Source organism: Phoenix dactylifera, unplaced genomic scaffold (genome assembly GCF_009389715.1).
Source record: "Phoenix dactylifera cultivar Barhee BC4 unplaced genomic scaffold, palm_55x_up_171113_PBpolish2nd_filt_p 000316F, whole genome shotgun sequence".
Taxonomy (NCBI): domain Eukaryota; kingdom Viridiplantae; phylum Streptophyta; class Magnoliopsida; order Arecales; family Arecaceae; genus Phoenix; species Phoenix dactylifera.
In genome coordinates, this window is record NW_024067786.1 from 47,097 (window position 1) to 119,185 (window position 72,089).

At 40.3% G+C, this 72,089-nt stretch overlaps 3 protein-coding genes and 1 long non-coding RNA gene across 10 annotated transcripts; 1 reads left to right on the forward strand and 3 right to left on the reverse strand.

Annotated features, from left to right (window-relative positions):
* Positions 1 to 11,935: 11,935 nt before the first annotated feature.
* Positions 11,936 to 52,927, reverse strand: LOC103718163. Of its 3 annotated transcripts, none has more exons than XM_008806855.4 (6): positions 52,276 to 52,923; positions 51,968 to 52,176; positions 47,498 to 47,684; positions 47,332 to 47,417; positions 47,082 to 47,173; positions 45,797 to 46,486 (listed from the first exon to the last, which is right to left on the reverse strand). In XM_008806855.4, exons 1-6 carry the CDS (start codon positions 52,645 to 52,647, stop codon positions 46,218 to 46,220), a joined length of 1,215 nt encoding a protein of 404 aa, XP_008805077.2. In that variant the 5' UTR covers positions 52,648 to 52,923; the 3' UTR covers positions 45,797 to 46,217. The 3 variants fall into 3 exon arrangements, with proteins under 3 accessions (XP_038974100.1, XP_008805077.2, XP_008805076.2); XM_008806854.4 differs by having other exon boundaries at positions 47,498 to 47,732; positions 52,276 to 52,919; XM_039118172.1 differs by lacking the exons at positions 45,797 to 46,486; positions 47,082 to 47,173 and adding an exon at positions 11,936 to 12,173 and having other exon boundaries at positions 47,498 to 47,732; positions 52,276 to 52,927.
* On the forward strand, positions 12,191 to 15,223 carry LOC113461280. The gene is made up of 2 exons (XR_003383439.2): positions 12,191 to 12,924; positions 14,088 to 15,223. It is a non-coding gene; the product is annotated as an uncharacterized LOC113461280 (long non-coding RNA).
* On the reverse strand, positions 15,087 to 41,888 carry LOC103718162 (putative disease resistance protein RGA4). Of its 5 annotated transcripts, none has more exons than XM_039118171.1 (5): positions 41,047 to 41,815; positions 38,790 to 40,886; positions 38,635 to 38,695; positions 31,999 to 32,050; positions 15,087 to 15,170 (listed from the first exon to the last, which is right to left on the reverse strand). In XM_039118171.1, exons 1-2 carry the CDS (start codon positions 41,392 to 41,394, stop codon positions 38,982 to 38,984), a joined length of 2,253 nt encoding a protein of 750 aa, XP_038974099.1. In that variant the 5' UTR covers positions 41,395 to 41,815; the 3' UTR covers positions 15,087 to 15,170; positions 31,999 to 32,050; positions 38,635 to 38,695; positions 38,790 to 38,981. The 5 variants fall into 5 exon arrangements, with proteins under 5 accessions (XP_038974099.1, XP_008805074.2, XP_008805073.2 ...); XM_008806852.4 differs by lacking the exon at positions 15,087 to 15,170 and adding an exon at positions 30,309 to 30,896 and having other exon boundaries at positions 38,641 to 38,695; positions 41,047 to 41,888; XM_008806851.4 differs by lacking the exon at positions 15,087 to 15,170 and adding an exon at positions 30,309 to 30,896 and having other exon boundaries at positions 41,047 to 41,888.
* Positions 20,105 to 21,336, reverse strand: LOC120105588. The gene is made up of 2 exons (XM_039118173.1): positions 20,282 to 21,336; positions 20,105 to 20,166 (listed from the first exon to the last, which is right to left on the reverse strand). Exons 1-2 carry the CDS (start codon positions 21,187 to 21,189, stop codon positions 20,151 to 20,153), a joined length of 924 nt encoding a protein of 307 aa, XP_038974101.1. The 5' UTR covers positions 21,190 to 21,336; the 3' UTR covers positions 20,105 to 20,150.
* Positions 52,928 to 72,089: the final 19,162 nt, after the last annotated feature.

Here is a 72,089-nt window from a genome sequence, read left to right on the forward strand (position 1 = left end):
AAAGATCATGACAACTCAAATAGATAGTTTGCTAGGAGAGGGACAGTTAATTGATAGGCCTCCACTGTTTAATGGCATAGACTACACATATTGGAAAGCACGCATGCGCATTTTTATTCAATCACAAAACTATTATTTATGAAAAATCATAATAAATGACCTTCATACACTCTCTAAAACTATTAATGAAAAGGACTTAGCACAATTGAATGCTAATGCTATGAACATATTATATTGTGCTATTCATGAAACGAAGTTTAATGAAATTTCTGCATGCTTATCTGCTAAGGAGATCTGGGATACATTAGAAAATATTTATGATAAATCTCAGATTAGCTCACATGTGCTTCAATTACATACTAACAATGAGACTGCAGAAAAAGGTGTTGAATCCTCCACAGTAGCCGAGTCGACTCCCCGTTTGTCCGAGTCGACTCCTAGAGAAGAACAGTCTGAAAGGCAGATTAGTTCAAAAAACAAAGAGTCCGGTGATGGAAACAAGGATCCATTCGCAAACACCAAAAGATTCAAAAGCTTCCTAAAGACAAGGAAGAAGAGGAAGCAAGAAGAAAGGAGGAAAAAGATAAAAAGCAAGAAAGTCTTGACCAAGGAAGAGTCAAGCAAGAAATTGAAAGCTAGAAGCAACAATCAACTACAAGAGGTAACTAGCTTATGTTTTATGGCACTAGAAGATAAAGTAGAATCTGAATCTAATGAACTTCATGAAGAATTTTCTTATGATGAACTCTTAAATGCTTTTCATGATTTGTATGGTGAATGTAGAAAATTAGCTATGAAAAATAAAAATCTTAAAAAGCTAAATTTGCAAATTTCAAAAGAAAGAAATTCTATTGCTGAAATACAAGACAAACTAAATTCTGAAAATGAAAGTTTAAGGTTAAATTCAGAACAATTGATTCAGAAAAACCAGTATTTAATTAAAGAAAATCAAAAGTTAAGTGAAGAAATTAACCAATCAAAATCTCTTATTAACAGATTCACTGTAAGTTCAGAGCGATTAAAAATGATGTTTGAAAGCCAATATGTTGCTTATGATAAATCAAAACTTGGCTTGACTCCTTTACTTAACAATAAATCTCTAGAGAAAAAGATTATCAATTCACCAAGCAAATCATTAAATAAGATAACATATTTCAAACATGAAAAGAATGGACATAACAACTTTACCTATCGTTCTAACATAATTAAATCAAGTGGTAAAGTTATTACAATTAAACAAATTTGGGTTCCAAAAGGAACCATATGTCCTAACTCTCAAAGACCCAAGCAAGCTTGGGTACCCAAAATGAAAATATGAGGATGTAGACATAGGTGTGCCAAGATACCCATGGAATAAATAGAACTTTCATACAAATGGGTGTTCTAGACACACGTCAAAAATGAAACTTAAAACATACTTATGAAAAGTAATTTTAAATAATAAAATAATAATAATAATAATGAAATCAGTAAACCTTGCATTTCATCATTATTTTTGCTTTAGTATTTGATTAAAATATGAATTGCAAGTATTGACCAATTTTGTGATATAGAAAATACTTTTGGAAATATAATCAAATCACTTCATTTTATAGTATACTTTACTCACTATTGGATAAGTTGCTAAAAGATTAATCAATTTATTAAGAATAACTCTATGAATTCTCTATATGCTTGATTGAGAGTTTTTATCCATGGCATTATTGTTTATTGATCATAGATATGATAATGTGTACTTGGTGTGCTTTTGAATATATGGACTATGAATACCAAGATTAAAGAAACCATCTTTGGCATATAAAATCAACTCATGCTAGTATGTACTTAATCTCAAAAGATCTTGCCATTGGATTACTTAGATTATCTTCTGAAAGGTCAAAGTTTACTATGCATGCTAACTAAGAAAACAAACAAAAATCAATTTCTAAATCTAAAGATGTTGTTTCCATCACTAAGTTTTCAAAAGCTTACATTGGATGTGTTCTTGGCAAATAAAATTAAAATATTTTCTGTATTTGCTAAATCTTGTAAAAATGTTTCAAATGATAAAGGTTTCCAAACTGTGAAGATAAAGAGTATCATGGCACAGTGTTGAAAACCAAAATCCTGATAAAGTTTATACAGAAATTAATTAGTTCAGCACCAAGGACACCTTAAGTAAAATAGGATTAATAGAATTCTTGAAGAAATGAAAAAGACAATTGTGTATGATAGTCATCTACTTAAATGATTTTTTTTTAGGCTATCATCACTGCTTGTCATACATATGACTTCTATTAGATCTATTTTTGATGAAAACTTCTTTTGATCTTCTGAAAAATAGAAAATGAACCATTGCATATCTCTCATATTTTTCAGTCGTACATACTATGCTTGATATGGTCTTATGAAAATAATGCCAAATCTGATAAAGATATTTCTATTCTTGGATATCATTCATCAAGCAATGCATATAGAACATTCAATGAAAAGATTCGAGTTGTAGAAATATTAATTCATTTTGTTCCTTATGAGATTAATGATTTATTATCAAGATACTAAAATTAAATTATATATGTATATGGCTAATCTTTTACATATAACAATCTGAAAACATGTTAATAATTATAACCAAATTGAGTTTTTCAGAAATGCACTTAATGAAGAAAAATTGTTTGCTTAGAAGATGAAATAGATCTTGATTCTTGCATGATTAGAAGTAAAGATCATCATTATCATTTGCTTGCTTTATGAGCTTTATATTCTATCAAATGAGTGTGTAGAATGGACTCCTATATGCTTATTTTATTAAAGAAGATATATGTTAAATAACCACCATATTTGAAAACACTCATTACAAATATGATAAAGCAATATATAATTTGGAACAAGCATCAAAAGCATGATATAAAAGCTTAAGTAACCTTTTTGATAGAAAGTAATAGTGATAAATCTATGCATCAAAAAGAAGAATTTGTGATATCCTATTTGCTCAAAGTATGCATTGATGATATCGTTTTGGTTCTACTAATGAAGAGTTATATGCAGATTTTACTTAGTTCATGCAAGGTGAGTTTGAAATATGTATGATGAATGAATTAACATCTTCTCTCAAACTCCAAATTAAGACAAACAAGAAAGGGGATCTTCATTGACCAAAGTTAGTCCACAAGAAAACTCTTATAGAAGTTTGGCATGAAGAAGGTATGTCTATGACCCCATCTTGTAGAATTTGAAAAGGATGAACAAAGTAGATCTATTGTTTTAAAGCTGTATTGAAGCATGATAGAATAATTATTTTATCATACAGCTAGTAGACCGGATGTATGCTCATTATGTGACCTTGTGCAAGACTTCAATCTATGTTTAATGAATCATATTTTATTGATAACAAATAAATCATAATCTGAATTTAGATAGAAACAACTGTTTAAGATAAGTTGATTAAAACTTAGCTAGCGTGTCTTATTAATAATTATCTTAAGCAAATAAAATCTAAACTAAATCGTTTTTGAGAAATTGATTTGACCTTGATAAATCTTCCTATTGCCTCACATGCTTGTCCTTGAACCATCTTGGTTAATGAAACTATCTCTTTAGTTCAAGTGATATGTGCTTGCTTATATTTAGGCAATCTCTTGAGTAAAATGACTCAATATTCAACTATTGTCATATCTTATATTGAGTCATCTAGTTAAAAAAATATGTTGGATGAATGTTTTGTATCTTGAAGAAACTAATGACTTTCTTTCAAGAAAGAAAAGAAGTTTGTTAATGCAGGATCCTTGAGCAAGAAAATGAGAGATCTCAACTTGAAGGATATCTCCATGTAAGATACAATAAACATTCACATGCAAACAAGAGAGAGGACCTTCTTCAGCCAAAAGTTCATACATAAGAAATCTAGTAGGTATTTGACTGAAGAATGCAGAATGAATTGGTAATTCTAGATACTTCTCTCGTAAATTAATTGAGCAAAGTCAATAACTTAAATCTTATTATGGCATGATTAAGGTCTTTAATTATTAATTTATGATATCATGTCTATATGTGTATTGACTGACTTACACTTTTAGAAATTATTTTATGGTTTGCCCAAACTAAAATATATCTTTGCCTATGTCATCACCATGAAATACACAAGTATATGCTTAAAATCTTGATGTAAAATAACTTGTGAGAAGTTATGAATCCTTGAGCACAATGAAAATGTTGTTTGCATAATACACATCTATATGATACATAAGATTATCTCTTTATTCTACTCTTTCATGTAAATTACTTGAGAATGACAAAAAGGAAGAGAGATAAAGAAAAGAAAATGGACATTATTCAAGAGAAGTAAAATCTAAGTAAATGCAAATACTTCATCTTAAGGAAAAGCAAAACAAGCATAATATATTCAGCACTTGTGTGAGCATTCTTTTGGAAGGATAAAATCCGTAATGAATTACACTTAAATAGAGGGAGAGTTTAAAGTAAATAGTTTAACCTTTCTATATTGCTCATCATAGGGATGGTGCCAATGGGGAGGCTAGTGGTAGTACCCGGCACTATTTGACCCAACTATTCGGTGTAGGGTATATTAGGGACGGCACAAGAGGGAGGCTAGTGGTAGTACCTCGTGCCCCTTTCCAACTCCACCGGATAGGGAGCAAATAGAGTATAGAGCATAAGAAAGTAAAAATGAAAGACAAAGTTAATAAAAGTATATAAGAAGAATCAAGTCAATTTTATAAACACTTGAAAACATACTTTAAGGATGAAATCAGTGCAAGATTATATATAAATAGGGGGAGTTTATTTGAAAAGGAATAGATTTTGATTCTTGACATGCTTGTTCTTAGTATTTTAATGCATGACTCAACACATGATATATTTTGCATATGGTATGATGTCTTGATTTATGAGTTCTCAATATTTTGTAATGCTCCATGCTTGGACAACTTGATTGAATGTTTGGAATATTACATAAAATTTTTGTTTGGCATTATTGAAAAGAAATTTTCAGATTGGTTGTTAACAATCATCATTAAAACCTGAAAGTTGAATAAAGGAGAAGAGAAGGATATCTCTATTTAGGGAAAATAAATTGATTTTGTTCTATCCTTCAACTTGCCTAAATTTGGTATATAATGTTCAAATTCGTACCAAAACTCAACATTTAATATAAAGATTCTGAATATGCTCTTATATGTTTGAAATATGTATTTTCAATCGTAATGATTTAAGATGAGCTATAATGTGGAAGATACATATCTCAAATTATGATTTTGAAAGCCTCAATTGAAAATCCTATGTAATTCAGAATCTGATTTTGTATACAAGTTTAAATTCAATATGATTGCTAAATAAAATCTTAATATAAGAAAAATAGAATTAAAATTTTGATGCCTTGGTTGATTACTCCGATACGCATCCGAAACATATCATTTCTTATCTTTAAAGTGTACTAATATTGGTCCAAATGATGTGTCTTTCGATGATTTTGATTGCAAACAAAAATTTCTAAATATATGATCTTATCTTGATATTAAAAAGATTTATTGTGTTTCATATATACATTGGTGAAAAACTATGATTAAGAAATTGAGTTCTATAAATATATATACCTCAATGATCATCTATATGTTTTTCTCTCCTACATTCTTAAAGACTTCCATCAGAATATATATATAGAGTGAATGATCTTAAAGCTAGAAATATTTCAGCTCACTCAAATGATTCTTAAAAGAAAGAAAATGTAAATGTTTTTGAAAGAAACTGAGCTACAAATGAATCATTTTCTGATTAATATTTCTATACATTTTCTCTAAGATTAGGAGAAAGCATAACTTGTGCTTAAAAGATTAAAAAGGGTGATTGCTATAAATTTTGAATAATTCTTGATCACTCTATATTCTCGATATCATAGAATTTCAGTTTTATTCACGCTTGTCATTAAAATCTGAAATTCAACAAAAGAAAAGAATGATTGAAGAGAAATGCATCTTTTGAGGGGGAGCTTTAGATATCTTATCCTAAAGTTACTTTAATTTGATGCATACCTTGATTTTTATGGATTGATTTTGATGAACATCCTTATATTGCAATACATGCTTTAATTATAAGTTTATACCTTAAGATGAGTTCTATAAAGGTTGTCCTATCTCAAACCTTGAGTCTTATGAAAATAAGCTGAAACTTATAGAAAACATATTTTTGAGATTGACAATTTTATTGAACATTATCTTAGGATTCTAAACTCTTAAATGGAATGATCAATTGAGGGGGAGAAAGAAAATTTCAGAAGGAGAGGTCTTATGGAACTTAATCGCATAAATCTATAACTAAAGGAGAGAGAAAGAATACTAAATGAAAAGTGATTCTAATACTCTCCAATATGTATCATCTGAAATTTAAATCTGAAAATCTTTATGATACACCTTGAGGCGTGTTATTTGGTTAGTATATCTCATGCATCACTCTTGAACCAAATTGTAAATCTTAAGAGCCTCTAATTTAATAAAACAGGGGGAGAACAATGTATTAAATTTTCTTGAGTATCTCTTAGAAAATCTATTTTGAACCTCACTAATGAGTTTTAATTGGCTTGCTCTTTAGAACTTCTATTTTGTGCCAATTCATTATTTTATGTATCAAATTGTGCTTATTTTCTAAAGGAATAAAAGAAAGTCTTTAAAAGAGCTCAAAGATGTATCAAAAATTGCATAAACTCATATTTTTGGTATTTGTGCCCCAATGCTCTTATTATCATATAAGAACTTTGAAGTCATTAAGAATTAATGATCCAACATGATGATATGTTTTTCCAAATATATAAGTTTTGATCTTTTACTCTGAAAATTAATTAAATTGCTCTCATGTTGATAAAATACTTAATAGATTGGGCACAAGATCTTAAATGAACAAGCTTTCACACTTATTATTGAAGAGAGGTTAGATTTCCACTTCTTGAATTAACCTAAGGAAGATCCCACCTACACTTGATTAGAAAACTATCTGTAGTATCAACTTAGAAAAACTTCTTGAAAACTATCTTAATTGGCTCTGATCTGTGCTCACTAATCTGATCCCAATATTATTGCCTTAAGTTATATGATTCATATCCTTGCAATAATTTAACATTCAAATCAGAGTACAATAAGGAAAAGAAATATTTGAGTGTTCTTATCTTTGTGCTTAATGTTTCCCTATCTTTTTGATGTTGTCAAAAAGGGGGAGAAATATCTAAGTATATGCAAATATCTAAGTATATGCTCATAATGCCTTTATGCTTTGAATTGAATACAAATCAGCTTAAATTGAAATATGTTGATTGTGTTAAGCTGATTAAATCTAAAGCATTATCATGAAGTATGTTTTAAAAATATATGTTTTCTACTTCATGCAACTTTGCTATGTATTACTTCTAGAAAACAATATCTTTTATATTGCATATACTCCAAGTTTTGTCATCATCAAAAAGGGGGAGATTGATGACCCAAAGATTGATTCATAGATTGATTTTGATGATCACAAAATCTTGAAGTATAGATACTAATGTTTATGTTGCAAGGAGAAAGATATTTATTTTGCAAGGAACATAGCAAGTTGGGAGAACACAAGAAGGCCTCCAAAGCTCTCAAGTTGGAAGAAAGCTACAATTTATTGGCCCAAGCTTAAAGTTCAAAGGATTCAAATTGGAGGAGTAAAATCAAAAGAAAAATTCAAAAGAACAGTCTTCGAGTCGACTCCAGTGGAATTCGAGTCGACTCCGGAGAAGTATGAGTCGACTCCGGAGAAGTATGAGTCGACTCCTAGGAGTCACAGGCAGAAAAGTCAGAGAGCAGTTTTCGGGTCTGAGATTCGAGTCGACTCCAGTGGAACGCGAGTCGACTCCGATGGTTGGTAGGTCGACTCCAAAGAAAGCAAGAGTCGACTCTCAGCGGAACACAAGGAAAAAGTCAGAGAGCATTTTTGGGACTCTGAGATTCGAGTCGACTCCCGCATTGCACGAGTCGACTCCGAGACTCCGCGACCATCAACAGACAGAAAACCAAGTTACTGCCTCTGAGATTCGAGTCGACTCTCAGACAGTTCGAGTCGACTCCAAGGCAGCGCGACCCCAAAAATGCAGAGGATCAGTTTTCGGGCTCTGAGAGCCGAGTCGACTCCAAGAGAATCCGAGTCGACTCGAGGAAGAAAATCAGAAAGTATGTCCTCTGGATTCATGGGATGAGCCGACTCCGAAGATGCCAAGTCAGCTCCAGATGTTGGCGAGTCGACTCCGGGTTAAGTCGAGTCGACTCCCAGTCAAGGCATGCACTTTAATTCAAATTTGGAACAGTAGCCGAGTCGTCTCCAGTAAAGCACGAGCCGACTCCTGCAACAGGCGAGTCGACTCCTGATCGCGCGAGTCGACTCCGATCCCAACGGTAACATTGTCAGGAAATGCAGACTGTGTCCAACGGCTCTTTTTCTTGTCTCTAACGGCTATATTCTTGTTTCCACGCCATCTAAAGCTATAAAAACAAGAAGAGAGCTAGGGGAGAACTCATGGAAGTGGGAGAGAACTTTTAGGGAAGAGATTCCAAACAGATTACAAGGGAAATCTCCCAAAAGCACAAAAGGGCCATTCAAAGTAAAATAGAGAGAAGAAGAGCATCCAAGTGAATCCCAAAGCTTCCTCTCCATCCGTGTGCTGCCTCGGAGATCCTCTACTTCGTGCAAAATCAGAAGAGGGGCAAGTGAAGAAGAAGCCGAGTTCCTCCATCTACAAATTAGTTTGAGGGCTTCTTCTCTTTTCTTTACTTATTTACATTTGCTATATTTGCTTATTTGAGAAGCTTGTATTTGATTTAAACTCTTGTTCTAATATCTTGTAACTTGATTCAATCAAGAGATTGAATCAAGGGGATAAGGTTTGTTGGTGAGCCAAAGGGAAAAACCAACGTTGTAAGGTTGTGGTTGGTGAGCCTTTGGGGAAAACCAACTGGGTTGATTGTGAACCCGGAAAACAATCATTGTAAGGTTGTGGTTGGTGAGCCTTTGGGAAAACCAACTGGGTTGGATTGTGAGCCCGTGAAAACAATCGGTTGGTTCTAGTCGGTGAGCCTGTGAAAACCGACCGAGTTCGTTGTGATCTCGCAAAACAACAAGTTGGGTTGTGAGCTTATAAAACAACCGACTGTAATCTAAGGGATTATAGTGAAATTCCCAAGAGGTCTTGGGGAGTGGATGTAGGTGCTGGGGTGCACCGAACCACTATACATCTTTGTGTTTGTGATGCCTTATCTCTTGTATTTCATGCCTTCCATTCATGCTTGAGTGCGTAACATCTCTAGCTTTGTTTTCTATAGAGTTATAAGTGATTTGCCTAGCTTCCACTCCATTCTCACCATACACATAGATTAAAATTGATCATACAACTATAAGTTAATTTTAGATCAATTGCACCCTAAAGCCATAGTATAATTGCTCTAGCTTAATCTTCTACTGTTTTACTTGTAATTGCCTAGAGCTTAAGTAAATAACATCTTATTATTCCGCTGCATTCTATTCAAAGTAAAAATTAGGGAACATAATTTTTGGAAAACCCAATTCACCCCCCCTCTTGGGTTGTCACCTTGGGCAACAGTTCGAGTCGCCTCGGGCACGTCTGGATAAATCCTAGTATAACTGGCACGATCTCGGGTCGACTCGACTGTAGCTCGAGTCGACTCGACTGTAGCTTCGAGTCGACTCGACCAACCTTCGGGTCGACTCTTACAGTCCAGACAGAAACATGGTTTTTCTCGGTCTTCTGACCTTTCTCCTCTCGGGTCGACTCGACGGGCCTCGAGTCGACTCGACTGTTCCCGAGTCGACTCGATTGTAGCTCGAGTCGACTCTGACAGTCCGCCAGACAGAACTATGCAGAATTGATTCTCCTTCAATTCTCTTCATCACCAATGGTCTCCACATACCCCAACAATGTCGAACACGGTGAGGGTACCGCGGTTGATGGTGGTGTCGGGCATGATGACCGGTGGACGGGGAAGACCAGCCTCAGAGATCTCGTTGTTCTTCTTCTTCTTTTTTTGGAAAGGAAGAGAAAACAGATCACTCGGAAGGAATCTGTTTGGAGGCTCCTGCGTGGAAAACAGGGACAAACCCAGCATAAACTGGCTCGGGGCTTTGGCAATAGAGGCAGAGCTCGCCAAAGCTCTGATACCAAGTTGGTGTAGGACTAATCCCGGAAGTGGTGACTGTCACGCTGCTACTTCAATGTTGACTGCTGTAATGGTAGAATGTAAAAACAGAGGAAGGGGAGGAAGAGTAGGAAGAGAAGAAGTGAGGGAAAGCGACAGAGAGAAGAGGGAGAAGAGGAGAGGAAGAAGAACGAGAAGGAAGAAGAGAGAAGAGGAAAATATGGGAAAAGAAATTCTTAATTCTTCATTAAACCCTAATCATGAAAATAGTTTCCTATATATAGGGCCTAAATACACAATTTGCATAAATCCCCTTACACAGAAATAAATCCTAATAAGCCCACAAATAACACAAATAAGCCCTAAATGTAAATAAGCCCAGAAATAAAAATAAAAAAATACGTAAATAAAATGGTGGCCTAGCTGATGTCCCCATCAGCAGGGCTCCCTTTCGCCCGCCGTATGCTGCCTGGTAGGGGAACGACGCCGCGGGTGGCATCCCGTGGACCCACACCCGCGGAGAGGGGGCGTAGATTGGGCCCTGCTTCATTGTAGACCCTGGACAGCTGCGGTCAGTATTTGAACCTACTGAAAGAGTAAGTCAAATTGCTATGGCTGGACGTGTGGGACCTGGCCCGCTGGTGCAGGCACTGCAGGGGGTGGATTTTGACAAGGGCGGTCGGGTGGCGATACCCGGCTTCTCGATGCATTCGGAGCTCCGTGACTCCTGAGCCTCATGATCACGACTCAGGCCCTTCCTCTAGCGCCAGAAATGTTGTGGTTCAAATTTGGCCCGAGGGTAACCACGCCGGTGGAGTCGAGGGAGCCGCTGATTGTTGGAAGAAGAAGACGAGAGCCACCTCCTGCACGACGGCGGCGGACTTGCACAAAGCCTCACCGGTGTTTCCAGTGAGGGCCCTCCAACGATCAAGTTAGAGTGGGGTGAATTTGGTCCAGGCAAGAGTCCCTTAAAAATTACCTGTCTGGGCTATTTATAGTTTCGGTGGAGAGGCCCAGGTGGCAGAGGCAGTGTCCGCCCTCATCATAAGAGGGTGTGGCTCTGAGCCGAATGGCGCGCAGCTAAGGCTGGCTGGTGGCATGTGGTGCCATCCGTTCTCAAGAACGGTAAGATGTTGACATTCGTAGTAGGGTATGGCTGGAGTAGTCATGTTGCCGTCCTTTGACTGTTGAGGGCCGGCTATCGAAGTGTGGTGCGGTGGCGTCGCAATGTACGGCCACGTAGGAGGGCATGGGCGCACTCATGGGCGTGGCTGTTGGCGAGGCCGACCTCGTTGAGAGGTCGCATCATGCGTTTGGCGAGGTCGGTCAGACGAGTGCTGGGGGTAGCTCAGCTCTCCGAGTTATGAGGTGTGCTTGGTAGAGCGCCCCGAGCTCGAGGGTCGGGGTGTACTACTGAAGCAGGCGCCCCGAGCTTGGTCGGGGCGGGTCGGCGAACATTGGAGGCTCCCCGAACTCGGTTAGGGGAGTCGATGAGTATTTGAAGCCAAGCTGGTTCCGGGCCGGACCGAAGATTCGACCGAACTATTTATTGGGCCAGAACCAGGCGGTCTTTTAGATGTGGGCTGGACGATCCATTTCGCCCCCCATCACATCCCTTGCAGTCTCTATTTTGAATGCTCTGAAAATTGATAATCATGGGAGAGGAGTGTGTTTTACAAACCCTCTAGGTCAATTATCCAAAAAATTTCTCGTGATAGCACTTCACCAAGAAATCCTATTCATTTTTGTTCTTAATGCTAGTATTTTGTTGTTCATGTGATCCAATTTTGGATATGGTGTCACGACAGGTTTAAATTATTAGTTGTACTTGAGTAAATAAGTGTAAGATATGTTTCTCCCATAGCGTATGCATTGGAACGGTAGTTAAAAAGACATTTACATCTTCTCGTCCCCAAAAAAAGACATTTACCTTTAGGAGGTGCAGTCGGCAAGTGGAACGTCAAAAAGCAAGCATCCAGATCTTTTAATGTTGGTCCTGTTGGTATCCTATAAATCGGGTACCTGCGGCACAAACATCATACACAGAGATCAATAGGTGTATAAAAACTAAGTCAGCAAAAGTAGATTCAGAAAGATATATCCAGCAGCACATAGCCTCAATAAAGTGGCGGCCAGATGAAGATGCCAAGAAATTTCAAGTTAAGACCAAGCAATCATATCAAATGTTGTTCCTTGCACGCAGCATTTAATTTTCCAGCATCATGAGAAAAATGAAAAATGTGTCTCAAGTTATTTTCTAGAGGGACATATGCGGCAGTCCAGCCGCCTTCAGCCCAGGCCCAAGGAACCGGAACAGGGAAAACCCCTGTTCCTTCTTCCTGGGAGCGAAGCTGCCGCGGTATCGTGGCCACTCCGCGGCAATTGAACTCCCCGACCATGCCGGGGAGTTAGAACGGCCGCCAGCCGTTCCGTGGCGCAGTTGCCACGATCCTCGCGGGCGGCGCAACCGCCCGCGAGCCTATCCACTCGAGAGAGGCCTATAAAACTCCTCATCCTCAGCCCTCTGAGAACACCAAGCTCTCCTCTCCTCGCTCTCCTCTCCTTTCTCCCCTCCCTCTTCCTCCTCCGGTGGCCGCGCGGGCCACCTCAGTCAAGTCCAGCCACCCCGGGTCCCTAGTTTTCTTTGATTCCCTCCGCTTTCGAGCCCTGTTCCGAGATCTACTTCTTGTTCGGAGCTCTCTTGCCGTCGCCGCCGCTATCCACCGAACCTAGCGCTCCTCGGATGAGACCCGCCGCCTCCGCCGATGCACCGGTAAGCCCCTTCCCTTGTTCCTCCGGTCGAAGCTTATGGGAAATGTTTCCCTTTCTCCTATTTCGGGCCAAACCGAGAACGATCTCGGTTTTTCCTCCGCGCCGGCCACCACAGCGGCTGCCGACCGTCACTGCGGCCGGCTGGCCGTCGACCGGACGACGGCCTCTGGCCACCCAGGCCGGCCACCCCGCCGGCTTCCCTCTTCCTTCCCACCTTTCCATTTTTTCTTCTTCCCCTGTTTCTGAGTTTAACGGGTTGAAGAGGCCAATCGTGGGCCGTACTGAGCCAAACTTGGCCTAGTTCAGCCACTCTAAACCTCTTAGGCCGAGCCCATTGGGCACCAATTAGGTCGTGCTCATTGTGAGCTGAGTTCGGCCATATTCACCTTGGGGCTATTCATCAATTAGGGGCCATGTCAAATAGTATTTTTTTAATTTTGCTTAGCTTTGAAATTAACAAATAATTTAATTATATTTAACAAGTGAACCTGATCCGCCTACCTAAAGTTTTAAAGTCAGAAGAAATAAGTAACTTAATACTTCAAAGTATATTTTCTAAATTAATTGGTAAAATAATTATTAGTTGATTAAGTTTTTAGATATATTTTGTACTTAGTAAGATGGATTAGGCATGTTAATAATTATTTAAAATTATGTTATATGTTATGAAATCTGAAAATTGTGATTAGGCAAATTATGAAAAAAAAATTTGTATACATATTCTCAGTATGGCTATAATCTGACCCCACCAATAGAGATTATTCGTTGGCCTTGTCAACTTGTACTCTATGAGGAACTGGTTTCGACACCGCGCCACCAGTGATTAGAATAGTGATTTTTGGAAACTATTGCCACCGGTGATTAGAATAGTAGTTTTTTGACACCGTTGCCACTGGTAGTTAACAATAATGGTTTTGAACACTTTGGTGCGATCCATGCTACTAGATTATGTGGCCATAGCCTATTTATGTTGGAATTCTGGTATAAGAGTTTTTATTAAAATGCTTAGTAAATTTCAAAAGAAAAAAAATATTATTTGTGATTTATTTCTAGTCATTGTTTTGTGCTTTGATTAATTATCTGGTGTGCTTTGACCCTACTGTGGGGTATTATGTTGCTTATTGGGCTAATGTAGCTCATTATCTTATTTTGTCTATTTTTCAGATCTAGAGGCATGATCACACGACATTGGGGAGCACGCTAGATTTCTGAGATTTTATTCAATTATTGGCATTTTAGTTAGATTAGCTAGATTATTTGATTTATGTCAGCACATGTTACTTTGAAATTATTGTAAGAACTATTTGATTAAATTAATATTTAAATCATTAGAACTACATAACTTACATCACATCATTTTAGAAGAACATCTATCCATAGCCCACTGCTACTCTAACGAGACATCATGAATCACTGGAGCTAATTTGTAGTGTTATCTACATCTGATTCCTTGCTTAACCTACTTGGTACTGACTTGGCATCTCTGCCTCTAACCTTTCTACAACCAACTCGTCGCCTGTTCGATCCATACAAAGCTCTTTGCGCCACCACTCGGGAGTAGGAATACGCCGCACTCGTGCTGTTTTGCACTCCTTCAGCAGCCCACGTACCTGCTGCTGTCGAATGACTCTGGTTGGCATTCGAGGCCTCGATGGCATCGTTCATGCTTCAATGGCGAGCTTATGTGGCAGGAGGGGGAGGAACAGCTGGAGTCTCTTTAGCCTGATGATGCGGAGCCAGCCACCGGTGTCTGGTTGTTCTTATAGAGGCAGCTAAAGGTGGAGGAATCCGATCATTTGGGCGGCCGTAAGAAGACAAACAGTGATGACCGAAAGCAGGATCTTTTTATCATGACTTCAATTGCGAAGGTTGAGTATTCTTTAGATATCTCGGAAGATAAGAAAGTGCACCGGCCAGCAGGGATATATCTTTCTAGAAGATGAAAAAGTGGGAGGAATCTGAGAATGTTTGCCTTCCACTATCTTGCATGCTGTGACTTGGGATCATTCCTTGCCTATTGGTAGGCTCACAAAAGATTCAGTGCTTGATGTGGTGGGCCCACAACAAATGGGTGATGGAAGAAGACATGGAGCTGAGACGCTTTACTGGGGCCTTGGCTTTGATTCTTTGAACATTTGCTTTTGAATTGCAAGACTGAAATGAGAACCTTTCCCTGAAAGGGATGAAGGTTTGTACCTGTTTTTTGAGCTTTTTCTGCACCTTTCCCACCTCAAGCAGCCCATCATTCTGTAAAATTTGTAAACCAAGAAACGAGCTTATGCCACAAAGATGCCATGGATGCATGCCAACCTTAAGAATATAGAGTGTGAAGCTTTGTCAGGATAATCTACACACACAAACTTTCATGATATATCTCAATAATAATGAGAGTAAGCGTAAAAAGTGGGCAGTTCATAGTACCAATCCTCGAGCGATGTTTCAGTAGAGAATATTTGGGGCCCGTTAACTGGATGAATGTCATTTAGAAATGAGCTAGTGAAATATGTACATGATTTGTGCGAGCAACATTTAAATATATATGCCTGTCATATGTAAGAATACAGCAACACACCAGAGTAGAATCTCCAGTAGGACAAAATGCCAATATGCCCCACCTTTTGGAATGACATAGTTTGAAGCAATGATTTGGTCAAATCTGTTGGGAATATACTGTCCCAGAAAATTTTAAATCTATAATACTCTACTTCAATAAATAATAGGCAGAAATAGGCTTAGAGAAAATAAATAGAGAAAGTGGAAAAATGGAACCCGAGATGCTGAGGCATGGTATGTTGGTCACTTTCCTTGAAGTAGATTTCGCCGCCTTACAGTGCACTAGGCTTAGATGGCGTTCTACTCCTGAGATACAACAGCCTCTCGCACTGTTCCTTCTGCCTCAATGATTTGCACGGATCAAAGAAGCCTTCGAACCCAGAATCAGTATGCAGCAAGCTCGTTGATTGAAAGAAAAACAGCAAACAGGAAGAATAGAAGTTCTCTGTTTTCAATTCTATATATTGTCTAATCCGAAGAGGTCTATTTATAGACTTCTTCGGGACAGACGCGACCCAAAACCGATCCAACGGTCAAAACCGGTAAGAAAGTTTGAAAAAACACTGGGAGTATGGCCAGCGGATGCGAGGTCGGTTGCGAAGAGGTGCTATCGAGGAAGCGACGTGGCTCCTCGTGCTAAGGGTGCGAAGCACGACTCATGCGCCTCTTGGCTCATCGCACCTGTTGTCCGACCTCGGCTTCTCTGGGCTCATTGCACCTGTGGTCCGACCTCAGCCTCGGCACCTCGGACGAGCACAGGCACAAGGAACCTCGGACGAGCAGGGCCGACGAGCAGAGGCACGAGCGCAAGGAAACTCGGACGAGCAGGGCACATGCGCAAAGAACCTCTGGTCGCACAGGCACAAGGAACCTTGGACGAGCAGGGCCTGTGAGGCGCAAGTAACCTCGGACGAGCACAGGCTCGAGCGCAAAGACCGTCGGGTCGGACGAGCACAGGCACAGAACCGAGCCTTCACGTAAATAAATCCTCCATATGAGAGATTTAAAAAAGAAGGGAACAGAGATTCGAACCACCTACCTCAAGCACCTCAAGCGGGCACACCAACCATCCACACCACACTCCCTTCTTAACATATATACATAATATATATGTTTTAAGTATGAAAACTTTTAATTATTATTTAATAAAAATCTAACATTCCCCCACCTGATTAAAATGTTTTCAAAAACTATATAAAATAAAAAATAGTCAAACTGGGCTTGTTTATGTCACGACTTCAATAAAGGTAGCTTGCGGCTTTGAACCTTTACCTAGTGAAAGTATATTTTCATCTGAAAGGTATAGTGGTAGCTAAAAAGCTTTGAACCAAATCCTTTGGTTCAGATTTCTATATACTTCACCCATGACAAATGCAAATACTGGGTTCATTATAGGTGGTGCTTTTTCTGGCCTTATGCACCAATATCTCAGTTTCATGAGTGCTCTAGGGGTTAAACCCTTATCCCCATAGACTGCGGCCACACAGTCACACTCACATAGGTGAGTCCTCTAAGGGTGCTCGCAGCACAGCACCTTGCCATAGTCTCGGACTCATTCAGAGTTTTAAACTCTTCCGTATACCTCTGCTGTATTTAGCACTCACATCACAGGGAGAGACCAAATGACATAAAGTCATTTTATTATAGTGCTAACTAATCATTAAACAACTTGTTTTTCCCGTTGAACCTTTCGTCTTGGGATCTCCAGTCAGAAAAGGTTGGGTTGCCATTGTCAATGATTCCTTATGGGTTTCAGTCCCATCCCCTTTGATGTTTCTATGACTTTGCTTCTAGCCAGTCCTTTAGTTAAAGGATCTGCTAGGTTATCTTTAGATCCAACAAATTCCAAAGTTATGATACCATTTTTAATTAGGTATCTAATAGTCTTATGTCTCACACTAATGTGTCTTCTGTTTCTCTTGTTATACTCAGTATTTCTACAAGTATTAATTGCAGCTTCATTATCACATAACAGAGAGATAGCAGGTATAGGCTTTTCCATAATAGGTATTTCAGACATAAGATTCTTAAACCATTCTGCTTCTTGACTTGCAGAATCTAAGGCTACAATCTCAGCCTCCATAGTGGATCTTGTGATCACAGTTTGTTTGGATGATCTCCAAGCAACAGCTGCACCACCCAACATGAATATGTATCCACTAGTTCCTTTTCGATTCACTGAATCAGTGATCCAACTAGCATCACTGTATCCTTCAAGTACAGTGGGAAATCTTGAGTAATGTAAACCATAATACATGGTACCTCTCAAGTATCTAAGTACTCTATCCAGTGCTTCCCAGTGACTAAGACTAGGGCAACTATTAAACCTACTGAGCTTTCCTATAGCATAAGAAATGTCAGGTCTACTTGTATTTGCAACATACATCAGTGTCCCAATAATTTGAGCATATTTCTCTTGGGCCACTGGATCACCTTTATTGCACTTCAAGTTCAAACCATGCTCATAAGGTGTACTCACTGGTTTACAGTTGTACTTATCAAATTTCTTCAATATTTTCTCAATATATTGTGATTGATCAAAGATTATACCATCAGGTATTCTGGTAATCCTGTTACCAAGAATTACCTCTGCCTGACCTAAATCTTTCATATCAAAATTATTAGACAAGAAAGTTTTGATATCAGTCACCATATTCATATCAGTACCAAAAATTAAAATATCATCAACATATAAACACAAGATAATACATGAATCATTTTCTAACTTTGAATATAAGCACTTATCTGATTCATTTGCTTTAAAGCCATAAGAAACAATTATTTTATCAAATTTCCTATGCCATTGCTTAGGAGCTTGTTTTAAACCATAGAGGGATTTGACTAACCTACAAACTTTTCTTTTCTGTCCTTGAGCCACAAATCCCTCTGGCTGATCCATATAGATCTCTTCCTCTAAATCACCATGAAGAAAGGCAGTCTTGACATCCATTTGATGAATTATCAAATTATGGATTGAAGCCAGTGCAATTAAAGTACGAATTGTGGTTATCCTAGTTACAGGAGAATATGTATCAAAGTAGTCAATACCCTCTTTCTGAGAAAAGCCCTTAGCAACTAATCTTGCTTTATATTTTTCAATAGAACCATCAGGTCTTAATTTCTTCTTAAATATCCATTTACAACCTATAGCCTTACTACCATGTGGTAAGTCAGTTAAAAACCATGTTTTATTAGTCATAAGTGAATTCATTTCACTATTAATAGCTTCCTTCTAAAACATAGAATCTAATGAGTTCATAGCATCTTTATAAGTTTTAGGATCATCTTCAACCATAAAAGTATAGAAATCAGATCCAAAATCTTTCTTTTCCCTAATTCTTTTCCCTTTACCAAGTTCATTAATATCATTAAGTTCATTTTCATTTTCATTATTAGGAATAATTAGAGAATTAGATGGCGAACTACAAGATGCATCATTAGATCTATCTATTACATGCTTTTCTATTTTATCCTTAAATGGAAAAATGTCTTCAAAGAAAGAAGCATCTTTAGATTCAATTATAGCATTCTTTTCTATGCCATTAATATCAGAACTAATGACTAAGAACCTATAAGTAACACTATTAAGAGAATAACCAAGAAACACAGCATCAAAAGTATTAGGTCCTAATTTTCTTTTCTTGATTAAAGGAATATTAACCTTAGCCAAACAACCCCAAACTTTTACAAAGTTTAGGTTAGGTTTTCTTCCTTTCCAAAGTTCATAAGGAGATTTATTAGAACCTTTAAATAGAACCCTATTAAGCAGGAAACATGCAGTAAGCATTGCTTCCCCCCACCAAACCTCAGGTAAACCTGAGTTGGCAAGCAAAGATCTTACCATATCTTGCAGAGTCCTATTTTTCCTTTCAGCCACTCCATTAGACTGAGGTGAATAGGGAGGTGTAACTTCATGTAGAATTCCATTAACTCTACAGAATTTATTCAAGTCATTAGAGGTGTATTCTCCTCCTCTGTCTGACCTGAGAATCTTTATTCTCTTGTCAAATTGATTTTCTACTAAAGATTTATAAGTCTTAAACATCTCAAATGCTTCATCTTTAGATTTCATTAAATAAACTTGACAATACTTAGAATAATCATCTATGAAGGTAATGAAATACCTTCTACCCCCTTTAGTCAAAGTTCCATTTAGATCACATACATCTGAATGTATTAATTCTAATAAAGTTGAATTTTTATTTATTATTTTAAATGGTTTTCTAGGTTGTTTAGATTGAACACAAATTTGGCACCTTTCCTTTTCATTTAATGAAACATTAGGTAATAAACCAGAGCTAATCATTCTTTTAATAGTATTATTATTCACATGTCCTAATCTAGCATGCCAAAGAGATGAAGAACATATTGAAAGCACAATTTTATTATTGTTATCAGAAGGAAAATCCAAAGATACATTATTTATTACATACAAGCCATCACACTCATAGCCTTTGCCTACAAATGTTCCATTCTTTGTTATAATCACTTTCTTAGATTGAAATAACAAAGAATAACCACTCCTATTTAGAAGAGATCCACTGATCAGATTCCTCCTTCCATCGGGCACATGGTACACATTAAATAGTGTGAGCACATTTCCAGACGTAAGCCTTAAAAGTACTTTTCCAGTTCCAAGCACTCGTGCCGAGGTGGAGTTCCCCATAGTTACTGTTAGGCCGCTCCGGACCTGATAAGTAGTAAAAAGGGTATGATCAGTACACATATGAACATTCGCACCTGTATCCACTAACCAATCGGTAGAGCAAATTGCCAAATTTAATTCTGGACTTAAAGTTACATACCGATCATCAGTACTAGTAGGACCAGTACTGGATAGCACCATGTTGGTTTGTGGATTTGCAGGTTGAGAAGGCGCATGTTCATAGTTCTGATACTTCTTCTTCTTCATCCGGCATACTCGAGCCATATGACCGAGTTTCCCACAATTGTAGCAAATCGGCTTCCGATCATTCTTATTGATATGGTATTTTGGCTTCATAAGTTTTCTTTTGTTTCTAGGTCCACCCTTTTCAAATTTGGAGTTCTTGAACTTATGGGTCTTATTCTGGCCTTCTACAAAGTTCACCTTGGTTAGAAGCTCAGGATTCATGAGTTGCTCATTATCTTTCTCAAGGTGTTGTTCTTGGATCCTAATGGCAGACAATAGAGTTTTCATTGTCATATCCTCGGTTTTATGTTTCAGGGATAACCCAAAGTCTTTCCAAGAAGGTGGGAGCTTGTCAATGGTACAAGCAACTTGAAGGCTCTCAGTTATACCCATTCCCCTTAAGCCTAATTCATGATAAATTACTGTTAACTCGTGGGCTTGATCAACTACGGGCTTGGTGTCAACCATCTTATAAGACAGGAATTGACTAGCAGCATACTTGTCCATTCCGGCATCTTGGATACCATATTTCTTATTAAGATCATCCCAAATCTCCTTGGAGGTTTTAAAAGTGCAGTAGACATCAAAAAGGGGATCAGTAAGATAGGACAGAATCCTTCCCCTACACAGGTAGTCTTTTTTCTTAAATTCCTCCAAATTACAAGTTCTAGCTGGTTCATTCTCTTCCTCATTTGGAGGAGAGTCAAAGATTATGGAAAATAATCCAAGTGTGGTTAAGAAGATTTCCATCTTCTGTCTCCAACGCTTAAAGTTATTTCCATTAAATTTTTCAGGAGGAACCGGGTCACTTGCATTGGCCATTGGAGTAACTCTAAGTACTAGCTTATTATATGTATGAAGAATTCTACTTCAAGAATGTTGGGAATATACTGTCCCAGAAAATTTTAAATCTATAATACTCTACTTCAATAAATAATAGGCAGAAATAGGCTTAGAGAAAATAAATAGAGAAAGTGGAAAAATGGAACCCGAGATGCTGAGGCGTGGTATGTTGGTCACTTTTCTTGAAGTAGATTTCGCCGCCTTACAGTGCACTAGGCTTAGATGGCGTTCTACTCCTGAGATACAACAGCCTCTCGCACTGTTCCTTCTGCCTCAATGATTTGCACGGATCAAAGAAGCCTTCGAACCCAGAATCAGTATGCAGCAAGCCCGTTGATTGAAAGAAAAACAGCAAACAGGAAGAATAGAAGTTCTCTGTTTTCAATTCTATATATTGTCTAATCCGAAGAGGTCTATTTATAGAATTCTTCGGGACAGACGCGACCCAAAACCGATCCAACGGTCAAAACCGGTAAGAAAGTTTGAAAAAACACTGGGAGTATGGCCAGCGGATGCGAGGTCGGTTGCGAAGAGGTGCTATCGAGGAAGCGACGTGGCTCCTCGTGCTAAGGGTGCGAAGCACGACTCATGCGCCTCTTGGCTCATCGCACCTGTTGTCCGACCTCGGCTCCTCTGGGCTCATTGCACCTGTGGTCCGACCTCAGCCTCGGCACCTCGGACGAGCACAGGCACAAGGAACCTCGGACGAGCAGGGCCGACGAGCAGAGGCATGAGCGCAAGGAAACTCGGACGAGCAGGGCACATGCGCAAAGAACCTCTGGTCGCACAGGCACAAGGAACCTTGGACGAGCAGGGCCTGTGAGGCGCAAGTAACCTCGGACGAGCACAGGCTCGAGCGCAAAGACCGTCGGGTCGGACGAGCACAGGCACAGAACCGAGCCTTCACGTAAATAAATCCTCCATATGAGAGATTTAAAAAAAGAGGGAACAGAGATTCGAACCACCTACCTCAAGCACCTCAAGCGGGCACACCAACCATCCACACCACACTCCCTTCTTAACATATATACATAATATATATGTTTTAAGTATGAAAACTTTTAATTATTATTTAATAAAAATCTAACAAAATCCACCTGCAAGAGACCTTTTATTGCAGAGTCTTTGATCTGAGTTATTTTAATCATGAGCGATTATATTTCAAAGATAAACATACAGATTAGGACAAATCAAATTGAAAAGGGTATCTCAATTTTCTTGGGTGAAGATGGGGATCAAATTCATTTTGCCATGCTGATAGTGATAACTAAAAGCTAACTGGCAATCATGATCTGGCCTTTATTAAGTATCTTATAGTGAGATCCAAATACCATGCACAATTCCTAAGAAAAATGTGAGACCCAGAAAGAAAAAAAAAAAAAAAGGAAAGGGTTGACGGGCCGCCCCGAAAAGACCGGGCCCATCCCCCTTTTTACAATCGTGCCCTAGGCACGATGGTGGAAGAGAGGGTGCAAGGGGGCGGCGGCGTGAGTTGGTTCGCCGGAGAGGAGACCGAGCGCCGAGATCCGGCTGGCCGCGGAGGAACCCCTTTCCTTCTGTGAAGATCCCCATAAATCGGGTGAAGAGATCTTGGAGCCGTGCGCGTTGATCCGTGGGTTTACTCGCGGATTTCTCCACCGATTCCTCGCCGGAAGGGTCGCCGGAGCACCCCATCGGCTGATGTAAGTGTGGTTCCGTCCCTTGCAATTCATTTGCTAGGTTTAGGGCTACGTCGGTTGGGATTTGGCCGGTGAGATCGCCGGAGAAGAGTCCGAAACAGGGTACCCCTATTTCGGCTTCTCTTTTTCGGATCTTGCCGCCGCCGCCGGCCGCCGGGTTGGCCGAGATCCATGGCATTTGTGTTGAACGGGATTTTGTGTTGGATTTGCAAGGGATATCTATGATTAATTGAAGATGGGAGTGGTGGATCCGAGGTTTTCTTCCTTGGGATACCATCTTCTCCTTCCCTCCCTCTCGTCGGTTGGCCGCCGGCCAGCGACGACGGTGAGATCTGGGCCACTAGGGCTGCCGTCGGATGAAGGCCGAGCCACCATCAGTGGGTCTTCGGTTGATGATGGAGGAAAAGGGGGGGGACCCTTTCGGTTCTTGGGGGGAAGAAGAAGAAGAGGGATCTCCTCTTCTCTCTTTCTTTTGGCCGGCCACCATCGCCGGCGACTGCAGCAGAGGCGGCCGGCGATGGTTCGGCCAGTGGTGGCCGAGATGCTGTCAGATGGAAGAAAAGGGCACAGCCACCATGGCTGCTGCCCTTGGACCAAAGAAAATGGAGGGGAGGTGTACTCCCAACCATGAAGAGAGAGGGATCTTCCCTTCTTTTGGTCTTTTCACGGAGACCGGCCACCATCGCCGGCATGGAGGCGGCCATGGCTGGTGACGACATAGGCCGGTGGTACCAGGTGGGGGGTCGGGCTACCCCGACTGTCCCGAGATTTGGAGGGATTGGGATATTTGGGGACTTGGTGATGGACCCCATAGCAGATGTGAATTATAGTTTAGAATATTTAAATATTAAATAATTTAGTTTGTGATTTATAATTGATGTTGTAGGAGAAGAGTCAGCGGAGCCAGGAGGTTTTGATCAGGGGATTCAGCATCCCAGCTCATAGGTTGTGATTCGAATCCGTATTTGAGTCAGTCTACAAATTCCAGTAAGAATTCTTGCATCTGAGCACCTCTATGCATATATTTGATTTATCATTAGATTTATTTTATAATTATGTTGTTATTGTTTTATGAGTTGATACGATACCTATGAGGCGTGCATTTTGTTTATTATGAAAATATTGAAATAAATTCATTTGGGAAGAAATAACATATTCTTTGAGAATTTATGAAAATATGTGATGTGATGGAAATGTGATTAAACATGTAAAACTAGACATGTAAAGTGGGTTGGACTAACCTTGTCATGAGATAGCCTCTACGAGCTTATGCGTAGGATAGCTGCCACGAGCTGATGCGTGGGATAGCCTCCACGGGCTTATACGTAGGATAGCCTCCACGGGCTTACGCGTGGGATAGCTGCCACGAGCTTATGCGTGGGATTTGTGCAGTCTTGGACTGGGACATGATCTTGGTTAGTCCAAAGCTAGAAGTGATAAATTTTTAAAACTTGGGAATCAGAGTAATACGTGAATGGATACATAATGTGAAAAAGAAATTATGTATATGAAATGGTTATATATATACTTGTTGTTTGTTGAGCCTTTGAAATGATGAAATGATATTTATTTGATGCTTTGATTATATTTATTATTACTGTGTGTGGCTATTGGAATTCTTACTGGGCTGAAAAAGCTCATACTACTCTTACTTTCTTTTTCAAAGGCACTGGATTTGTAGAGTCAATCGGGTAGGACGAGAAATGATATCAGTATGGAGTCTAACTGCTAGATAGATAGAAGTTAATTTATCTTTTGCTTATGAACATTTGAAATTATGTAATAAATCAATACATTTTAGTTGGATTTGATTGAATTACATTAATCTTTGATTTTGGCATTTTTGGGAATATTGTACCCTTTTAGGCCTTACATGATCTCTAGGGTTTTACTTTAGGGATTATGTGGCCGTGTCACGTGGTCGACCCGAGTGATGGGTTTGGGGCGTGATAGATTTGGTATCAGAGCTTAAGGTTTAGGAATCCTAGGGTTTAGGCTCGAGTAAGCCTGAGTGGAAAAAATCACTAAACACGTAAGATATTAAAATGGTGTGATTAGCATATTAAGGATGCAAAATTGTCTCAATCTGATAATCTTGATGCTAGAAAAATTGTGTAGGTTGATATGGCGCGAGGGCGTGGTCGGGGGCGTGCCAGAAGGCCAACCCGATTTGCGGACGGCTCCACGGCTTGGGCACCCTCTGGACAGCAAGAAGGTACCTCATCCACGCCGACTTGGGGTGTGCCACAGCAGGAGCACACTATTGACCCTACTAACAGTACTCCAGAGATGGGAGCTCTGGAGATTGGGACATCCGAAGGACCAAGTATTCAGCTTGAGAAGACGATAAGTGCTTCACAATTGATGCAAATGATGGTGCAACAGCAAGCTGCTGCCAGGGCAGACATGATGAGGATGGTAGAGGTACAGCAACAATTCTTGCAGCAATAGTTCAGCAGCAGCAAGCAATGTATCAACAACAGCAGCAACAACAGCAACAGTTTCAAGGCACTACAGCTCAGCCGGAGCATCGAGTCAGTCTGTTGGAATTTCAGAGATATGCACCCCCAGCATTTAAAGGTACGGCTGACCCGATGGAGGCTGAGAGCTGGCTGAAACAAATAGAGAAAGTCTTTCAAGCTCTGAGGTGCCCTGATGAGGAGAAAGTCTTTTTTGCCACCTTTATGTTACAGGGTGAGGCAGCTAATTGGTGGGAGATGGAGAAAGGGAAGCTTGGTCCGGATGATGCCCCCTTCATTTGGGAAGAATTTAAAAAGGTTTTTCATGAGAAGTATTTTCCTCAGGGTATCCGATTCCAGAAATATAGGGAGTTTGACCGACTGGAGCAGGGTGATATGACAGTTGCCCAGTATGCAGCAAAGTTTGAAGAGATGTCCCGATATGCTCCGACCTTGATATCAGAGGATAGTGACCGAGCAAGAAAATTTGAAAATGGACTCAGGGGACGGATTCAACAACAAGTCGCTGCTTTTGAACTGTCTAGTTATAAAGATATGGTTAACAAAGCCCTGGTGATAGAAAAAGGGCTTGACAATGCTCAAGCTGCCAGAGAAAAGAATATGAAGAAAAGGTTTCAACCCACTGATTCTCCGAGCCAAAATAGTAGACCCTTCAAGTCGAAGGATCAAAGACCGAATCAAGTTGTCACCAGAGACAGAGGTCAAGCCCGAGGTGCCATTAGATGCTACAGATGTGGAGGACCTCATCTCAAGCGAGATTGCACTTGGGTTGGAGGGACATGTTTTTCTTGTGGACAAGAAGGGCATAGGCTATTGTGTGTCCTAATGGGAAAGAACCGTAGAGGCGGCAGGCACCACAGTCCTCTCAAGGAGTTCCTATAAATCGAGCACCTCAGGAAGGACAACAGCAAGAGGGAGGGCAGCAGAGGCCTAGGACCCAGGGGCAGGTCTATACACTCACAGAGCAGGATGCCAAGGCTTCTAATTTAGTGGTGACAGGTAATAAATCCATCCCTAATACTCTCTCTTGTTTGGCATGTCATAAATTTTGTTAGGTTATATATGTTTGTGCATGTATGGTTAAAGATTGTGATTAGGTGCCTTGTTACTATGTTTACAGGAATGATTAGGTTATTGCCTTATGATGTGAATGTTTTATTTGACTCTGGTGCTACCCACTCATTCATATCGGCCAATTTTGTTAAAAAGAATACTGAAATATCACCTGTGCCATTAGAATTTGATCTCTGTGTCTCAATGCCAAGCGGAGATGTTATATTAGTTAAATCAGTTTGCAAGAACTGTATTTTGGGCATTGAGGACAGGGAAATGAATGCAGACTTGCTGGTCTTAGAGATGAATAATTTTGATTTGATCCTTGGTATGGACTGGTTGGCAGCATACCATGCTACTGTTGATTGTTTTGAGAAAACGATCAAGTTTCAGATCCCTAGTCAGCCAGTGTTTGGTTTGGTGGGTAGCAAGTCACCTCATCAAATGAAGTTAATCTCTGCTCTACAGGATAAGAAGCTTCTTCCAAAAGGTTGTGAAGGATTCTTAGCTGCTGTGTTAAACATACAGAAAGAGGAGCCCAAGTTGGAGGATATCCCTGTGGTGACAGAATTTCCAGATGAATTGCCAGAATTACCCCTTGATAGGGAGATTGAGTTCTCCATTGACTTGATTCCTGGCACTGGTCTAATTTCAAAAGCTCCATATAGAATGGCTCCAGCTGAACTGAAAGAGCTGAAGGAACAATTACAGGAGTTACTGGATAAGGATTTTATCAGGCCTAGTGTTTCTCCTTGGGGCGCTCCTGTATTATTTGTGAAAAAGAAAAATGGTAGCCTCCGACTCTGTATAGACTACCGAGAATTAAACAGGGTGACAGTACAGAATAAATACCCACTACCAAGAATTGATGACTTGTTTGATCAGCTGCAAGGGGCTCAGGTTTTCTCGAAGATTGATTTTCGTTCTGGCTATCACCAATTGAAAATAAAGGCAGAGGATGTACCCAAGACAGTTTTCAGGACCAGATACGGGCATTATGAATTTTTGGTCATGCCTTTTGGTTTGACAAATGCACCGGCTGCCTTCATGGATCTTATGAATCGGATATTTAAACCTTATCTGGATCAGTTTGTAGTAGTGTTCATTGATGATATTTTGGTGTATTCAAAGAGCTCACAGGAACATGAAGAACATCTAAGGGTAGTATTGCAAATTCTTAGAGAAAAGAAGCTGTATGCTAAGCTATCAAAGTGTGAGTTCTGGTTGGATAGTATTTCTTTTCTTGGGCATGTAATCTCCAAGAAAGGTGTCTCTGTTGATCCAATGAAAGTGGAGGCAGTAGTTGGATGGCGTAGACCTACCAATGTAACTGAAGTGCATAGCTTCTTAGGATTGGCTGGATATTACAGAAGATTTGTTGAGGGATTCTTCCGTATTGCCATGCCTCTAAGTCGCTTGACTTAGAAGCAAGTAAAGTTTGAATGGACAGATGACTGTGAACAGAGTTTTCAAGAGCTGAAAAAGCGTCTGGTGACAGCCCCAGTGCTAGCTATTCCATCTGGAATAGAAGGCTTCACTATCTATAATGATGCATCTCGTAAAAGACTTGAGTGTGTTCTGATGCAGAATGGGAAGGTGATAGCATATGCCTCTAGATAGTTAAAGTCATATGAACAGAATTACCCTACATATGATTTGGAGTTGGCAGCGGTAGTTTTTGCTCTGAAGATATGGAGGCATTACTTGTATGGAGAACACTGTGAGGTTTTACAGACCATAAGAGTTTGAAATATATCTTCACACAGAAGGAGTTGAATTTGAGGCAAAGAAGGTGGCTAGAGCTTCTGAAGGATTATGACCTGACTATCAGTTACCATCCAGGGAAAGCAAATGTAGTGGCTGATGCTTTGAGCAGAAAATCCTCAGAGAGAGTGTTGGAAATTGTATCCTAAATGTCAATCGTCAGTATGTTGATAATTGAATTGTGTAAATGAATTGACAAATTAATAAAGTGTTATTTGGCATTATTCATCATTGTACATCTTCAAATGAACTCTTATATGATGAAATCCTTAGGATTTATTTTATGATAAAGGAGGATTTATCTTCAAGTCCTTAAAACTGTTCGCGATCAAATGATATGCTGTTACCAGAACGACAATATTATCGAGATTAGGTCGTTGTGTGATATATACGTTGGTTGTCCTTTTAACCAAGGAGTGTGGAGACACTGGTACGCCACACAAGTGAAGTGTAGAAGTACATTTCACTGAACGTGACCAATTTCGGAACGCTCTGTCAAGAGATGTTCCGAGTGGATATGGGTATAAGTTTGGCTCTCTGACCTGAGACTGCAACCTGTGACTAGCAAGCAACTCATTGTACTTTGGTACTGAACTACCTGGATTTCTAATTCAGTGACGGAAGGTCACTGGGTGCAGTCAAGTACTTGCTTAGTCAGTTGTGAGTCGAGATGGAATTGACCCCTCCTAGAAACAGAAGATAATGTCTTGTGATTAATTTAGCAAAACCTTGGCCAGGGTAATCCCAGTGAGGAGTCACGAAATATCTAAAGTTAATCACATAATTGATGTACTAATTATAGGGTTGATAGTGAGCTCTAAGTCATCCTGACATTAGGAGTCAAAGGGATTGAATTATACAGTAACCATAGTTCAGGGTTCCAGAATATTTGCTTTACATATATTCGGCCTATCCGGATGTCGGGTACCATTGCTAGATGGTCACATCGATTAGTATAGGAAGACGTTCCTATACTACCGGCTTAGGTTCGAACCTATGGGGTCACACGCATAGAAGTTTCTAGGTTGATCAAATGGCTGATTGATGATTAAGAATTATTCAGGGATAATTTGGTCAATTTGATTGACAAATTATCCTAAGCAAAAGTTGCATTAAAATAATTATTAAATTATTGGAGGATTAATTAGCAATTAGATTGCTAATGAACTCAATTTGATTGAGTAATTGGGCTTAGGTTGAGCCAAATTGAATAGGATTCAATTTGGGCTACATCAGGGTTTGACCTAAGTGAATTGGGTTCAACCCAAGTAGATTGAGCTTGACCCAATTGATGGAACTTGACCCAATTGGATCACATAATGTGAAAAAGGAATTATGTATATGAAATGGTTATATATATACTTGTTGTTTGTTGAGCCTTTGAAATGATGAAATGACATTTATTTGATGCTTTGATTATTTTATTATTATTACTGTGTGTGGCTGTTGGAATTCTTACTGGGCTGGAAAAGCTCATACTACTCTTACTTTCTTTTTCAGAGGCACTGAATTTGTAGAGTCCATCGGATGGGACGAAAAATAAGATCAGTATGGAGTCTGACTGCTAGATAGATAGAAGTTAATTTATCTTTTGCTTATGAACATTTGAAATTATGTAATAAATCAATATATTTTAGTTGGATTTGATTGAATTACATTAATCTTTGATTTTGGCATTTTTGGAAATATTGTACCTTTTTAGGCCTTACATGATCTCTAGGGTTTTACTTTAGGGATTATGTGGCCGTGTTACGTGGTCGACCCAAGTGATAATTTGAGGCGTGACAAAAAATGAAGAGAAATACCATGTTGTTTTCAAGTGAACGCCAATAGAAACCTTGAATAGCTGCTGGAAACAGCTCAGAAGAAGCCAAAACACAAACAACTAGGGCATTCATGCCCATGCACTGAAACAACATAAATGGCCTTCTGAATGGATTGACATCAATCTACATGAACCATGGTTATTAGTTTGTTGGAAAGTAAACTAAGTTTAATGAAGTGTTCTCTTTTGGTGACTTAATACAACATTAATTGCACATATGCACTTAATGCAAGAAATCACAAAGAAGATAACAGTGTACTCTCAAACACAGAACAAGCAAACAGAATACAATGGTCATGTTAGAATCATTGTTGATTCTAATGTGATTGATTGTGCCAAACTTAGTCGGCCTCCATAAAGGTTAATTATGCCAAACTTAGTCGGCCTTACCAAACTTCATTAGCCTCCTAATACCATATAAAGGCTACTTCTGTACATGACAAAAATACAATTTTCTTCCTTTATTTTTCTTATAGGTCACAAGACACTCATTGAGACACATTTAGTCCACTATGTTTTCAATTAGAAAAAGATGGCAGTAGAGAAAGCAAAAAGAATGCAATGGCCACATGGAAACCTCCACCTCCCAATTAAAATTTTCATTTCATACTCTTGATTGAAAGCATATAGTCCCTAAAGCGACCACACAAATGAGAAAAGAGGACCTCTCCAAGTGAAATATAGAATATTCATTTGCAGCTTCCTCTGACGTCCAAACCACTTGGGAGATCATTCTGTATGGTTGACCATCTGGTCCAGATAAAGCCTGCCTTGAGTAATCATTCAATCTCCTCGATCATCTTAGGCATGGTTGCAACCAAAACGGGAGGATGGGACGAGCGGGGTCTTCTTTGAAGGGCACCTATTAACTACAGCTTGTTTTCACTACAATGAGACAATTTAGACGAGCATCATAGTCAACTTCTTGGTGAGAAATTACAAAGATGACAATACTATAGTCTTAGCAGCAAAACAAGCAAAAAAGAATGCAACGGTATGCAATTAGAAAGAGTAAAGAACCTAATTTCACTATCATGACTGGTATTAGGTAAGCAGCCTAGTCGACTTCTCAGTATACAAGGCTACAAATTTCAAGCCAAAACCAAAAGATTGCCCAATCTAACACAACATGACACATTATTTGTTACTACCAAGAACATAAATTATTTAGGTAATTTATCATCCGATCCCATGCAACAATAAGATTTGTCCATTGTGACTTGGATGTCATGAATTCGAAATATGAAAATAGCCTCTCCGCTCGTAGGGGTAAAGCTACGTATATCTCTAGACGCAGGAGTGGCGGGAACCTCTTGCACTGGGATGCTTTTTTTTGATTTTTATCATCTGATGCCATGTCTTGGAGTGATGACACCATGCAGTATATATATCAGAGTTAGGAGAAAAAGGCAGAAATTCCTGTTGTTAGAAACATGTAGCTCAATGTGTATAATGGCTGGTCATAATTGGCAGCAGTCTTTTGTAAGAATGTTCACTTAGTCTGCTTCCAATCAAAAATAAATAAATTGCAGTTCATCTGTATAATGATTATACAATGTCAGCTAGTTATGTACTTGCACAGAAATATTCTTGTTGGTAGGTATCTACAATAGTTACTTTACGTTCCTCTAAGTTTTTAAGTTACACTTGAATGGACTTAATAAGGCTCTTTGGTTCCTTTGTGTTTTATACATGCTTAATAGAAAATTGATCACATATGAATCACTGACCTGAAGCAGTGAACATAAGAACATTGATGGACTATATTAATTTAGTTTTTGACTTTTTTGAAATTGCAGTTTGTCAGGAGGCTGTAAATTTCCATGCTGTTCAACATGTTCCATTTTTATCCTTTGTTATCTTCCATTGTTTCTACTGAGGACTTGTGTTTCTTTTGGCATATTTTGGATTGACTATGTTTGCCGGTTAAAACAGGTTTAAGTGAGAGTTTTCAGCTGTGCTCAAGGGTTTCGTTTGGAGAATATACCTGTTTCTTGGCTCCCGGAGTTGCAAAGTGGAGGTGTTATTCATCAAGGAATCTGCAATAGTAGAAATACCAGAATATCAACCAAGCAAAGAACAATACACAAGAGGCAAGGAAGTAGTGATTTTTCAGGCTGCATGATTTTTTTCCAGCTTCCACTATATTGAGGTCTTTTTGTGGATATCTTCATCTTAGAGATCATAGTATATGTATTACTGGATGGTTTCAGGTCAGGGCATGGTTGACCTTGATAATTCACTAGTGAGGTCTTGACGTCAAAACAATATTACGCTCATCTTAAAATCTCCACAACACTACAAAATATTTGTGATGGATTAATCTGGCAGAAAGTTGGCATGAACTAGAGCAGGTAAACTTTTGTATCATGTTTTCTTACATAAATTTACTTTCAGTAATTATGATATGCAGAATTTAACCAACCAATTAAATGTTGCTTTCTTTTTACATCAAGCAATGGAGCTTCTTCTCTTACTTCTGTTTCATGTTTTGCTTCTCACTTTTAGGATGCTAATGACATTTATAAACCAAAAATCATAATATCTAAGTTTTATTTCTAGTCCCCAATGTAATACCCAACACATGAACACTGGTATGACACTCAGACATGGAGATGGACGCTGGTATGACACTCAGATATGGCTCCACGAGGAGAAATTCATAGGTATTGAAAGGATCAGACACAGACATGCAGCCGCACCCAGCACATGAACCCGAGTCCATGTAGTACAGCTCTTTCCTCTCTGTTGAACAATCCGGATACTTTTCAGTATACACAGTTGCATATTCCTTGACAAACCATACATGAATTAAATGTTAGTAACATCAGAAGAGTTACAATGAGAGTTGTGGATGGATGTTTCGCATAATCAAAACATATCTATTTCATGCTACTTAATACTACATATGTGTGTGTGCAGGCCCAAATACACAATGTCTCAACATTCTTCTTCCTTCTTTCTAGTCTTACGATAACTCATGAGTAGGAAAAAAATGTTTCCTGTTCTTTTTTTTCTCCTGGCTTGCTGCCAAGATCTTTATGAGGATGCTGTTAATGACAAAATTTCTCAACAATTACTAGTGATCTCAGGAAAACATCTCTTCTTGATTCAAGTTTTACCGTAGGTGTGCTATGTTTTCCAATTTTGTAGAAGCTAGATCATAGGGTGCAAAAGGCTGAAGCTGTTGTGCTACATGCTTAATGGTTGAAGAGATGGTTCCGCTTCACTTAACAGGGCTTACCGACCCTGGATGGGAACATGGTGTTGCTCAAGATGAGAGAAAGAAAAAGGTAAAGTGCAATTACTGTGGGAAAATAGTAAGCAGGGGAATATACAGATTGAAGCAGCATTTGGCTAGAATTTCTTAAGTTTTTGGCTGATCACATGCATTATAGAGTGAAATCTCTATTCCAAGTTTGAGCCTTTTTTCCTCAATATTTCATTAAACTTTGATGGTAATTTCCTGGTAGCATGTATATTACAGGTAATCACAGAAAAGGTATCAAGGTTAATATATTACAGGTAATCACAGAAAAGGTATCAAGGTTAAGTATAATGTCATGACAACCATCGGATGTCATGAACTTTGTTTTGCGACTCAATTAGGATGAGCTTCCATGAATTCCTACTTTAATTCATCTCAGGGTAATAAGTTCTGAAACATGGAATCAACAATAGTTTATACTAAAACATATGCAATTTATTTGTTGAGTGTGAAATGCAAGTAATTTATTTGGCTGTTGCACACTGTGTTGGGGTTCTGCATCAAGATTATCAGAATTTCCATTGACATATCCTGCCTCAGTTCCGGATAATGGCTGCCTTGGATTCATTTGAATTGAGTTTCTCCATGTTTGCTACATTTCATTTTCGGCCTTTCCATTGTCGTTTTTTTTTTTTTTTTGGTGAATCGGCAGCTCACACTACCCTAGCATGAGCACTGCCAGCTACATCAACATCAAGCAAACAACGTAAAGCAAAAGGAACAGAAGACTGTTGAGTCCAAAAAAACTCTCCGAAGTGGTGTGCAGCGAAGGAGGCAACCCAGTCAGCCGCCTGGTTCGCCTACCGAAAGACATGCCCAACCTGAAAAATCCGGCACTCCCGTAGCATCCGGCGAATATCACTTAGAAGCGGGTGCTCCACCTCTCCTCCCGCCCCACCTCCCTGAAGCGCGCTATCAGGAAAGCTGAGTCTCCCTCCAGAATGATATAGCCCGCCTGCAAAACATATCTCGCATAAGAAAGCCCCTCCCAGGCTGCCCTAAGCTTCGCTCCAAAAGCCGAGGCCTCGAAGGAGCGGCAACCCCTGCTGCAATCAGCCTGGCGCCATGATCTCTGATGATAAAAGCCACTCTCGCCCGATCGACACCGCCGGGCAAGCTTCCATCGAAGTTCACTTTTAGGTAGCCAGGGGGTGGGGGCTCCCAAGAGACAAAGACAAACCCAGACGCTGTGGTAGCGAAGAGGGGGTCCCAGATGTCTTTAGTTATCCCAGATGAATCAAACTCAGTGGCCTCCATGATCTCCACTGCCTAACAGAGAGCCCGTTCTACAACGGACCTCAGGGGAACCCTTCTACCCTCAAAGACTCTGGCATTCTTGTCCAGCCAGATATGATACGCCAGGTAAACCGCAGCAGTACCGCATCCGGCAGTGCTCAGCGATCGTAAGGCGGTCCTCATCTGCCGTAGAAAATCTCCCACACCAAAGGTAAGCCCTGGTAAGGAGAAAGATGCCCTCCTCCAGACTTGAGCTGCTCGCGGGCACTCAAAAAGCACATGGCTAATAGTCTCCACCAACTCCGGGCAGTCCATGCACATCGAAGACACCCCCATCCCCCTCCTGGCCAGCATCCTCCTGGTCGGCAGACAGCCCCAGACCACCTTCCAAATGAAAAGTGCCACCTGCGGATGAGCCTGCATCCTCCAAATCCACCTACCCTCACAATGTCTGGCCGGCTCACCCCCCAACAACGCTTGTACATCAGATGCCCTCACCCTAGCTGACCTAGTCGCTGCCCACACCTGCCTATACAGCCCCTCCTGAGGTATCGGAATGACCAACACCCGCTCTGCAAGCTGTGTCCCAAAAATCTCCCTGATCACGGCCTCATCCCACCGGCCCTCGCCAGGGATCATCAGATCCCTGACTCTGTGACCGACCAGTCTCGTAGAATCGACCATCGTCGGCAGCCTACTGAGCGGTAGCTCTGTCAGCCACCGATCCTCCAAAATATCAATGGACTGCCCATCCCTAACCATCCACTTGATCGCCGGAAGCACTGAGGGCACACAGGAGCAAATCTCTCGCCAAATAAAGGAATAGTGTCGCCCACTCCGGAGCTCCCCCCGCATCGAATGACCACCATACTTCGCCATCAATAGGGCGTACCACAGACTATCCAGCTCTAGAAAAAAAGACAGAACCCCCGAGCCCCCCTGCCTGAGCGGCCAAATAGAAGCTATAGATATCTGCATTGCCTGAATATTATATGGAATAGATTTGTTGGTTGTTTCTGCATATAATACATATAAGAGCACTAGCAACCATATAACATCTGTTGATAAGGATCTCTCATCCATTAGGATTTCTCAGATAAGAAGGTCGCTGCATGTATTGTGTACAGGGGCGACCCAATGCATTTGGGAGCCTAAGACGAACTCACTAAAAAAGGCCTTTTTTAAATAATAAAAAATTCTAAATAAGTGCACAATACTTTAAAATTTTATTTAAAATAATTCGTCTAGCTTTTTGAAATGCAAAATTAGTAATCAAACTTTTGTACTCAAAATTTATTCAATACTATTTTTAATCAATAATATAGCTAATCCATTTAATCTTTCTTGTGACATAATTGACCACAAATAAGATTTTATCAACTTAAATTTTGAAAAACTTTTTTCAGCACAAGCAACTGTTACAGGTATTGTTAACAATATATTGTAAGCAATGCATGCATTTAAAAAAAAAAATCTATTTTTTTTATAAAACTTAACGTATCAATAGGGGTACTAGTTTCTATTTGTAAAACCTCTTTTAAAACTTTTAACTCTTAAAACAGATCAAAACCATCAATATCAGAATATTCACTATGCTTTAAAATGTTTTCAAGATTAAGACAACAGTTTTTCAAATCCTCTTCATTCAAAGAATTTAATTTTCTAAAATTAAACAAAAAACCTTGACACAATCAGAAAATTGGACCAATAATGAAGTTCCTGAATGTGGCATAAAAGAATCAAAACTGATGTGATCACATAAAATGCAATTATGAGTTACACACCAAGAGAAGGAAAGAGGGCACGGAACTCTTCAGAAATACAGGATTATATATGAAGAAAATGCCGACAAGAAAAGATAGTGAAAAGAAAAGATGCCATTATGCCAAATACCAGCTAATCAGCAGTTGTCACTTTGACCTTCCTACTTGATGTTTTCCATCCAGTTGCTTTACAGACTATGCATCAACTTCTCTTTTCTCCTACTCCCGTGAGAAACCATTGGGTAATTTAGCTTGCTAATCAGGTCATCTTTTCTACTTCTTTTTGCACATTATTGACAAGAAGGAAAAGAAGTTTGATCGCTGAAGTTTGTGAAAATTGAGAATTAAATCATTCAAAAAGAAGCCCTTAGTTTCAGCATAAACAAAAGGCATAAGTTCTTTCAAGTCCACCCAAAAGAGCTTTTCTTTAACCATTCCAAACTGAATAACAGATCATCGAAGAAGACGTGGCTCATTATTCAAAACAGAAAGTCAAATCCAACAACCAAGATAATCTAAATCAAGAAAAGGAACAGCAAGCTTCTTCCTTCATCAAAATCTACTCTTTCTCCTAACTTTTCCACTTGTTTTAAACAAGAGATATCCACCAAGATCCATCCTTTCTTTTTTCAAACAACGTTAATTTAATATCCACAGATCGATTCCCTTCCCTTCCAACTCAACAAAACATATATTCTTTTTGTCTTTTCTTGAGGAGACAAACTAGCAAAAGGAATTGGTAAACCAGATCTCTTGTCTCATTCGGAGACTTTTATCAAAAGACGGTACAAAATCTAAGCAAGAATCAAGCTTTCAAGCACTAATCCCATCAAAATCCAACAAAAACCAGATCAAAATAAAATTCCAGAAATATCTAACCAAGAAGAAAGAAATCTAACTGTTTCACAGCTCACCCGACCAAAACCCACCAGATTTCTCTCCGGTTATCACCGCCCATTCTTCTCCACTCCCAATCGAGAGACCAAAACGAGATTCAACTCCACCGCCAAGAAAGAGGGATAGGTGAACGGGGGAGAGAGACTAGGAGCGACGACTAGCCTGTAACCCTATTCCTAGCTCTGCCGCTATCGCAACGATGGGATTGAGACGGTATGAGCTGGTGGAGAAGACCAGCTATGCTGCTATGGACCATAGCCTGTTCAGCGACAGGCGATTACAGGACATGGGCGGCTGACACTGCGGTGGGCCTTTTTTTGGACCGGGGCTTAGGCGACTGCCTCAATCGCCTAAGGCTTGGGCCGACCATGATTGTGTATGAACAAGAGGTCTAACTAGTAAATTTGTGGACAAAAAACAATCATATGATAAGTAGGCTTCACCAGCAGTTTTTGAACAAAGATCTATAATAAGTAGGCTGCTTCTTTTTTTTCTTTTTCGTTTTTTTTTAGAACAAGGAATGAGGGGCACACACATGACAAGTTATACCTAGAATGTTGGTCATCCTAAGACCAATCCTAAGATCCACATTTGTCAAATGTATACTTGTAGATGCATGTTAACAAATTTTGATGTGTTCTAAATTCTGGTAGCTTTGGTTATTGTATAGCCCGGTAAGCTCATGTCATACTCATCATAATCATGAAGCCTTTTTACAACTATTTTGAGTTGGCTTTATGGATCCTCCTTCATCAAGTATTCTTATTTAGGGCGATCTCTTATTTTTTCGAAGTTTCTCCATATCCTAATAAACTCATGTATTGCCCATAATTTGGAATCCTTACCATAGTTGTACAATGTTCTTAAGCTAGTGAAACTCAGCTAAATGAATATATCATATCACATTATTGATTGGTAGATTCCATCACTTACCATGAACAACTAGCTGCTCAAATTGGATTTGGTGCTTGCGGTGTTTTGAACTACTAATAGTTCCTCATGAATGGGTTCAAAGAACACATAAAATTCCTGACCTTTATATAAGCATGTTAAAATTAAGGTCCATGCATACGCTTGTATATGTGTCATGACCGAAAAAAAAGATTGCTTGTGCTATCATCAATTTGCAAGCTATAAAACATAGCTAAGTAGCAATTAGAAGCTACAACTCTTGTCTTATAAACCATACTTTTCAACAAAGACAACCACAATAGTGGAGAAACCATACCAAAAGATGCTTGTGACCTAAACTCATAGCATTGTCGGTGCTACCGGGTAAGATCATTTAGGCATTGATGTCAAGATCATTTTTCCAAAAAATTAAAAAATAATTAATGCCAAGATAATGCCAATAAACAATCAAGTTGGAGAGGAAACTAATTTTGTATTTAACACATTATACATTTTAGGAAGATTACAGCAATTTGGTTAATATTGACAGAAATTTAGATGTCCGTACCCGTACCCTTGCGAGACACCTACCGGCGCAATGTGCGCACCATGCCAGCACATGTTCAATTCTGTATCAAAACAAAAGAGAATAAAAAAACTTAAAATTTTTTATTAGTTAAAAAAAGTTAAAAATAGATTTAATAGGGTTGCGTCAATTCTTACCGATGATTCTGCATTGTTATGTACCGGGGACTGCGATCAGCAACCAGAAGGAAGCGCGAGCGGTAGAAATTGACCCATGTTGCAATCCCTCATCTGCCATCCCCAGATGATACTTGCAGTCAACCGCATTCCAATGTAGAAACAACTTCTCAAGTTTATGCTTATATTTAAGACCGGCATCGCTGGCTACCTCTATATTGACCACGCTCCTGAGCCATGAAGATTTGGGAAGACCGACATCCCACCATTCACTTTATAAGTGCCACACATCTGAAGATTTTTTAGTTTTCCAATTCCAGCTGGCAGGCAGAGAATTGTAGTGTTCAGATAATATAGGTGGCGGAGGTTAGGAAGGCTTCCTATGCCACTGGGTAACTCTTCAAGATCCGTGCACCCATTAAGAACCAACATCTGCAGGTTGCGGAGCTGACAAACTGTTCCAGTCAGCCTTTTAATACGATCTGTGAATAGTTTAAAGTATCGTAGGCTAGTAAGGTTACGTAGGCCATCAGGTAGCTCTGCAAGACGCGGGCAATGAAGTACCAATGTCTGTAGGTGATAAAGGAGGCATATTGATTCAGGGACCTTCTCCATATAATGAGATTGGATATATAAGTGGCGTAGGTGCTTCAGGTTCCCGAATAAATCTGGTATCTCATCTTTCCTTTCCCAAAAAAACTGTAGGGTCCGTAAACCTCTTAGTAGCGGCAGATTCTTGATTATTTCTGGGATTATACGAGCGCAGTGATTTCTCTTTGCCAACAAAACTGTAGAGCCCCATAATAACAAGGTCCGTAAGGCGCTAAAATTATACGAGCGCAGTGATTTCACAAATTCCTCTTCATCTCCCAGTCCCACGTATAAATGGCGAACCTTATCAAGGCAAACCTCATCGGGGAGACTGCGTAGCTTCTTATCCACAATTGCCAAGCACTCATTTCCTGCAATAGATTTCGCTAGATCATGTATCATATCATGCATCTTAAAGAACTCGGAAGAATCGAAATCAAAGAACGATCTTCTTTGCAAGTCATTGAAGTATTCATTGCCAATGTCTTCAATTCTTCTTCTACCTCTAGATGTCTGGATGTAACCTTGCGCCATCCACAATCTGACTAATTCATCTTTGTCAAACTTATAATCCTTGGAAAACATGGAACAATAAACGAAACAAGGTTTTAGATGTGCTGGCATGCGGCTATAGCTTAATCTAAGAGCTGGCAAAATCTCATTCTTCTCGTCGACTTCCCATATATCACTTTGTATGACGTCCATCCAGCTATCTTCATCTACCCTGCATCTCAGAAGGCTTCCTAGTGACTTCACAGCCAATGGTAAACCGGAACACTTCTCGACAATCTGCTTACCCATATCCACCAAGCTTGGTTGTTGTACAGGGTCTTGACCACCAAATGCATAATGTCTGAATAATGACCAAGACTGCTCTGGAGACAAGCAGTCAGGATGATAAGGACGCACTGTCTGCATGATCTCGGCGACCGAATCATTCCTACAGGTCATGATAATTCTCACCGTTTCTGCACCAACGAAGGGGTTTCTTAAGGACTCCCAACGGCTTTGCTGATCATTCCAGACGTCGTCGAGCACGAGCAACACTCTCTTCCCCTTCAGCTTTTCCTTGAGAGTATCTTGAAGCTTGCTTAGTTGTGTAGAATCACATGAACTTCCAGGAAGAGACTCAATGATGGCTTTTGTTAGCCTTGGAACATCAAAATCATTGGATACACAAACCCATCCAGTTAGATTGAAATATTGTTTTACCTTGGGGTCGTTGTAGACCAACTGGGCGATGGTGGTTTTTCCCAGTCCCCCCTTGCCGACAATCGGAATGACGGAGACACCATTTCCCACACCCTCGGAAAACAGCAAATTAATTACCTCCTGCTTATCGCGTTCCCTTCCATAAATACTCGACTCTTCCACCATGTGGCTGGTTGGCGCGGGGTACGGAGGTTCGAGGACCCGTCGCTCTCCATCTTCCTCCTTTAAATGGAGGCGTTCCCGATCCTGCGAGATCTCATCGAACCTCTCCTTGATCTCCCTGATTCTATCCCCCATGCCTTCCGGAATTGAAACCTGTTGGAGTTTTAAATTTATAAAAAGATTTAATTTTTTCAAAAAAAATAAACCAGCCTTATCCCCTGTATTTTAGATGATTTAAATACTTTAAAATACTTATTTTATCCCCCATGCCGTCCGGAATTGAAACCACCAAGGTGGAAAGAGAACCACTTACCTCTTCCTCATCGTCCCCTTCCACTCGCTTCCCCTTGCGGGAAGGTCGGCCTTCCACTTGAGCTCGCAGTACCCCGTACTGGTACTCGTCCAGCACGTCGTCTGCTTCATAAGCCACCTCTTTAAGCTCCTTGAGCCAGAGCTTGACGGATTCGTCTCGTATCTCCCTCTCCTCCGCGTCATGGAGCACTGCCTGGATCCTCTTCAATGTTCTCTCCAGCTTCTCCAGATCTTTCAAGACACTGCTGCGTGGATCCGATGATGAAGACGGCGAGACTGCCGATCTCCGAACAAAGCCCAGTACTTGGCTGGTTGTTGATAGGATGGAAGAGAGGAAAGCGCTCGCCATTGCACAACCTTCGTTTCCTCCTTGCTCTGCTCGGATCAGACACGGCAAACAAGGAAGAGGGCTTTGGCTTTCGTTCGCGGAACGAGTGAGCCGGGGTCAAGTCAATGGCGAGCAAAGCACAGCTCTTGATAACGTTACTCAAGCAAGCGGAAAATCTTACCACTCACTAATTAAAAAGAAAACAAAAATGAAGAAACAGAAATAAACGAAAATTCAAAAGAAAGAAAAAAAACGTTGAGATCTATGCCCGCGACTATTGGATCATTTTTATTTCGCCTTGAGATGTGTAAGCCCAAAATAATGTCTAGAGGCAGGATTTTTTTTTTTTCCCCCGGTAGACTGGAAACAGGATTTGGGATTTGGGGCATGTGGGACGGGGCAGGAAGGAAGACGAAGCGACGAAGCTTGAGGGTGGGAGTTGCGGAAGCGTACGAGACGGGGAGCAGCACGTGCGACGCGATCCAGACGGGGAGGGAGTGCCGCCAGTCGAACAATTTGGTGGGTTTCCTTGATCCGCGTCCAATTTGTACGAGCAGGGGTCTCTATTGTGCTTTGAGATTTGGAGGGAGCAGCGTTCAATTTGGTGGGTTTCCTACGGGCTTGTGACCGTCGGATCATCCAATTACGCTTTGAGATTTGTGTAATCATCACCGTGCAATCAGCAAGGTAGTGGTGGTGGGTCCCACCTCCCGCCTCAGCATTGTTACCACCATCCGCATTGTCATGGCTGGCAGTGATCGTAGCCGTAAATCCAGACCTCGAGAGACCCTAAAAAATTCTAGATGGATGATTAGCACTTTAGAATTCAGACTTTGAAATCGAGCGAAAAAAGCAAGATTAGAAGTCAGTGGGAAGATTTGGGGGCGATTGGGGAGGATACGAAAAAATTTGTCGAAATTTGGGATAATTTTCTTCTCTCTCTCTCTCATTTGTCCTTTTTTCAAGCTATTGCTCGAATGCAGTAGGTTTGGCACAGTGAACCTCCATGGCTAATTTGATAAAACTAATCTATCGGACCCGATCCACTTTGAACTAATTTAATAACCGGTTTATTTATTTAAATCTAGTTGGGCCGGTTCAGTTACCTAATTGAGGTCTAGTGTGATAATATTTTAATTCTTCTATAATGATTGTGTAATTTTTCATATTTTGTGAAATTAGTGTACTTGTTAGTTAAATAGGTAGCATATTAGGTGGTGTTTTTTTTTTATGATTAAAATTTCAAAATGGATTAATGAAGTTGCATATTGGCTTAGTTTAATATTTTCAAATTTGTGGTGTTTGAGATGGCTTAGTTTTAAATATCATTATATATGTCAAATCTTATGCTTATATCCTTATTTTTTAACTTGAAAAATTTTGGCTAACCTCTCGTATGCATGTGTCCTTGTCAAATGAATTTTTATGAACGTATGTTGCTTTGCTGGCTGCTTAAGCTCTCTTTTGCATGAGACATGTAGGACAGGTTCTGTCCCTCGAAATTGCTAAAAGATCCATAACCTAATATGAACATCTTGAACCATAAAAACGTCATAACCATCCAATCTACTTCTCACATATATTTCATAAGCTCAACACTAGTTTATTGAAAAGCATAAGTTGGTTTTCCTTCAAGATTACTAAGCATCTTCCAAAAGGATCCAAATATCTACTAAATTTTATGAAATCCAGGGACCTTGCAAACTACATGGAGACTCTGCCCTTTTAAGATCATGCATCATATGAAAAAGCAAAACCTATCAATTAGAATCTAGTACTTTTCTTAAGAATAAGGAATTTTTAGGAGTCCTTATTAAGATAGAAGGTTTTGAAGAAGAGGCCACGTTGCTAAGCTATTGATACAAATATCATCTATAACAACCAACTAAAATATTTACTAATGCAAGTAACTGAAGCTTGTCCTATTTGTAACACTTATTGCTCAGAAGTTCTTACATTGATTCTTAAGAGATGCTTCTTAAGAAAAAATTGAAAAAGGAAAAACTAAGAGTAAATTAGTGCAAAAAAATCATGATTTTGTTTATGCATGCATAAAAAAAATAAAAAATAAAAATCCACAAGTTAGATTTTGTTTCCCAATGCATAAAAAAGATAAAAAAAGGAGCACTCTTCAAAAAGGACCCTTAAGAAATGAGAAATAAAAAAAATAATTCAAAGCAGGACTCTTCAAAAAGAGAATCCGTTCGTAATATTTCTCTTCAAAAAAAAATCCATTTGTAATATTTTCTCTATCCACAAAAAAAAAAATCCATTCAAAAAAGACTTTCCAAAAAGGAAAATTTTACACAAAATAAATTAGCATACAAAAAAGTCATGCACAAAGTAAACCAAAAAAAAGTTTTGTTTCTTATTTCTTATGGAAACTTTTAAAAAAAGAAAAAAAAATCGCGCCTTACTTAAAAAAAATTCCGAGTTAGATTTTTCATTGAAATCTTTAAAAAGGAAAAATAAAAAATTCCATTCAAAAGCATAATAAAAAAATCACAATGCATAAAAAAAGGAAAAATACTACAAGTAAATTAGGCGCACAAAAAAATCAAGCATGAGCAAATTACATTAAAAAAAAGGAAGCCAAAAAAATTCATTTCTTATTTTTTTTGGGTTTATGATAGTTTATATATGTATAGTTAATTTGTTATTGTTTGGGTTATGTTTTTTTTTTGCATCTGGAATTGTTATTGGTGCTCATTTTCTGATGGGAACTTGGAAAATAGTACTTTTGAGGAGGATTAATAATGGCAATTCTTGAAATTTAACAAGAGAGAACAGGAGATAGTTGATTGTAATCATGTATCTTAAGAAATTAGTAACTTAGTTTTACTTTTTAAAAACCACCAAAAAAATAAATAAATAGATGGATCAAGATTTGCCTCCAATAGGGAATCAAACATGCTGATTATAATTTTGGACGTGATAAATAGGCAAAAGAGTCGCTAAGATAAAAGAGAAAGAAAGACATCACGAAGTCCGCTAGGGTCCCCCCGAAGCAAGGCGCTTGAATTATCGACAGGAATGCCCTTCCGGCATCATCCACGAGAATCATCAGCTAAAATTAGAACCAAATTAGAAAAAAATTCCAAAAGGAATTCTAGGGTTTCGTGATCTACTTTGAAGAAAGGTAAGGTACCGCGAGAGACATCGATGGAGGCGAGTCGTCAGCTTAAATAGGAGGGATTGCGGGGCTTCAGCGGAGCATTGTCGGCCGCCATCGCTGGCGGTGGCGGAGGAGGGGAGGAGCGGAGCCCGATCCTCCTCGTCGACGACGGCGGCAGAGTCTACATCGGATTCTCCAAGGGCGCACGCGAAGGCACAGGGTACATTGCTGAAAAGCTCATTTGATGCATGATTGTAATTCCATCACAGCATCATACACGTACATCTAGTATTCCTAGAGCCCGATTGGAATGAGGATAAAAAAAATCGGGGATAGTTTCCACTTATCCATGGTCCGTGTAATTGGAATACGCGCGCACATGCCTGATACAGAGGGCAACCCCTCATATATGAAATGTTTACCAAAGTAGAATTAAGAAAAAAAATTCTACATATTGAATCTTTTTCTTAGAGCAAGGAGTTAAATCTTCATTATACTTAGAATAAATCATAAAGAAAAGTTTAAGAACGCCACCTAGGATACCCCATCGACCTCCTGATCTCCGCCCTGTCCTTGCATATGTTGATCGCAATGCACAAAAGTTCTATTCATAGAACGGATATTTGTAATGAGATCAGTTCATAGATTTCTTTTTTTCTTTTCCTGAATATATATTTTCTTATTTTTCAAAAAATAGGAAATAATAAGATGACAATAAATATCCATTCATAAAGTGTTATTATAGCAATTATTAAGCAATTATCCAGGAAATAATAAGATGACAACTCACAAAACTAGGGTGCATGAGTGCATCATCAATAAAGTAACTAACAGTTGAAATGATCATGTGCTTAGGTGTGACATTTGTTTATAGGCAAAATATTTATTCCAGCAAGCTGGAATTGCCAAACTGTCGAAGACCTCCAAACACTCCCCCTCTTGATTTTTATCAGGCAGGTTATTTCAACTTTGCAACAAAGTCTTACGTGATGCAATCCAACATGCCTCATGTCGTGTCAATTCATTACCTCAACAGATAAGAGCTGTCCAAATTTCCTAAGAACAACAAGCACAGAACTTCAGTTATTTTAGTTGCTCATGGAATTCTTACAACTGTTTCCCTTCCCCTCCAACAAATCAAGTTGTTCATCATACAGCTCCACACTCCCTAGCTCCACAGACAATCTCCAGTTACACTCCTAAGGTACCTCAATGCAAAAGTTATGCACTCGAACGCAAGGAGTAATGCTTCACCTCACAATCAGGTCATGCACGAGCCCAGAAACAATCACTGCAAAGATGAAAAAGGAACAAGAACAAAGGAGAATACAAAAGGGAACCTCCTCTATCCCTCCAATGGCTACAACACAATAGCACAAAATCCATACCGTGCAGTTTATACTGCCACCTGTGGACAGACCCATTTGGACAAACTTCTGTCACCCTAAGGTCAGTTAGGGTTTGATGTCACTACATGCAATACTTTCTGCCTGAAATAGTAAACGGAGCTTTATTCTAAAAGCTTTCTCTGTAAATCCCACAAAAAACGATCTTACACAGCAATATCTATGCAAAACATATAAATTGTGGGATAAAAAAAATGCTGATGTGACAGACAAAAAGAGGAGAAACTATATGCCATGGGCGATCAGGATCGTAGGTTCAGTACCATGATTTGGCCGATACACCATCTAATTAGGAAAGTGCCACTTACAAACCTCGCAAACTCTCACCTCCTAAATGTATTGTAGTGGGAGATGAAAAAACGGTAGTCAGGATGATCTACTTGCCGAAGCCGAAGCCACTGGTCCGCAGCTTGCAGTAATGAGCTTGCTAGCTGCCGTTCGTGCAGTCCATTGGTCATCCAAATAGACCCCCTGAGCTTGTATGAAGCAAGCCCAAAGACACACAATGGTAGCTTCGTAGACCTATCTGTGGAGCAGCTGATATTCCTAATACTACAAGAGTTAGGGACCTCCATATGCGCACTGCTGGTATCTGCCAGAAAGAAAAATAATAATAAAAAATATGACACATGAAACAGCATGAGCTCAAAAATCTAAATCTATAACTCTACTACTATGGTTCAGCAGCTGCAGGCATTAGGCAACCATCTACATCCAATACAAGGTCACATTGTTGACTTTTGAGAGAATATATACATATGTATACAGAATCCCTATTCATATGCTTAACCTAACCACCATGGTATTCAAACCTAAGTTGGTCTAGGATCAACCCAGTAACCATCAACATGCTCCAGCTTTCTGAGATATGCATCCCTTGCAGTCTCTATTTTGAATGCTCCGAAAATTGATAATCATGGGAGAGGAGTGTGTTTTACAAACCCTCTACATCAATTATCCAAAAAAATTCTCGTGATAGTACTTCACCAACAAGTCATATTCATTTGTATTCTTAATGCTAGTACTTTGTTGTTCATGTGATCCAATTGTGCATATGGTGTCACAACAGGTTTAAATTATTAGTTGTACTTGAGTAAATAAGTGTAAGATATGTTTCTACCATAGCGTATGCATTGGAACGGTAATTAAAAGACATTAACATCTCATCCCAAAAAAAAGACATTTACCTTTAGGAGGTGCAGCCAGCAAGTGGAACGTCAAAAAGCAAGCGTCCAGATCTTTTAATGTTGGTCCTGTTGGTATCCTATATATCGGGTACCTGCAGCACAAACATCATACACAGAGATCAATAGGTGTATAAAAACTAAGTCAACAAAAGTAGATTCAGAAAGAAATATCCAGCAGCACATAGCCTCAATAAAGTGGCTGCTAGATGAAGATGACAAGCATGGTTGTTAACAAAGAAGAAAATAGTACCATGCAACAGACATCCAACTAAAGGGAAGCAGATCACAGCTCTTGTATGTCTTCAGCTCTGGAAATTTACTTGCAAGAATGGATATCTGTAACACATGTCTGGAAAAGAGGGTCAGACAGATGCATTAACGGTTGTTATCTATTAACTAGTGAAGACTAAACTTGCCTTGTCAGCCAAAGGCTCTCTTCCATAGGGTGGATCCCTCTCTAGGTACTCAAATACTGGAAGGATCGCTGGGTTGCAAGCCTCACCATCATCACTTAGAAAGCCCTCCTGGCCCAGATGGCTCGTAGTCCCCAAGGATGCCATTCTTTCCCTCAAGCGATCGGCTTCACTCTCGCTACTGTCCTCACTGCTAGTATCCAGGTAAGGTTCCCCATCACTTTCCTCACCAGGTCGCCTTAAAATGATGAAGAGATAATATAAATATATGACAAGAAATTTCCAGTTAAGACCAAGCAATCATATCAAATGTTGTTCCTTGCACGCACAGCACTTAATGTTCCAGCATCATGAGAAAAATGAAAAATGTGTCTCAAGTTATTTTCTAGAGAGACATATGCTACTTTATGGCCCATCAAATGTAGATATTTTTGGGTCTACAAAAAGGTAAAGATGCGAGTGTTTCATGTTCCAATATCAGAGTTAAGAATATCCAAGGTTTCTCTAGTTAGGCCTGTAATCAGACCAAATTAAAATTGACACACAAATGCCACACTCACATACATGAGATTGATGAAGCATGCCCTCAATATCTCTCTAAACTGCTTCACCTGACATGCAGGCACATGATAAACTATTGATTTACTTTCATTTTTTTCTTAAAGCACTAGTGGGTCCAGTAGATCAACTATAAGATCAATTCTTCTTAGCTTGCTTGCACCACTAGCTTATACCTTATGAGAAATTCATTATAGTATGTGTTTAGTTGGTGACCAGTGTCCAAATAAACGTAAAAACAGTTTTTTTGTTCCATTCTCTAGAACTAAGAATTACTTTTTCGCAACCTTTTTCTTTCAACATTCTATCAAGTACATATGCATGGCCACTCAAATCAGGAATATTAAGTATAATATGATAGATTATGATCTACCCCCAAAAATTTTTTCAGCATACTCTATCACTTTCCTTTAGAACTGTTTGATACAAGCATACTAAGTTGGTTGTCAGTGTTCAAATAAGCTAATTACTTGCACATCATTGTATCTTCCCAGTGTTGCCTGGACAGTCCAAATTTTGGGTTTTTTTGACAATGTAGCAAACTCAAACACTTAGGGCACTTCATGACACTCCTTGACCCTTCATAACATCAAACGATGATGCCACTGTTTTTATGTGTGCATTTGTCGCACTTCTCTATGAGAGATACCAAGTTCAGCATAACAATGAGCAGCCATTTTACCAAATTTTATGAACTTAAGAGCATCAGCTAAGCTCATATTCACTATATGCATATACCAATACATATTAACACACACATATATAGTCAGACATATCCCTATGTCCATCTTTTTAAACATCCCTGTGTCAGATTCTTTTGGACACTTGGACACTTGACACCCGTGTCATATGTCCATGAAATATTTTCTGCCAATTTCTTTTCATATTTTTTGAGTGCAGAAGGAATGTGGAAAGGATCATTATTATCCTTTTTATTGAACTTCCAAAGAGATACATCCAAATTAAATATTTCTGAGCAGTAATAGTACACAATTGTTTCACTTAAGAGTAATGAAGAAGGAATTAAAATTCTGTGAATTTAATAACATCAGGAAACAGAGAAAACAATTCAAACCTATTTAGAGTAAGTAGAGGAAATCCACAACTAACTGGACATGTAAGATGACACAATAAAACTAAAGCTCGGAAAGCTCAGAATGCAAAGTACGCAGGCCACTGTTCTAGCGATTCATCTGAAAAATCTGTTGTATTCCCAACAGCCTGAGGATGTCTGTTCTATGAACAATTTAGATAGACCTAGAGATGTTACTGACAAAATACAGAGAATGAAATGCACATAATCAGAATGACCCATAGGAAGGCACAAACTGAAAGCAGATCTGGGTCTGAGTGACACTTTAAAAATATATTAATTAAACAAGAATTTGCAGAAGACTTACCTGGATATTATAAAATTTGAAAATTCTACTTAACTAGCGACGCTATTATACAAGGGACATTGGGGATGTATCCTTGTCCCTTTTTTTTTTTGGCTTTAGTGACAACAGATGACAATCTTCAGAAAACAGAAGAAGACAAGAATTATAATAATTTCAAAAAAAGGGGTCTTGATATGATAGGACTAATATACGTGGAACCGGCCGAACTGATATACCAGTGGGGACCGGTACCGGTTGGGACCAATACCGAACCGGCCAACTGACAAAAATAATAATAATAATAATAATCTGTTTTAGCCACAGAGTGGCATTAAAATGCCCACGCGGAGCCGTGTGGGCTCGCTGCCCCGCTTGGGGAACCGCGCGCAGGCGCGAGCGATTCCCCACTCACGCCAGCGTGAGAGGGCTACCCCGCGCGCGGACGCCCTTTTTTTTTCCTTCCCTTCTTCTTCCTCCTTCCCGAACTCTCTTCCTCTCCTTTCTTCCCCTCTTTCCTCCTCTCTCCTCCGCTCTTTCCCCCTTCTCCCGTGAGCAAAGAAGAGGCCAAAACCGCGAGCAAGACGAGTGATCCTCGTTGGCCTGAGGAAAGAGATCGGCCCGAGGCCTAGTGCGACAGGTAAGCTTCTTCTCTTCTTCTTCTCTTCTTTCTTCCTCTTTCTTCCTCTTCTTTCTTCCTCTTTCTTCCTCTTCTTTCCTCTTCTTCTTCCCTGGTGCCGGTACCGGGCTTGTACCGGTGCGAATTGCACCGGTTCGTACCGGTACAGGCAAGGAGCCATTCGGTTTTGACCCCAAAGAGGTCGGAACCGAATTCTATGGTTGTACCATACCGGTGCTGACCGGTACCGGTACAGTACAGAATGAATAGGACAGACTGAAAGAGGTTGAATTAGGCATCAAATATGTACTCAAGAGATGGTGCAGTGTGGATATTGAACTTGTGAGCCAAAGAAGATATTCAGCAATAAGAAAACCTTTCACATGAAAAGGTACAGGCTAGATCAAGTACAATGTGGGAAAAGCTTCTGCTTTGTCACTAAAAAATGTGATACAGCCATAACCAGAGATGAATCAAATTCCAAAACACACATCCAGAAGAATACTCTAACCAGCTTTATAGACATGCATAAAGACGTCTCAAACTCTAGTAATATGATGATAACATCAAGTAGATTTTTTCACTTCTTATAGGAATTCTGACATTCCATCTTTGCAGGCTGACACTCAACCCCCTCTCTATTAAGTATTAAAGAAAATGTACCGATACCGAACTGTGACTTGGTACAGACGGTGAACTGAGTCTTAGGACGCCGAACCGACCCCATACTGAACGTACCAACACTGTACCAGCATAGTACCAAGGCAAGGTCAGATACCAAGATGGCTAACTTTGATCTATAGTGTTTATTATTTGACAAAGGATGTTGGTTGATGTTGCCAGCATAGCCCCTATGTAACAAGGTCCAAGTTGCACCATGCATGTTTGCTTCATGCAGATACATCAAGACAAAATAAAATAGAGATGTCCATTAGATGATAATACTCTTTTCATTTGGTTTTTGGTTTGCGTTGGGATTTATGTTGAACATTAATTTACAATTGTTGATCAAATTCTATCATAAAAATGCAGTATTTCATCTTAAAATTACAAAATAAGATGACATGCAGCATGGCACAGACTTTTAGCAAAAGTTTTTTTTTTTTTGCAATGTTCACAAGAAACACATTAAAAAAGAGATTTTTTAGTAATAATGATAATGAGGAGTGAACGTTTGCAAATAGAGTTGAATTATGATAATGCCCTCGATCTTTCCACAAAACTAGAAAGATAGAGAACATTTGCAAGTATATGATGGGAAATAGATCTAGGTGACTACAAAACTAGAAGATATTATGGCAGCATACCTAAACATAGAAATTCAAGACAAATAACATATAGGCTATAACATGCGCCAGAATATTCAAGCTTGCAGGCAAGCTTCAAGTTGCAGAATAAACAGGCAAACTAACTGAAATCTACAGGCATACTGGCAGAAATCTGAATAGAAAATAGGTTAACCCATTGATCATGACCATAGTTTTCTCTACGATGAAACAGAATGAGGATTAGATATTCTATGTATCCACATTACGGTATAAGAGGATAAATGGAAGTCGTGAAAACAACCATAACCCAATCAATGAAGCTGTGGATACTAATGGCATCAAAATGTGCATGATGTCGGGATTTGAGGATTAGATCATACCCAACATTAGAAGCACTAGTAACAAGGTAGTAACAACAGCGTTTGAAAGTTTCAAGAATCATGCTAAGCAATTGACTTTTAAATTCCATTAGAGAATTCTTAAGATTTGATAGCAATGCAAATGCAAAAATCTGAACAAAAATCTATATTTTATCAATGTTAATTCATCAAACAGATCGGAGTTGATGAAAAATCTCAAGCTCGAGAAGCAACCACAGGAAGAACATCCTTACAAGATAGGTCATCATTTTGAAAGATACAAAATTTTATACCTCAATCTCAAGGACGGCCTCGACGGGTCAGCGTATAGCTGGATGGCAGAGAGGTATGGCACATAGTACTGAACAACACGGTCGCTGCCATTTAACACCAGCGGCACTCCAGCACCATAAGCACTCCACTCCTTGAACGACTCCCAAAGATCTCCCAGGCAAAAGTATGGCTTCGATTCCCCGCAGTTCCTCCACCCCCTCACGCTCGTCTGCCACAGTCCAATACTACAACTAGTCAAACAAACAGATCATACTCAACCCTAGAAACAAGAAAGATAGCTCCTTTCCGCCAAAATCAACATCCTCACGTTAGGGAAGTACTGAACGGGGACGACAGGGGTGGTGGACTCAAGAAACCGGTCGAGGTTCCCAGCAGGAGGCAGCGGCCGGGGCGGAGGAGAAGAGGAAGAGGAAGAGACCGAGGGCTTCGAAGAAGAATCGTCCGATTCGGCCCGGTTCTCAGCCACCTCGACCGGCGGCGGCAAGGATACCGGGGACGGCCGGGCCTTCATCTTCGCCGCCCTCGGCGGCGGCGATTGCCGCCGCCGCTGCTGCTGCTGCTGCAGGAGCTTCTGCTGCTCCATCTGCCGCCGAACGGCAGGGGGGTTGTAGAAACGATCGACGCCGTGGCCGCGAGCGGACGACGACGACGATGACGAGGAGCCCCCGGAGCCAGCCATCGGATGTCAAATTCGAGAAAATCGACGAATTCGAGGCCTATAAGAGGGTTCCGAAACCCTTGATTTGGGGGCGAAGGTCTCTCTTGTGGAAGCTCGCGATATCGGGAATGGCGATCGGGGAATTAGGGTTTTGGATCTGGGGAAAAAGAAGTGGGGGTAAGCGGACGCCTGTGGTTCTCCGCCTCCCGTTCCCATCTCTCTTTTATTCTTTTCGTATAGAAATTTCGCGGTCCCGTCACTACCGGTGACGATTAACCTCCGTACCTCGCGGGAGCCGGATGCCCGTCTCCCCCCGCGGACAGTCGGACGCGCAGCAAGACAATATAATGTCCAAACGCACGCTTAAAATTTCTCTGCGAGAGATTAGATCTCCCATCCCGACCGTCCATTCACATCGTCGTTGTTAACGTTACCTTATTGACGGAGGATCAAGGTACCGCATAATGGAGGATATTTTCTTTTCAAATATTAGTTTTATTCGTTTCGTGACTTTCGTCCACCTGTTTAGTTCGACCCCGGATCTGTATTAGAGCCTCTAGCTTAATCGAACTGTCGATGGCGTCCTTAGGTTTGGGTTTCTAGAAGGATCTCGGACGAAAGGCCTCGAATATACCGGATTTTTCCGATCTGGAGTCAATCGGACGGTTAATAGAGCGCGGTTTCTTTTTCGGATTTCATCAGGATGAGTGCAGAAACTAGTGAAGTGAACTTGATGTGAGGTCCAACTTAAGTGGTCCACCAAATGAAAGCATCTGATGACTCGAACCTAGCCATGTCGGCGACCTCGTTGATGTGAATTTTTGGAGCACTCAGGAACCGTCTGATCAGGATCATATTACCGCCATCATGCTTTTTTGATCTTCCCCCGGTGATGGATGCTGCCGTGGCAAACTTGTTATTAAAAAGAAGAAGGTAAGGTTTAGTTTGCCGTACAACGATAGATTCACACGTTGACCAACATGTTTAATTAATTTACGAAAATAGCTTTCTAAGTGGTGAAAAAGCTGCTTTTGGCGAGTAGCATTCTTGTAGATATATACAATTTCAGGGTCGCAGATTGTCATCGGCTGATGTACTATTTTATCGCCTAGCAATTGATAGTAATTTACAAAACCGCCATTTTGTAAGAGATGACGGACTTGGAGGAGAATGACAATTTTGTAAATGTACGAAAAAGTAATGTCATATTTTGTTATTCGCAGACAAATAAGGATAGCGCGCCCCCGCTTCGCCGGGCTAACCTCGAGTGGATTCGAGGTCGGCACCCCAAGATGGACGAGCAGTCGTTGCTTCATGATATTTAACGACTTGCGAAAGAATATGGCTCCTTTCAGGCCACTTATGTTTATCGAAAGACGAATAGTGCAGTTGACTCGATGGTCTCAATTGCGATACATCACTTTAGAGAATTTTTTTAGGATCCTGATTTTCTTCACCAGTTTTTTTTTTTCCAACTTTATTAGCTGCACTTGTGTACGTACCGTGTGGCGCCATTGTACCAAAGAAAAGAAAAAAATCTAACTACGACTTACACCTACTACCAGCTTACCACCTCTTTGGTTTTGGTTTGTAGGGTTGGATCAATCTTCAAAGAATCAACCCAAAACAAAATTGGATCTTTAACCAAATATAAATACGAAGGTGGTAGATTGCATTTCAAAAATATAAAAAAATATATTTAATACCTCTGCTTTAACTATTTATAACTATATTTTATTATTGTTGTTATTGTTGGTAAGGGGCTTCAGCTTGGTTTGGTGGTTGCATGCCAGGGAGGTTATGAGAGGCTTTTGCTAAATAATTATATTTTTTTTTGAGTGTTACATCGGTAAATTCCATTTAATGATTTTTTTTTTTGAGAAATTGATGGGATCCAAAGAATTTGGCCTTTGAAATTTGTATCTAGATAATCAAATGAGATATAATAGGAAATAGTTAATTACCAAGAACAAAATTATGAGAGGAATTTTTTGAAAATATAAATATGCGAGAGAAACTTTTTACCACAAATAACCAAACACTTAAACTTGATAAATAAAGTGTGAGCCTTAATAGAAAAATTTTTGAGTACTAAACGAAGGATCCCTAAGAGTAAATAGGGTATACATCTTCCTAATTTATAACACTATTATCTTTCCGGTAGATGTAAATCGTCCGAAACTAGCTGAGCTATTGGATGATTAATCAAATATCTAAGAGTAGAGGGAGAGCATCAGTATATATTAATTGTTGGGCATTGTGATTATCATCACAAAGTTGCCCTAAAGTCTAAGCAATGCAAGATCAAAGTAGCAAAGACCAATCCCATGTTGCAGGTGCTTGCTTACTGCACAATGTGCAAAATAAGTTGTTGTATATAATGGCAACAAGCTTGGATGCAATATTAAGGAAACCATAGAGCTTAATATGGGGCCATTATTTATACATTGGTTGGCTGCTTATGAAAATATGAAAATATTGGATTATGGACAGCTAAACAACATATTACTTATACCTCACGCCAATTGCTTTGCCTTTAGGATTGAGACGATATAGAGGTGATATAGGTCCAATATTTTTTTTTATTCGTCACAATGAAGTTAAAATTGCCTAGTAGTTTTAAAATTACCTATCCCAAAGAAAACGAATAAACAAGAAGTAATCATCTGCTTCCTACATCAACTATAGTTACTATATAGGATATCTTGAGATACAAAAGGGTTTAGATTACCGCGATTCCTAAACCAATAGAAAATAATATTGCATCTCCCTCACATGGTGAATAGTGCAATGCTATGACCGTTACATGTCAAAAGTGCCTCTTACCATCCTTCATTTAAGACATTTAAGTGTATGTAAGACCAGTATCTAGGCCCGGTCTACTTGATTGGCTAGAGGATTCGGCCCAAAAGAAAAGAAAGAAAAAAAAATTGCATGTGCCATGCACGTGCGGGGACGAAAAAGGACTTCAGATGGGAGTCTTCTTCCTCTCCATGTTCATCAAATGGAACCCGACTCTAGATCAGATTCCAATTTAGAGCCCATCCCTGATTACTCTAACACCCCATCGGAGTTATAGCCACGATCAAAACTCACCACCAGAGAATTTCTCCGATCCTCTCTCCAAACACCAATCGTTGTTCGCATCGTTGTTGCGGCCAAACGTCGTCGGAAACCATGTAAGTGTTAGATGTATGCCCTAGAAGCCAATCTGGCGGACACATTATTAATTCTAGGACATAAATTTGTACTTGACTTTATTATTATTGAATAATAAATGAGCATCTTTTCATTCATATTGTTTATGTGTGTATGAATCGTCCAAGAAATTAAAAAGATGATGATACATATTCTCAAGAGTTGAGAATTTGAGCCATGTATCATTGGTGGTTAATTTCTAAATGCTCCTGATTAATGGATCATCACGAGGACGGTGATCGATCCGATCAGTGCATAGATCGCTTTTCTTATGGATGGACGAGACTCGAGTCCATAGTGTAGGGACACTGAAGTGATAGTGCAGGTGCTTATTAGAGAACAAGGGTACTGAGCGTGACCAAGACAAGAAGTCACTTGGATGTCTATCCATTCGTCAGTGACTTACTTGATGTTGCAGTAATATGATTGGTCCTTTGACCTGCGGTGCTTCGGCTACTCACAATGAGGTTATTATAGTTTGACTGCACATACACATGGTCTCTAGTCATATGGGTCCTTGTAGTGTAGATTGGCTGCAATAGGTTCACTGTAGGAGTAGGGTATGCACCTACATGGAATCTATCGACCTTGATAGATGAGGAGCGATCCTATGTGATTTATTAGACTGACTTCTAAGACCTTGGCCAGGGCAGTAATATAAGGTGGAGAAAGAGTTTTCCACTCTCGAACTCAAGTCGAATAAATCTACACATATGACAGACGACGGGGTTTGACAAGTTATCCATGACCTCCGGTCTGTAGGGATCCACGATAGAAGGACTGTATCACACGATAACTGCACCTAGAGGTTCATCATTCCATTCTGCTGGATAGCCACTATATACTGCTAGGTGTCACTGGTGAATGGTGAGACTCACAGGGATCATCTTGATGGTCGATGAACCCTGATGAGTTGAATTGAAATTGTTTCAACCCATTGAAAGGAGTTTTCAATGATATTGTGATAGAGATCGCAATATATCTCACTACCAGTCAGAATAGAACCTATGGGGTCACACACATTAGAGGTATTGACCGATCCGATGGTTCAATGTGATTAGGAATCACAAATAATCAATTAGATTGATAAATGGATAACCCGCTAAGAGTTAGTGGTTGAAAAAAGGAACAATTGCAATCGGATTGAAATTTAATTTAATTAATTGGATTTAATTAATTGGACTTGATCATAAGTCCTACTTGGAGTAGGATCCTTGGAGTCCTAATTGGATTAGAATTTCAAATTAAATTAGAATCCTATTTGGAATAGGATTTCTAAAGTCCTAATTGTCTTAGGGCTGAAATTTAATAAGTCCTAATTAGATTAGGATTATTTTAAGTCCTAATTAATTTTAAATTTAATCTAATTAATTTCATGACTCCTAATTGGATTGGGATTGAAGAGTTCAATAGAGTCATGGTTCAATTAAATCCTAATTAGATTAGGATAAGGAGGAAATTGAAATGGGTTCATAAAATCCTATTTTGGATAGGATTGGACTCATGAAATGAACCCAAATCATCTTGCCACTTAATTTGATTATATGGCTAATAAAATGGGATATGAGGGAGGGGCGTGGGCCCCTCCCCTTGGGAAGTGCGTGGAAAAAAAAGGAGGGGCGTAAGCCCCTCCTTGCTGCCGAATAGAAGAGATAAGGGTGAGCTCCTAAAAAATAGGAGCTCATCCTTATCTCATGGGAAATTAAAAGGAGGAGGGGTTTTGGCCCCTCCTCTCAAGCTAATTTCTGGGATCACGGCAGCAACCCGCCCCCTCTTCCTTCCTCCTTTCAGCCATAAGGGAAAAGAAAAGAAAAGGAGGCGTGGGTGGCCCTTCTTCCTCCCATTTCTTGGTTCCAACAAAAAGAAAAAGGAAAAGGCTGCAAGTGTGTTGTTCTTGTTCCTTTTGATCCATCTTTCTTCCTCCTCCTCCCTAAGCATTCAAGAGTTGATTGAAAGGGAGGACTTCAGCCATCAAAAGCCATCTCTGCAAGGGAGCTAGCACCCCGGAGAGATACGAAGGCTTCGATAGGTTCAATAATTCGTGTGGATACCCGTAGAGGCCGGACGCATATGCGGCTTCCATTGAACCTTCACCAAATACCTCGTGAATCAGATTTGCGGAGACCATCTACCCACACAAGGTGAAGATCTGATCTTCTTAATAATTTTAAAATGGTTTAAAATAATTTAATTCTAATCCATCTACAAACGAAAGATTTTAAAATACGTTAATGCGATGAACGGATCCCGCATATGTTTTCCGCTGCAATCTGAAAATTATTTTGAAATTTCTTGGCATATGAGGGATGCTAACAGTGGTATCAGAGCCATGGTTATGTAGATTAAGATTAGAATTAAATTTTTCAATGCATTTTAGATCTGAAATTTAAGAGATTATGCTTGCTGAAATTTATGTATGTAGAATTTTCAACTTGCTGATTTTTCTGCATACTAATTTTTAGATGCTTAGATTAATGATTCTAATGCTTTGATAATGTGATTACAAATGTTTAGAATCAAATCTAGCATGATCAGCAAGTCATGAGATGGAATAATCAATTAAATTATGGATCTAAAAATAATTTTTATGCATGTGATGCGTATGGTGATGATCATGGATGGACCCTTTGAATGTGCTGAAATGTTCTGCGATGTTCTGTGATGCATGTAATTTTAATTTTCAGATGCCTGCATGCATCTTAAATTCATGTATTAGAGACCTGCGTGTCTCATGAAAAGGGTTGTAATTTATTCTTTATTTTTATTTTAATTTTTAAAGCAATCTGGGATGTAATCTGTGATGTGTGTTGCACGTCGATGGTTGATCGATATGTACATCAACAAGCTCAATATGCGCGGATCGAGATCAAGGGTTGATTGAAGATGGATCAAGGAGTTGATCACAATTGGACCTAAGAGATCAAGATTGAGTCAAGAGTTGAAGACGATCAAACCAATTGACGTGCATGTGCTTGTAAAATGACCCCATCCTGGATCCATGATCATCACCATTTAATTTTATTTTTGATAAATGCCTGGATGTTTAATGCTTATGTTTATGCGGGTAGATTTATATTTGCATGAGATGTGAATACGTGATCGAGTGAGACCTAAATCGAAACCTCCCTAATCAGTCAAGGGTGAACCAACATGAGTTAGTCATATTTGATTAATTGATCTAATTGGTGTCTAGGCAAGCCTAAAAGGTGGTTACTTAATTAGGACCTTACTCTCTGAGTAAGGGGAGCCTCCCACCTGCTTACCTGGCCAATTGTTCGATTACCTCTTATGAAGAACTCAAGTTGCAAACACTAAAACTTGATTATGCAATATTAAGTCCATAGGTCTTCCACCGTAGTAGAGCTGCTAAGGTTTTTTCGGTGTTGATTTGTCTCGGCTGGACACAGTGGGCAAGTTGCATCGGAGGACTGGACCTCTCTATTAGACATGAGATGTTGTCGGGTAAAGGTGGGGTTGGGCACCAATAACTGTTAGGTGAGGACCCAATGACGACTTTATTTCTGCGGTTATACGGTGGGTCTGACTTAACTAAGTAATGGGGCTAATAACTGTTAGGTGAGGTCTTCATCACTTAGAGACCAAGTACCACTGCAATATGCTTGAAAAGCATTGTACAAGAGTTGTACATTCATCCATTTATATGTCACCAATAACTGTTAGGTGAGGCGGCATGTAAATCGGTGAGACCGCAGTACCCACTAAAAATGCTAATCGCGTATGATTTTCGTTTCTCCATCAGGGGAGTATGAGGAATTCGAGAAAATAGTGGGAGCATATTTGTTTTAAAAGTTTCTAGAACAAATTAAGTTCAAGTACAAAGTCTAACTAGAATCTTTACTCTCTACAGATCACAATGTCAGCTTCAAACCCTTTGACCCGTATTCTTGAGACCAACCGACTGACCGGAACCAACTACAAAGACTGGCTTAGGAACCTAAAAATTGTTCTAACTTATGAGAAACTAGGGTATGTGCTCGAGAACGATATTCCCAGGTTACTAGCACGTCCTACTGATGATCAGCGTGAGACGCATCAAAAGTGGACAGATGACGACATTAGGGTCAAGTGCTACATCATGGCATCGATGACTAATGAACTTCAATGCCAGCATGAGAACATGAAGACTGCTAGAGAAATACTGGCTCATCTACAAGAGTTGTATGGTGAGCAGAGCCGTATTGCACGCTTTGAAGTATCCAAGAGGCTCTTCAAGGCAAAGATGCGCGAGGGGCAGTCTGTCCACGATCACTGTTTGACTATGATCAAGGACTTAGAGGAGCTTGAGAAGCTCAGTATGACCATGCATAAGGAACTGCAGATAGATCTGATCCTGCAATCCCTTCCTGATTTATTTGGGCAGTTTATAGTAAACTACCATATGAATAAGATTGAATGCACTAAGACCGAATTATTGAATATGTTGGTAACTACTGAGGGAGCCTTGAAAGGTTCAAAGGGCTCTATTTTGACTGCTGAGCTGACTTCTGATTCCAAGAGAAAGTCTACTTGGAAGAAAAAAAAGCCTGCTAAGAAGCAGAAGAAAGACAAGAAGCCTAAGAAGGAAGTTCATAAGAAAAAGGCTGATGACAAAGGAAAATGTTTCCACTGCAACGTCAACGACCACTGGAAAAGAAACTGCCCTTCATACCTCGAGAGCCTGAAGAACAAAAAGGACACATCTTCTGAAGGTATGTTAGACTTGCTCGTAATTAAAACTAACCTTACGGTTTCTTCTACTTCTAGTTGGGTTATAGATTCTGGTTCTAGTACTCATTTGTGCACTACTATGCAGGGTCTAAAGGAAAGTAGGAGGCTAGCGGAAGGTGCAGTAACCCTTCAGGTTGGCAACGGGGCAAGAGTTGCTGCTGTAGCTGTGGGCACCTATCCTCTGCGATTACCGTTTGGATTTAGTTTATTGCTTAGAGACTGTTATTATGTTCCTGCTGCTAGCAGGAATTTGATTTCTGTTTCGTGTTTAGCACAGGATGGTCATGTTTTGACCTTTGACAAAGGCTGCTGTTCTATTTATTTCAGAAATAAATTAGTTGCATGTGGTTTCATGATTGACAGTCTCTATCACTTGCATGTTGATGTGTCAATGAATGTGACTGAGCAAGTAGTGAGTGCCATAGGATCTAAAAGATCCAGAGATGAGATAAACCAGAAGTATTTGTGGCACCTCAGGCTTGGCCATATTGGAGAGGATAGAATTAACAAAATGGAGAAAGATGGGCTTCTCAGCCTATTGACTTCTGAGTCATATCCAGTTTGTGAGTCTTGTCTTCAAGAAAAAATGGCTAGATTACCTTTTGTATGACATGGGGAGAGGACCACTGAAATACTTACCCTGGTACACACTGATGTGTGTGGCCCATTCGATGTGCTAGACAGGGGTCGTTATTCGTACTTCATTATCTTTACCGATGACTATTCACGATATGGTTATGTGTATCTTATGAGATACAAATCTGAGTCTTTTGAAAAGTTCAAAGAGTTCAGAAATGAAGTAGAAAAACAGACTGGAAAAACTCTTAAGGCTCTTCGATCAGATTGAGGGGAGAATACCTTAGTGGGGAATTCCGGGACTATCTCAAAGAAAATGGCATAGTCTCACAATGGACGTCTCTGGGTACACCTCAACTCAACGGGGTGTCAGAAAGGAGGAATTGGACTCTATTGGATATGATCCGATCCATGATGAGCTTCACTGATCTACCAATGTTTCTTTGGGAAGATGCCTTATTATCCGCAATTTACTTATTGAATAGAGTTCCCTCTAAATCCATTCCTACCACACCGTATGAGATATGGGATGGTAAGAAACCGAGTCTTGGTCATCTCAAGATTTGGGGATGTCCGGCCCACGTCAAGCGACTACAGACGGACAAGTTAGAGCCTAGGACCATATGTGCTCGTTTTATAGGATATCCTAAAAAGTCATTAGGATACAATTTTTACGTCTTAGAGAATCACAATGTGTTTGTGAGCCGACATGCCGTCTTCCTGAAAAAACAGTTTATCCTTGATAGAGGCAGTGGGAGAAAAATTGAGCTTGAAGAGAAAGTCTCTGAAAAGCAACGAGTAATGGATCCTATAGAACCTATTCACAAAGAGCCAGTACACATAGTACCTCCTCCACCTTGTAGATCTAGTAGGGTCTCCCATCCTCCCGATAGATACTTAGGTATACTAGTAGAGGACACCGAGGAAATGTTCCTCATGGGAGATAGGGAACATATACAGGATCCCAATACCTACAACGAGGCGATATCTGATATCGATTCCGAGAAATGGCTGGAAGCCATGAAGTCAGAGATAGACTCCATGTATTCCAACCAAGTCTGGACCTTAGTAGATCCACCAGAAGATATAGTACCTATTGGATGCAAATGGATCTATAAAAGGAAGATAGGTTCGGATGGAAAGGTAGAGACCTATAAGGCAAGGCTAGTGATGAAAGGGTATAGTCAGCGCGAAGGCATTGACTATCAGGAGACCTTTTCACCTGTAGCCATGCTAAAATCCATTTGAACATTGCTTGCCGTTGCAGCATTTCATGATTATGAAATATGAAAGATGGATGTGAAAACTGCTTTCCTGAATGGATATCTTGATGAAGATATCTATATGGAGCAACCTTTGGGTTTCACTTCCAGTGATGGAGATCACAAGGTCTGCAAGCTGCAAAGGTCCATCTATGGACTAAAGCAAGCATTTCGGAGTTGGAACACTCGTTTCAATGATGCGATCAAATCATTTGATTTCATCAAGAACGAAGAGGAACCGTGTGTTTACAAGAAGGTTAGTGGGAGTGCTGTTGTGTTCCTCGTACTGTACGTGGATGACATCCTCTTGATTGGGAATGATGTTCCCATGCTAACCTCGGTCAAGGTCTGGTTGTCAAAAGAGTTCTCCATGAAAGACCTTGGGGAAGCATCCTACATTTTGGGGATTAAGTGAAGGAAAAATTTTCCGAGTTGTCCGATAAAATCGAACGCCAGGCAAGAAAAATCAGTTTTAATTTTTTTTTTATTTATAATAATTATAAATATTAAATTTAACTTTTATGTAAAATTACCTCAAGCCCGTAGCGGAAGTTGGTCGAGGTAATTTGAATCTGGATCTGGATCTAGATCCCTGAAGGTAGCTCTGCAAGGCCTGGATCTGCAAGCCCTCTACTTCGCACGCACGTCAAGCTTCGCAAGAAGGTTGGATGATGTCTTTACTCGTGCAAAACAATCTTTTGCAAAAAAGACCCTTGGAAGAAAGGAAATCTAGAAAAAGGACCTTCCTATTTCTTTCTTTCTTCTCTTTCTTTCTTTCTTCGGTTTTTTTCCTCCCGTTTCTTCACAATACGCCTGAGCCGAACTGATGCCCGTCTCTTGATCTTGATCACAGAGGGAATGGAAGGGAGGAGAGAACACTGGATCTGGGCCGAACTCCAAACCACCAGAGAGAAAGGACTCCTTCCTCTCTCTTCTTCTTCACAGAATCAAATCTCCTTCTCTGTCTGACAATTTCTTCTCAAGAAAATTCTCTTCCTCTCTCTTCTAAGAGGATACGGTGGCCTACAAATAGGCCAACGCTGAGAGGAGTTAAGAGGCGTTATTGGCCAAGCATTAAAGAATTCATTCATGATGAATTTCATAACGTTTGTTTCAAAAACAAACGGTGGAAAAAACTAGTGAATCCATGAAAACGTGCCAGATTTCGAAAATCTAAATGAACCGGAATGTAGCCGGTTCAAAACCGAACATTCCGGTCCAGACGGCAAGCCGAACGGAGTCCGGATGGTGGCACGGTGTGGCGTTGAACCAAGGACGAAGAAGACTCTGTTTTTGCTCCCAGGCGTTTCTTTTCCATCGCGGCTCATAAGCATCTCTTAAGGGTCCATGAGCTTAAGGGTCCATGGGTCAACAGGAGTTTAAAACAAGTCAGCCGTTCACCATTCAAATGGGATTAGCCAAATAGAAAATGGGTTAGCCCATTTTGTAATAAAGCAAGCCTATTTGGTTCTAAACCAAATTGACAGTCCATTTGAATGATTTTTGACCCGGAAAAATTCCACATGAGTCCGACTCATGGGGGATTCAATTGGGTCCAGTTTCGGCTCGATCCAAGTCCGACTTAGATCAGAACAAATACGAAATTAAATTCCAATTAAATCGTGATCGAGCCCAATTGCACTAATTTAGACCCAATCAAATCCAATCTCAACAATTGAGTCCTGATCAAGTTCAATTACATTAATTGAAACTTGATTGACCCGAAATACAGACTTAATTAGTTGTTCATCCATGAAATTTAGCATGTACCTCATGTTCAGTGCTAGCTGAACATAGACAGAACCAAATTCCAAATAACCCACAATTTAATTCTTAATTAAATTGGGTCAAGACCTTCCTACTTAGTTTGACTAATGTGCATGACTCCGATAGGTTCGAACACTAAGCCGGTAGTACATGGACTACTCCATGCACTAATCGAGGTGACCATCTAGCAATGATACCCGACGTCCGGATAGGTCGAATATGCAAAGCAACATTCAAGAACCTAGACGTATGGTTGTTGCATAATTCATCCCTATGACTATCGATGCTCAAGATGACCTCAGAGTGGACTGTCGACCTCCGGGTCCGGTCATCCATAGTGTATTTCAAATAATCAAATCAAGTGACCTATCACTTGGTTTACCCTGGCCAAGGTTTTACTGAATTGAAATACAGCGAGACATCAAATCCTATAACCTGGAGCGGTCAATCCCATCTTGACTCATACACAGACTTTGCGAGTACTTGACTACACCCAGCATCCTTCTGATCCCTGAATTAGAAATTCAGGTCATCCAGTGCCTAAGTACAGTGAGTTGCTTGCAAGTCACCGTAATAGTCTCAGGTCTAGGGGGTACTTATGCCCATACGCTTTGCGAGCTAACTCCCGACAGTGGAGTGCTACGCAGGTGAGTCACTGTTCAGTGATGATGTACTCCTACATCTCACCTGTATGCCATACAGTGTCTCCACACTCCTTGGTTTAAGAGGACAACCAACTAAATGACACACAACGACCTATACTTGACATAGCTATTGTCCAATTGACAGCTCATCATTTGGTCGCGAACTGGTTTAAGGACTAAATGATAAAACTTCTTTTATCCACTAAATTAGTCCTAAGGACTTCATCACAATACACAGGAGTTCAATTTGAAGATGTAACACTTGTGATGAATAGAAAATTGCCAGAATAAATTTTTATTCACTTTAATAAAATATATACATAATCCAATTTCTTACAATTAAAAATTGGCTTTGGGACACAATTCCCAACATTAAGGTCTATAGAGATAGATCTAAGAGGTTGCTTGGCCTATCACAGAAGATGTACATAGAGGAGGTGCTGAAGAGGTTCAGCATGGAAAACTCCAAAAGGGGTCTATTACCCCTTAGGCATGGGATTCATCTCTCCAAGAAAATGTGCCCCAACACATCTGAAGAGATTCAACGCATGAGCAGAATCCCTTATGCTTCTGCTACAGGGAGCCTCATGTATGCCATGCTGTGTACACGACCTGATATAGCCCTTACTGTGAGTGTTACTAGCAGATATCAATCGAATTCAGGCGAAGAGAACTCGACAGTTGTGAAGAACATTCTTAAGTACTTAAGAAGAACTAAAGATTTGTTCTTGATCTTTGGTGGAGCATCAGAGTTAAAGGTAGAAGGATACACAGATTCAGACTTCATAACTGATATTGATGATAGAAAGTCTACATCTGGATATGTGTTCTTGTGCAATGGTGGTACGGTAAATTGGAAAAGTTCCAAACAACCGATCATTGCTGATTCTACCATGGAAGCTGAGTATATCGCCGCCTCTAAAGCTGTAAAGGAAGCCTTCTGGTTCAAAAAATTCATTGCAGAGTTAGATGTAATGCCATCAGATGCCATCACACTCTACTGCGATAATAATGGCGCCATAGCTCTTGCTAAGGAGCCTAGGTCTCATCAGAAGTCTAAGCACATAGAGCGGCGTTTTCACCTCATACGCGACTACCTTGAAAAGAAATATGTCGAGGTGCAGAGAGTAGACTCCGCGGATAACGTGGCGGACCCGCTCACTAAGCAGTTAAATCAGCAGAAGACTGAAGCCCACCTTAAGAAGATGGGACTTAGATATATGTCTGATTGGCTTTAGTGCAAGTGGAAGATTGTTAGATGTATGCCCTAGAAGCCAATCTGGCGGACACATTATTAATTCTGGGACATAAATTTGTACTTGACTTTATTATTATTGAATAATGATGCCGCACAAATGCGGAAAAAGAGGAGAAGAAGGAAGAACAAGAGAGGAAGAAGGAAGAAGAGGTTCTAGAGACACAGGAAGAAGAGAAGGGGAGGAGGAGGAGGAAGAATAAGATCTGGGGGGAAAAGAAATTCTTAATCATTCATTAAACCCTAATCATGAAAATAGTTCCCTATATATAGGGCCCAAATACACAACTTGCATAAACCCCCCTTACACAGAAATAAATCCTAATAAACCCACAAATAACACAAATAAGCCCTAAAATGCAAATAAGCCCAGAAATAAAATAAACCACAAATAAACCCTAGAATGCAAATAAGCCCAAAAATAAAATAATAAAATAAATATGCAAATAAACGAGTCTGGCTCAATCCGGGGGCTCAGGATCATCTGGATGAAGGGCTCTGATGTCTCCATCAACTCCTCCCGGGTGAGAAAAACTCGACCCCGTCGAGTACAGGTCTGGCCGGCTGTCGTACTGCTCCAGAAGATCGGGGTCAATGCGCTGCAACTGTGCTTTGGAAATCCACGTCACATCAGACTTTGGTCGACCTTTCCACCGAACAAGGTAACGTTGGTAACCACCGTTCCTGCTTGAAATAACCTGCTCATCCAATATATGTTCTATTTATTCTCTGCGTGCATGAAATTTAGGAGGTGGTGGCTCAACAGCAGGTAATAGGGCAGGGTGTCCAACATGGGCAGGTATAGCAATAAAGGGGTCAGAAGGCAGGAATATTATCTTTTTGTATGGGACTAAATCTTTAATATTAAATGTCGCACTAATTCCATAATCATCAGGAAGATCCACAACATATGCATTCGAACTGGTTTTCTTTAAGATTTTGAACTGTTCTGCACTACAAATTTGCAATTTCTTAAACGTTTCCGAAGAAAGTCGTTCAAACCTAATTCTTATCATGATGTAATCTCTTTCACTTAACTCATTATAACGTCTGTGTAAACCAGCAAAGGATTTATATTTTAAGTTATTAAAGTGACTACAATTGCTGATTTCTCGATGCAATGAATGTGGATGTGATACAATTGATTGTGCAAACTCAAAGACTCTATACTGATGAGACATGAAAAACAGGTCTATGGGTTGCCTAGGTTTGTAATCATGCACTACTTCGAATGGACTCATACCTATGGACTTGTTAACCGAACTATTACATACAAACTCAACTGTCGGTAACATTAAATTCCAGGTCCTAGCATATGCATTCGGTCTGAGCCTATGATGTAGAAGGTTGGGCAGAGATGCTCCGGGAACTAGATCGATTGCGCGTTGGATATCATGCATTGGAGAAAGTGCATCCGGAAGATCATCAGGGAGTGCATCATGAAACTCCTCTAGAAGGGAAACTACTATCGGGGAATGTTCAAGGTTGGACTCCGCATGGGTAACTTTAGCTACAAGTGCCAATTCAGATGATTGGCTCTCAATATCTGTCACTACCTCTTCCACAGTTGTGATGTGAAGTGGCTTGGTTGTACTTAGATCACTAGTCTCCCTTTGGGAATCATTTTGGACAAAGTCTAATTCTGTAAGTTCGTCTTCAAAGTCTTCTTCATAGTCTTCTATATTTGGTTCATAGACTTCTTCGACATATTCGGCCTCTTGGTTCCTAACTTCTGGTTCAGTAATCGAGTAGGTTTTAGTGGAACATTGGGGCGCTATGTGGCCGAATTGTTGACACCTAGAGTATTGGGTTTGGTGCCTAGGAGAGTGGGGAAGGACTACAGGTGGTGCGACCAAACTGATTTTAGGTTGGGCTGTAACAGGGGTTGGCGATTTAGGGGTCCTAGAATTTTGCACGAGCTCACGGATCTCTTGTCTGAATTCCTTGTATCCAGCCCGTATGGCAACGATCTGTTCCTTGATAGACCTCAAAATGTCGGAATTCATGGTAGCTACAGGGGTTTTAGGTTGACTGAGATAGTACTCCATATCACTACAGGTTGGCATGCAATGATGACACTGGGTGATGATGTGAAATGCAGTGTCACTAATGAAACCTTAATAACTATAATGTAGGACCAAAGTTGATGCTGGACAACCTACTAATGCAATCTGTTATGACTTCAGAAATCAGCAAGTCTTCACAATAATAACTTAAAATTTAAATGTTGCTGATTTTTACTTCGGTTATTCAGAATTAAGGATTAAGATTATTCAATTTAAGAAGTTAGATTGCAATCAAGTAGTACAGTTGTTCTGATCCTAAATCAATATGATCGAAGAATGTTGAGAAGCATCCAGTTGTTAGGGTGTGCTAATTTAATATTTAGATTTTAACAGGGCAAATAGGATGGGTTTGAAAGTAGGGGTTCTATGTTCTGAATTTTGACAACAATATAAATTTTCAAGTATATGGCTATCATGCAAGAGAACTAGAACATAATTAAATGAACAAATCCAAGAAAAATGGAAACCTATCACCTGTGGCGGATGCAGTCAACCAGAATGGTGCGTTCGAGGTCTGGGGCGACTATCAGAAGCGAAGTGCAGCTGATGGGCTTGAAAAGGGAGGAGGGAGGGGGTGGTGTGGCCCCCCTGGAGAAGAAAAGGCCCGTTGAAAGGGGCTCTGCAGTGGCTCGGCCTGCTGACTTGGGCTCGTGAGAGAGAGTCGGGGCAGGCTCCTGCTGCGTGGGCCTGGGGTCGGCCCGTGTTGACTTTAGAAGGAGGGTGGGAGGCGCGTGGGATCGGCCAGATAGGAAGGGGTTTAAGGGGAAGAGGGGCGGCAGAAGGTGACAGGGGTTCGAGATGGGGACGGCCGGCGGCGGAGCAGAGGAGGCGGCAGGCAGGTGGCGGCGGTCTGGTGCAGCGGCAAACGGAGGGCAAGCCGGAGGCGGCGAGGGGCTTTGGTGGAGGGGACGGCGATGGGAGTTCGGAAGGTTGCGGCGAGGCGGAGGCAGCAGTGGGCGGCGTGCGATCGGAGAAGAAGCGGTGGGGGTGGCGAAGGCGGCCAGGCGGAGCGGCGTGGTGGAAAAAATGCTCGGACCGGCGGTTGCGAGGGCGGCAAGACGAAGGCGGCGCTGCGGTGGAACGGCGACGGCGGTCGCGGCAAGGACGGGCGGCGCTGTGGACGGCCGCGGTGACGAAGGCGGTGGCAAGGCGGCGAGGCGGGCGGCGACGGCGGACGAAGGCGGTGGCGAGGGTGCTCACGGTGAGGAAGATGAACAGGTACCTTTTTTTTTTTTTCCTTTTTTTTTTCTTTTTTTTTCTTTTTTTTTCTTTTTTTTTTTTTACTTTTTTTAACTCAGACCCGTTAGGATTCGGGTTAACGGGTTTGACCCGATCCGATACCCTTTACGGACCCGTCACGTGTGGGTCACGTGAAACTTTTTTTTTTTTTTTGGACCCGGGTTACGGGTTGTGGGTTAACGGGTTGAGAACTCCCCGTTACCCTGATTCTTTCTTCAACCTCCCGACGGATTCGGGAGGGCGTCGATCTTCGCGGCGGCGGCTGCGGGCCGGGACAGGGATCACGACGGCGGCTCCACGACCTGCGGCGGCGGCGAGATCACGGCCACGGCTTCGTGGCCTGCGGCGAAGGTCGGCGGCGGTCCCCTCTATGGACCCGATGCAGGCGGTTGGCGGCAGACGCGGGCGACCCGGGTTGCAGCGGCGGAGGGAGGCGTTAGGGCGGCGACGGAGAAGGAGAGCGGTGTCCCACTTCTGGATCTGGCCACGGACGGTGGCCACAGGGGTCGCGGCCGAGAGCTTCCTCCGTCAGGACGGTTGCCGCGCGGTTGATATCAGGACGGCGGGCTTCCGTGGGGTCACGGCGACCTCCGGCAGCGAGTCGAAGCGGCGGCGCTGGTGTTGTCGTCGGTGAGGGATGGAAGCGGTGGCCGCGATCGCGGTGACGGGTGGTCACGGGAACAGGGAACCTGCAAAGGTTTGTTTTTTTTTTTTTTTTTTTTTTTTGGAAGGCTTGATGATGGAAGCGGGTGGTAGTGGGCAGTGGGAAGTCAAAGGAGAAAGGCGGAGGCGGAGGCGGTGGGGTGAAGCTGTGCAGCGGGCGTGGGGGTGACTATTCAAATGGCAGCAAAGAAGAAAGGCGCTGTGTAGGATCTGGGGCTTTGGCACAGGGGCAAAGCCGAGGCTCTGATACCAAGTTGATGCCGCACAAATGCGGAAAAAGAGGAGAAGAAGGAAGAACAGGAGAGGAAGAAGGAAGAAGAGGTTCTAGAGACACAGGAAGAAGAGAAGGGGAGGAGGAGGAGGAAGAATAAGATCTGGGGGGAAAAGAAATTCTTAATCATTCATTAAACCCTAATCATGAAAATAGTTCCCTATATATAGGGCCCAAATACACAACTTGCATAAACCCCCCTTACACAGAAATAAATCCTAATGAACCCACAAATAACACAAATAAGCCCTAAAATGCAAATAAGCCCAGAAATAAAATAAACCACAAATAAACCCTAGAATGCAAATAAGCCCAAAAATAAAATAATAAAATAAATATGCAAATAAACGAGTCTGGCTCAATCCGGGGGCTCAGGATCATCTGGATGAAGGGCTCTGATGTCCCCATCAAATAATAAATGAGTATCTTTTCATTCATATTGTTTATGTGTCTATGAATCATCCAAAAAATTAATAAGATGATGATACATATTCTCAAGAGTTGAGAATTTGAGCCAAGTATCATTGGTGATTAATTTCTAAATGCTCCTGATTAATGGATCATCACGAGGACGGTGATCGATCCGATCAGTGCATAGATCATTTTCCTTATGGATGGACGAGACTCGAGTCCACAGTGTAGGGACACTGAAGTGATAGTGCAGGTGCTTATTAGAGAACAAGGGTACTGAGCGTGACCAAGACAAGAAGTCACTTGGATGTCTATCCACTCGTCAGTGACTTACTTGATGTTGCAGTAGTATGATTGGTCCTTTGACCTACGGTGCTTCGGCTACTCACAGTGAGGTTATTGTAGTTTGACTGCACATACACATGGTCTCTAGTCATATGGGTCCTTGTAGTGTAGATTGGCTGCAATAGGTTCATTGTAGGAGTAGGGTATGCACCTACATGGAATCTATCGACCTTGATAGATGAGGAGCGATCCTATGTGATTTATTAGATTGACTTCTAAGACCTTGGCCAGGGTAGTAATATAAGGTGGAGAAAGAGTTTTCCACTCTCGAACTCAAGTCGAATAAATCTACACATATGACAGACGACAGGGTTTGACAAGTTATCCATGACCTCCGGTCTGTAGGGATCCACGATAGAAGGACTATATCACACGATAACTGCACCTAGAGGTTCATCATTTCATTCTGCTGGATAGCCACTATATACTGCTAGGTGTCACTGGTGGATGGTGAGACTCACAGGGATCATCTTGATAGTCGATGAACCCTGATGAGTTGAGTTGAAATTGTTTCAACCCATTGAAAGGAGTTTTCAATGATATTGTGATAGAGATCGCAATATATCTCACTACCAGTCAAAATAGAACCTATGGGGTCACACACATTAGAGGTATTGACCGATCCGATAGTTGAATGTGATTAGGAATCACAAATAATCAATTAGATTGATAAATGGATAACCCGCTAAGAGTTAGTGGTTGGAAGAAGGAACAATTGCAATCGGATTGCAATTTAATTTAATTAATTGGACTTGATCATAAGTCCTACTTGGAGTAGGATCCTTGGAGTCCTAATTGGATTAGGATTTCAAATTAAATTGGAATCCTATTTGGAATAAGATTTCTAAAGTCCTAATTGTCTTAGGGCTGAAATTTAATAAGTCCTAATTAGATTAGGATTATTTTAAGTTCTAATTAATTTTAAATTTAATCTAATTAATTTCATGACTCCTAATTGGATTGGGATTGAAGAGTTCAGTAGAGTCATGGTTCAATTAAATCCTAATTAGATTAGGATAAGGAGGAAATTGAAATGGA

Coding starts and splice junctions, on each gene's coding strand:
- LOC103718162 (XM_039118171.1), bottom strand. CDS start 41,394: ATGGCGAGCGCTTTCCTCTCTTCCATCCTATCAACAACCAGCCAAGTA. Junction 40,887..41,046: donor AAGGGGACGATGAGGAAGAG/GTAAGTGGTTCT, acceptor AAACTCCAACAG/GTTTCAATTCCGGAAGGCAT.
- LOC103718163 (XM_008806854.4), bottom strand. CDS start 52,647: ATGGCTGGCTCCGGGGGCTCCTCGTCATCGTCGTCGTCGTCCGCTCGC. Junction 47,418..47,497: donor GAGAGCCTTTGGCTGACAAG/GCAAGTTTAGTC, acceptor CATGTGTTACAG/ATATCCATTCTTGCAAGTAA. Junction 46,487..47,081: donor GCTGGCTGCACCTCCTAAAG/GTAAATGTCTTT, acceptor TCTTTCTGGCAG/ATACCAGCAGTGCGCATATG.
- LOC120105588 (XM_039118173.1), bottom strand. CDS start 21,189: ATGGCCAATGCAAGTGACCCGGTTCCTCCTGAAAAATTTAATGGAAAT.